Here is a 72,089-nt window from a genome sequence, read left to right on the forward strand (position 1 = left end):
AAAATTGGTATGGTAGAATTTTGATAATTTGTCAAACTTTCCTGTCACTGTCTCACTTGGGGTGGAAAGACAAGGACACTTTGGCCTAGGGATGTCCCAATTCAAAATAATTTCCTTGGCCAAAGGATGCTGTTTGACAAATAAGGTCATAATTTTCCGATTTTCCAATTTAATTTTATAAGGTCCCCCTGCCCGAGGGAGATACCTCCCCTTAATTATACAAAATTGAAATTGCTTGACCCAGGGACACTCAATGTCAAATTAAGTCTAAATTGCTCCAGCCATTCTGGAGTAATAAGTATATTAAATGAAAAGTTGACGATCAATGACTAAGGTATGGATGACAGATGATGCACTGTGGCATAAGCTCACTTGGCCATTTTGGTACTGTGAGCTGCAAATCGGATACAAAATAATATAATTCACTGAAAAATGAATAGAAACCAGAATAAAAATCTGAATTCCGTGAAAACTTATCTGTTTACTTTGTGCTGCCATGAAGTATTGTCTGAAATGAATCCCTCAATATATATATTTTTTTGTACCAGATGTTAGGTAACTTCTACAATGGATTTTTGTTCCTGTCATACATTTCATTTTTTTTTACTAAAATCTTCCCTAAAGGTTGTTTTAAAGGCTTAAATACATGTTTTGTCAAATGTGTTTTAACATTAAAACAGCAAATTACAAAATGAGCCAACATTGACTTGTTCATATATCTCAACGCAAGATCATACCATAGTCTGAAGCCCTCCTTTAGATAGGAAGTAAAAGTCTGCTGTATAGTCCTGGGATGGCACAAACCAGTTAACCACCTCCCTCGAGAGGAAAAACTGTAGACATCATGAACACTGTTGTTGCATATCACTTCATATTTTTTTTCTGGTTTTGCACCAACTTCACAACATGAATTTCATCAGCACCTGTAGGGTAAAAGCAGAATGCATCTTATAGACTTTCCCACCACAGACACGACACAATCTCTATAGCATCTTTTAGACTCTCCCACCACAGACACCACACAATCTCTATAACATCTTTTAGACTTTCCCACCGCAGACACGACACAATCTCTATAGCATGTTTTAGACTCCCAACACAGACACCACACAATCTCTATAGCATCTTTTAGACTTTCCCACCAGAGACACGATACAATCTCTATAGCATGTTTTAGACTTTCCCACCAGAGACACGACACAATCTCTATAGCATCTTTTAGAATCTCCCACCACAGACACAACACAATCTCTATAGCATGTTTTAGACTTTCCCACCACAGACATGACACAATCTCTATAGCATGTTTTAGACTTTCCCACCAGAGACACGACACAATCTCTATAGCATGTTTTAGACTCTCCCAACACAGACACGACACAATCTCTATAGCATCTTTTAGAATCTCCCAACACAGACACAACACAATCTCTATAGCATGTTTTAGACTTTCCCACCACAGACACGACACAATCTCTATGGCATGTTTTAGACTTTCCCACCAGACACGACACAATCTCTATAACATCGTTTAGACTTTCCCACCAGAGACACGACACAATCTCTATAACATCATTTAGACTTTCCCACCAGAGACACGACACAATCTCTATAGCATCTTTAAGACTCTCCCAACACAGACACGACACAATCTCTATAGCATGTTTTAGACTCTCCCAACACAGACATGACACAATCTCTATAGCATCTTTTAGACTTTCCCACCACAAACACGACACAATCTATAAAGCATGTTTTAGACTCTCCCAACACAGCAACAACACAATCTATAAAGCATGTTTTAGATTTTCCCAACACAAGACACAATCTATAAAGCTTTTTAATTATTTTTTTAGCAATTTTCCAATTTTCACGCCAAAAGATCGAAAATTGTCCGAATATTTTAAAGAAGCATGGGTTCAACAGGCTTTGTGGGGAAATTGACCCTTGGTCCAAATTGTAAAAACACAGCCACAAATTTAGGCAAATTTGGAATTTTTAATGTCAAAATTTTGAAATAATTTTCTTAAATTATCTTAACACACTTTTATTTAAAACAATCAGTTGTGCCTGTAGTTTGGTTGCACAGCGCAAAATGTCTCCCTTTGCTTTCAACATATTTTTTAGATATATATATATATATACTTTGCCGAGTGAAGAAAGGCTCTATGATCGTGAGCGTGACCGTGACCGGTCGTAGCGTGGGGATGACCCTCTTGGACTTCGGCTACGAGAACGTCCTCCGCCTCCGGATCCTCTGTCTTCTTTGACTCTCACATATGACGTCTCTCCCTTAACGTAAAAAAAAAAGATGACATTGGAATGATTGCAATGTAAATGTAATCCTCATGTCATGTGTTAATCCAGCTATCCATGTAGTACTTAAGAGTTGCTGATGGAAAGTAATTTACATTAAACAACCCTGCCTGATGGCCATTTTGTTTAACCGATTCATCTTATATTTGAAGCAATAAGCATGCATGACTTGAAACATATTGAAGGTCATCATGTTCATCAAGGTTCCTTGAGCACTTTTTTGAAACAAGAGGCCAAGGGCCACGTAGTTCTCTGGGCATATGACTGATGTGCTTGAAACTGCTGAATCTTGTCGTCAGGTCCCATGCATCAATTCTGTTATACAATTTAACAATGACATCTATTTTCAAAACTATAGAAATGCGTCTGTTAGGACACAGATGCTTCTCTCCCTGTTTGGCCGTGTATATATATATATATACTATATACACCTCTCTGGTCTTGCGTATACATGCAGTGTAGTGGGTGCTACAAGCTATATTACACACGCTGTGAATTGGTGCGTGTGCTATATTTAGCATGTCAAAATTCACATTTTAGTTAATTACAAGAATACAAATTAACTTTGAGTACATCTTTAAGAAATTGGGACAACTATCGTCTATCAAACTTACAATCGGGCATCACAATATTCTCCAACAAATGCGTAGTTATATCACTGATGCGATTTAATACAAGCAAAACTCCCGACAGAATTTTAAATCAGTGGCTATAAATAGCCCAGAGAACTGAAAATTGCTGTAACAAACTTACAAGCAATATCCACGAAAAATCTCAAATAGAATGGTAGCTGGTTTTTTTTTACAAATCGACAAAAGGGCTTGTCTGTAACACCCAATCTCACCCAATATCTATTTTTAGAACAGTCCTATTAAACTCCATAAAAACAATAGTATATAATGGTTGTGAAATTTACTACTAATATCGGAGACTTTAAAAAGTCTAAAAAGACGCCAACCTCATGTGATCTAAATTTAGTGTCGTCCAATTTTCTGACTGCATATTTCATGTCGTCGTTACGCAGGTACTCCACCACTCCAGTGCCATCCTTGTAAACATCAGCATAACACACGTCGCCAGCTTCACGCATGTGGTCTTTCAAATCCTGCCAGCTGCCTGTTGGCGGTAAGCCTGTAAGATGACAAAACCATACTGTTTTATTATGAAGAAAAGACGTTATTAATGATTTGGACCGCGAGAGGCTGTGGTTAATGTAGACATTCAGTATTGTGGATGACAGACCAATCTATGTAAACCAATGTGTAATTTCTATTTCTTTATCAAAATTTTCTTCAACAACAGATGCTCAAGCATATTTTTCGTTAGTTTGGTTTGGTTTGGTTGTATAGGGTTTAACGTCCTACCAACAGCCAAGGTCATGACACCAGACTTAAGACATTTTGACAGATAGATGTCTGGTGTGGGTGACCAGAGCGCATGTAAGGGTAGTGACTAATCAACAAAAGGGGCAGTGAAAATTTTCTAAGCAAGAATAATATATTCCGTTTTCGGTCTGTATCAGTACGGCTTGTTGATTAGTCAATACCCTGACAAACAAAAATGACATCCACTCAGGTGAGAATTTTAAACGATTGTAAACCGAGGACTCTACCGACAGAATTTAGTAGATGCATAACTATGAGCCATGGGGAACCTTCATGTGAAATTTGAGAAAGATCCCTCTTATGTACGATCTGATAAATAGCAGCACCAACATGAATTGTTTAAGGTAGACGGAATGACAGACCACAGACGCAGGTGATGATGGTGTGTTAAGAATTGTAGTCAACTCCCTACCCATTATTTAATGCGTCCTGGAACAACTCCTACAGAAGCTATAGGTCACATTGTTTTTCTTGTGCCATCTGGACACTTCCTACAGGGACAATGACTTATGAAAGATGACCATTCGATAATTAATACGAGTGATCATTTTCACTCACCTGATATAAGTACTCTGTGCTCCGACCTCCGTGAAGCTGAAAAGCGTCCCTGTCCGAAGCTGCCCCTGCCCCCTCCCCTGTCGCCACCACCACCACCTCCTCCTCCTCCACCTCCTCGTCCTCCTCCACCCATTCTGTATCCCCCACTGCCCCGAGGGTACTCCACTCTCAGGTTGTAACCATCATAGCCATAACCATTGCGCGCATGGACGGCGTCTTCAGCATCTCTACCAACAGAAAATGTAATCTATCAGTTATTAAATGGACTCGCTTATGTTGTCCTGGGATGTCCGATAGATTTTACTGAAATATTCAAACAATACGGACAATATTGATTTTGGTTTGACTTTTAATTTTAATGGAATTGAAAGTCTTAGATTATACGTATCCACTATCCAGCGACTGAAAGTCTTAACAAAATTGCGCGGTTTTCTGTCATCAGTATTTCAACACGTTCGAGAAACTGTGTATTCTTACATTTCAAGAATTAACATTTAAATTGTGTAAAATTAGAGTCCGCTCTTCAGGTTCTTAATCACGTATTTTTTACGGATACTAACTCATTACTTGAACAGTTTAATGCTTTTAATATAATACCTGAAACAACATGAAAATGCACTTTTGTGAGAATAGCAAATCAATTTTCTAACAATAAAAATTCAATTTGTTTTCAACCTTGGATCAGAAAATTCAACAAAAGCAAACGGTGGTCCTCTTCGGTTTTTCAGATCGACGTTGAGAATTTTTCCATATTTGGTAAACAAATCTTCAATGTCTCTATCCCGGATATCTGGAGGAAGATTTCCAACGTAAATTCTGGCGTCTTTATAGGACATATTTGCTACAAATCTGTTGTTTCACTTTACGACACGAGTACAAAAACCCAAAGCGTGGGCAATGTTGAAAACGAGGCTAAAAGTAATAATGCAAACCAAAAGGTAACAGTATCCGGATTTTCGTACTTCCGCCGCTGTAATAGCGTAGAGCTCTTCTGGCGACAGTTTTTTATATAATAATATAAGGGTTTTAATATAAGTATTTATTTACAGACACCTGAAATTGTAATGATTCTTTAAATTTATCAATGTCTAATTTAAAAATAATTCCTATGTATCCTGTTAGCGGGTGGATAACTATAAGCAGAGATGTATTATACGTCTCTGCTATAAGTAACGGCAACATCTCAGCAATTTTCCACTAAGTCTGCATGCAGGTCATCTAAAAATTTTTTTTACTTTAAAAAGTCATCAATTTAAGTTTTAGTGGTAGTTGTACAGTATTATAACCTGCTTTACGTTTTTAAACACGCCTATTTTTTAAAAAAATCTTTTTTTTTACAGTGTTCAATGTTAGGATATGCAGAGCAAACCCAAACCAGAAAGGCATCATTCTTCCCTCGAACTATACCCGAGTGGAATAACCTCCCACCTGACATTATTTCGAGCCCCACAACGGAATTTTTCAAATCAGCCCTCTACCGTCAATCAAACGCAAATTAGACCATCTCGTATCTTTTAAAAACAATCTCTTTCCATGTTTCACTCATCGTCTGACATTTTATCTTCAAATTGTTGAAGTTGGTCAGTACCATTTAGAAGTAGAAGTAGAAGCAGCTTTCAAGCATACTATACTATCTGTGTATTGACAGAACTTTAAAGCTGACTCCAAATCGGTCATAAATAGACATAACGTTAGTTCTTGTTCAAGTGCCCTAGTGCCCCAGAAGTAGTCGTTTCGGTACCTGGTATAGTTTAAACTCGGTACTTTAAATAGATCGAGTAGACTACAAATTAAGATACAAGAATTGTTATTTAACGTCGAACATTTGAAACAACAAGTAATGCTATACAGCAGGGAAAGAATAAAAAAAGAAACGGCGAGTCGAATCTTTCATAAAGCCGGGAATCACAACAGATAAAGTAGTCAACCGGAATCAGCTAGACAACGCGGACAGTTTAGACGAAACATGGAATGTCTTTGTTGAAAAGTTACAGGATCTAATAGAAAAACATATACCGGTGAACAAGGCATTTAATGTGAAGACGAAACGACCTTTGGATAAAAAAAATATATCATTTGGAAAAAATATTTGCACTACCGTTTAAACACCAAAAGTTATGAATGCTATCGAAAAGCACGGAATAGAACAAATGCTATCATAGGAAAATCAAGATATATTTTTAAACAAAAACTAGATGAAAACATTAAAGAAAATCCCAAAGGCTTTTGGAAATATGTGCGATCGAAAACCACAACAAAATCAGGCAGCAAAGCCCTCGAAAAACAAGATGTGACATTATCAACACCCAAAAGTGTTTGAGTACTTAAAATACCACTAGCCATAACATTTAGGAAATCACTTCAACACAGTACCCATCCTCGATATCCAGGGTTTACGCTCACTTTCGTTCTCTACACTGTGCAGAGAGCGAAAGTGAGCGTAACCCCTGGGTATCGAGAACGCAAAGTACCATTAGCACATTATAGAAATTGGCAAAACGTAACACCAATATTTAAAAGTGGAAAAACGGAAATTAACAAGCAACCGCCGCCCGAAAAGTTTAACATCAGTAGCCAGTAAAATTATGCAAAGAATAGTGAGAGAGGACGCATCACAACATATATGGTGCTGCGGACTGGAACGTCTTAAATATTCATTCAACTCCCATTTTGTCATGTATTCAAATACTTCAAAAAAGTTCAACATCAGTAGCTAGAAAAAATATGCAAGGAATAGTTAGAGACGAGCTTTTAAAACATATAGAGGAAAACAACGTTTTCACGAAGTGCCAACATGGTTTCTTGGCAGGTCGCTCCTGCATCAAACAACTTGTTGAAAGTCTAGAGGACTAGACCAAAGCACTCGACAACAATATAACAACTGATATTATTTATCTAGATTATTTTAAAGCTTTTGATAAAGTGTTCAAATTTAAATCAAATATGGTGTCGACGGACCAGTCTGGAAATGGATCAAAGCATTCCTTCAGGATTCCAAACAGCGAGTGTTCATAAATAAATCAAAATCTAGGCAGACACATGTGACAACCGGTGGCCCCCAAGGAAGTGTTTGGGGCCAATACTATTCCCCATCTACATAAATAATTCACCGGACCAATAACTCAGTTTAACAAAGCTGCTTGCGGACGATTAGAAATATATATAGGCGAGTAGAGAATCAACTAGCCCAACAATTGTTATAAAAGGATCTTGACTTCGTGTCTACTTCGACGTCAAAATGGTTGATGAAACTTAAATCCGAAAAACGCAAGCACCTCAAAATAGGAAAATTAGAAAACCCAGCACAGTATACTATAGAACAAGTTCGTTCAACATCTAACATAAAAACTGTCGCGAAAGAAAAGGATCTTGGTATCGTCATCGACAATTCCTTAAAAGGATGAGTGTCTATAAGGCCTTTTTTTGGGCCCCGGTATATCAGGATTTTCACCTCCTTAATTTGTTCAAAGATGTCTTATTGTATCACATGCGTAAAAACTAAGGTAAAACTTTGACCGAAAGTGGGTTTTTGGGGTACCAAAAGGGGTAGGGGTAAATCACAAATATAATTTGCTGCTTTCAATTGAGATAAAACACCAAAATAATACCAATTCTGTCTTTGGAAACATATGTATATTAAACAGGCCTATATATAAAAGAATGAAAAATGACAGAAATTCAGTCGTCACTTAAAGATTGTTTATATTAAACGGAGGATTGTCTCAGGTAATTTGCAAATGAAAAGTGTTTTGTTTCCTCAATAATTTCCTTTCTAATAAATATTTTGAGTTGAAATTTACAAATTTACTCATTTGAGCACACTTACATAAAGTTCACACTCATTACCCACTTTCCTTTCGTATTACACTGAGTTATGGCTTCTGGAAACATCTCAAACTTTGCAACATATATCAGTTTCGATGTCAAAAGCCTACGTGCATAGACATTATCCTAGGCCTAATATTCAGGACTTTTACATATATGTAGATGAAACAATGTTTGTGACAATATATAAGTCGTTAGTCAGTCAGGTCACAATTAGAATACTCGTCCGTTGTCTGGTCTCCAAGTCTAAAAAAGGAAACAATACTGATGGGAAATGTCCAGCGTAGAGCTACCAGAATGGTTCAGAACCTAAAAGACTTATACTTATCCAGAAAGACTCCGCAAACTAGAATTACCAATCTTGGAATGCCAACGTAATAGAGCAGACGTTATTCAGTCATTTTAAATTTTGGAAGGAATAGATATAGTGCTGGATCATGAAAATATGTTCATTAGATACCAATGGGCGTAACAAGAGGCAACACAAGGACATTATTCAAACGTAGGACGCGTAAACTTGTCTACAGCAACAACTTCTGTAACAGGTTGGTAGACATCTGGAATAATTTGCCAGACTGTGTGGTTAATTCTCCAAATATGAACACTTTTGAGAACAGCCTTAATAAGTATTGGAAAAACCATCAGTTAAAACTCGAGGCAAAGTGCTACTGCATACCTGCTAATACTTCTCCTGATTCAAGCGCACCGGAAACTTGTGTGAAAACAACCTAAGTTTGAAATATACTGAAATGCACCCCAAGAATCTATAATGCTTACCATTGGCGTCTACAACTATACTATATGAACTTATAACAAGGTAATTATATACCTCTTATATACGGAAACGTCGTATACGAGTACCGAAACGTCTTATATACGGAAACGTCTTATACAAATACGGAAACGTATTAAATACGGAAACGTCGTATACATATACGGAAACGTATTATATACGGATACGTCTTATACAAATACGGAAACGTCTTATACGAGTACCGAAACGTCTTATATACGGAAACGTCTTATACATATACGGAATTGTCTTATATACGGAAAAGTCTTATGCATATACGGAAATGTATTATATACGGAAACGTCTTATACAAATACGGAAAAGTCTTATACGAGTACCGAAACGTCTTATATACGGAAACGTCTGATATACGGAAACGTCTTATACAAGTACGGAAACGTCGTATACAAGTACGGAAACGTTATATACGGAAACGTCTTATGTATATACGGAAATGTATTATATACGCAAACGTCTTATACAAATACGGAAACGTCTTATATGCAGAAACGTCGTATACGAGTACCGACACGTCTTATATACGGAAACGTCTGATATACGGAAACGTCTTATACAAGTACGGAAACGTCTTATATACGGAAACGTCCTATATACGGAAACGTCTTATATACGGAAACGTCGTATACGAGTACCGAAACGTCTTATATACGGAAACGTCTTATATACGGAAACGTCGTATACGAGTACCGAAACGTCTTATATACGGAAACGTCTGATATACGGAAACGTCTTATACAAGTACGGAAACATCTTATACGAGTATGGAAACGTCTTATATACGGAAACGTCTGATATACGGAAACGTCTTATACAAGTACGGAAACGTCTTATACATATACGGAAATGTATTATATACGGAAACGTCTTATACAAATACGGAAACGTCTTATATACAGAAACGTCGTATACGAGTACCGACACGTCTTATATACGGAAACGTCTGATATACGGAAACGTCTTATACAAGTACGGAAACATCTTATACGAGTATGGAAACGTCTTATATACGGAAACGTCTGATACGAGTACGGAAACGTCTGATACGAGTACGGAAACATCTTATATACGGAAACGTCTGATACGAGTACGGAAACGTTTTATATACGGAAACGTCTTATCGAAATACGGAAACGTCTTATACAAGTACGGAAACGTCTTATATACGGAAACGTCTTACACAAATACGGAAACGTCTTATATACGGAAACGTCTTATACAAATACGGAAACGTCTTATACAAGTACGGAAACGTCGTATACGAGTACGGAAACGTCTTATATACGGAAACGTCTTATACAAATACGGCAACGTCTTATATGAGTACCGAAACGTCTTATAAACGGAAACGTCTTATACAAATACGGAAACGTACATCAAACCAGGCCCAAGATGTTCTCCACGTGGACCATATATGCTGTCGTTTGGTAAAAATTGTGTTTATCACACCTGTAATGTTTCTTGTTTGTTTTTGTGTTTACTTTTTTGTATCTATTTTTTATTTCTTACTTATGCTCGAATGTGCGGACAATAACAATCCGTATTCGTACAAACATTCGTTTCAAACAATATCAACAATACCTTACAAGTAGTACTGGATTGGAACTCCAAAGCATTATTTGACGTATTATTACACTTATTTTACATGTCAGGTCTACATCTTGCGGAAGCCATAGTCTGGGCGTGTGTATATCATTCCTTGTTTCTCTTCATATTCGATAATGACTGATTTTAAACAGATATACATGTGCATGTACAGTGTCCAGCCTGTGGGGTCCGCATCAGATGAACCTATGTATTTACAATATTGTGATCTCTTCCTGTCTCTGAATTCAGCAAATGTAAATATCAGCTTTCAATACACGGTTAAAGGGATACTCCTACAGTTTTGTGAAGATGTGCATCCTAATCCAGGACCTAATACAAGTAGTGACCAATATATTTCTGACAACATTACACTCTGTCATATAAATGCTTGTTCACTAAGGAACAAAACCGATATTATTGATGCTGAATATGGAGAATGTGATATTGTCTGTGTTAGCGTGACTCATCTGAACACTTCAATTGCAGGTGATGATATTCTGACTGAAAAACATTCTACTGTTTTTCGAAATGACAGACAATACAGACGAGGAGGAGATGTTCTCATATATGTAAAAAAAACAATAGTATTGCAAAACGCAGAACTGATCTTGAATCAACTTATACTTGTTGGGTGTTTATACAGGGCTCCAGATTCTATAGCCGATTACTGGAGCAAGTTAGATGAAGTCCTTGAAAAAGTCTGTGATCTAAATAAGTGTATTTCTGCTCGGTGACATTAACCAGGATATGTTGAAATTAACCCCTAATTCCCATCTTAAAAGATTAATGACCAAATATGGGTTGGAAAATATTATTAATGAACCTACTAGAATAACCTCCACATCATCAACTCCCCTCGATATAATATTGACAAATGATACAATTAAAGTCTTTAATGTAGCCGTTCATTCTCCAACTTGTAGTGACCACTGTGCTATAAGTGCAACTATTTCATACAAGACACGTCGGAAAACTGCTTTAAAAAAACCCCATTGACATATTTTAATAATGCAGACTTTGTTAATGCTAATCATTATCTTTCAGCAATCGACTGGGAAGATGAGCTCAGTAAGACAGATACTATTGAAGTTTTAAATGAAATTGTTTCGAGTAAAATAATGACATGTTTTGACAAATTTGTACCGCATACGACTGTAGTAATAAGACCAAATGATATGGATGAATAATGAAATCCGCCTGAAAATGTGACAGAGAAATAGACAATATTCAAAGGCTAAACAAGTTAATACTCCCTCTTTATGGGGAAAATATAGACAGCTACGAAATACAGTTATTACCATGATTAGAAATGCAAAACAAAATTATCTTTCAAAATTACAAAACTCTCTTACTGACAAAAAGCATTCCCGCTGGAAAATGGTGGCGAATAGCCAAATCTGTTATCAATTCAAAAAATAAAAATGATACTGATTTTCCTTTGGAAATTAATGGCGAATTGAAAGTACATCCTTTAGATAAGTCATTTAACTCTTTCTTCACATCTATTTCTACAACTGATAAAACTATTGAAGACGTCCCATCTAATATTCCTCCTTTCCCCCCATCAACTATCAAATATTATGATTACTGAGCAAGATGTATGTGACCAGCTCCATCTCATTAATGTAAAGAAGCCCCCAGGTCCGGACTTAATTCATCCTAAATTTATCAAAGGTGTATCTGAATCACTTGTTTAGCCTTTACATATTCTTTTTAATAAATCTCTAGAATCTGGCTATTTACCTCAAATCTGGTAAAATGCTAATGTTACAGCTATTTTTAAGGGCAAGGGGGTGAGGAGTGATCTATCTAATTACAGACCTATTTCTGTAACACCATTATTTAGTAAAATGCTTGAAAAGATAGTTTATATATATCTACTCAATTATCTGTCAACAAATAATATAATTTCTAAAAATCAATCTGGATTTCTCCCTAAAGACTCTACAGTGAACCAGCTATTAACAATATATGATACAATACTTAAACAACTTCATAGAAGAAAAGAAGCAAGACTATTTTTTGCGATATTAGTAAAGCATTTGACAGGGTTTGGCATGATGGATTTGTATATAAATGAAAAAAAGTATGGCATTAAAGATAATGTGCTTAACTGGCTCTCTAATTACTTAATCGATAGGCAGCAACGTGTAGTAATTAATGAATTTCAATCTTCCTGGAAGACTTTATCAGCTGGGGTACCACAGGGCTCGGTCCTCGGTCCATATTTATTTCTTATTTATATTAATGACTTAGAAAATGAGATTCAGTCTAATGTCAAATCTTTTGCTGATGATACTTCATTATTTGTGCTAATAGATAATGATACAATAGCTGCTGCTGAAATTTTAAATAATGATCTTAAAAGAATATCTATGTGGGCAAATAGATGGGGTATACTTTTTAATCCCAACGAAACAGAAGCCCTTCTAATTTCAAACAAACATAATACTGTTGGACTACATCCTGCCCTTATATTCAATAACAACATTGTGGCAAACGTAAAAAAGCATAAACATCTTGGAGTTTTTCTTAATTGTCATGGTTCAATGTCAGACCGCACCAATTTTATTTATGAAAAAACATATAAAAAATGAATCTGTTCAGATCACTTAGGTATAGGCTCGACAGGAAATCTTTCGAAATAATATACACATCTTATATTCGTCCAAACATTGAGTATGCAAGTGTTTTGTGGAATAATTGCAATCAGACAGAATCCGATCTTCTTGAATTCATCCAGATAGATGCTGCTAAAATAGTCACTGGATTACGTAGGGGTACTAGTCATGCTGTCATTTTATTGAACTAGGATGGGATACACTTAAGAAACGCAGAAATGACCAGCAACATATGCTATTTTTTAAAATAACAAACCGTCATACCCCTAATTATCTGTTTGAAAACATTGAACCTTATATAATAAACAATGACTTAGTGACTCATGATATTCGACATCAACGTATATTTCAAACACCCATTTGCAGAACTAGTATATATCTTAACAGTTTCTTTCCTAGTATGATGTCTCGGTGGAATAGATCCGATTGTAATTATTATAATTTGAGGTCTGTAAGTGAACTTAAAAAGCAACTCGTCCATCATGCCATTCTTCCTAATGCTGAGGATACGTGTACAAATGCTTTTAAATATGGAGGGACTAGATCTTTTAACGTCATTGTATGTCAACTTAGAAACCATGCAAGTCAATTAGATTCTGATCTTTTTAGAAACCACCTTACTAATAGCCCATCCTGTATATGTGGCAACCATGACGAAGATGTGGATCACTTCTTCCTATACTGCCCTAGGTATATACTCCGAAGACAAAACCTATTAGATTCTCTGTCTCATTCGCAGCTTAACATTCAGCTAAACCTACACTTAAATCTCGATTTAAACCTGATTGAACCTTTAGTAAATAATATCAATATACTAACTAGGGGAAGTAACCACCTTAGTCATGATCCTAATTCTGCTATTTGTGTCTGTGTTCAGAAATATATTGAGTCTACTAACAGATTTTGAAATAACTGTTAATTCTAGTCCCAATGTGTATGTATACATGTCTACATGAATACTCGGCCTTCAACACGGCTCCTGCTCTGGATTGTCAATGACTGGGTAAGCACACAGTGGCGGTGTGTATGGACATTTTAGTGCTGCCCAGTTATAATTGTTATCTTGAGTAGGAGTGGTGATGGAGGACTAGTTGATGTTACAAATTATTCAACTAATAATATTTGATATTTACTGTATTGAATGGAGGTTCCAGTTTTTGATATTAATATATGTTGTAAAGTTTGATTATTTACAAATGCAGTATACACACATGGCTTTCCATTTTGAAATATATTTTATATATACTGTAGTTTTTAATTTTGCTTAGTTCAGGGATAGATAGAGACTATTAAGTATTAAGTATTAAGTACTATTTAATGTTCCAAGCCAGTGCTAATATGTTAATGTCTAAATTATAATTATTGTTTGAAATGTGTGTAACCCAAGGGAGAGGGCTTGTATATGCATAGCCTGTTGCCCAATTCCCATTGAATCATTTGATTTAATAANAAGAGGGCTTGTATATGCATAGCCTGTTGCCCAATTCCCATTGAACCATTTGATTTAATAAAATATTTTGAAATTAAAAACGGAAACGTTTTATATACGGAAACGTCTTATACAAGTACGGAAACGTCTTATACAGGTACGGAAACGTCGTATACGAGTACCGAAACGTCTTATATACGTAAACGTCTTATACAAGTACGGAAACGTCTTATATACGTAAACGTCTTATACAAGTACGGAAACGTCTTATACAAGTACGGAAACGTCTTATACAAGTACCGAAATGTCTTATATACGTAAACGTATTATACAAATTCGAAACGTCTTATACAAGTACGGAAACGTCTTATACAAGTACGGAAACGTCGTATACGAGTACCGAAATGTCTTATATACGTAAACGTCTTATACAAATACGGAAACGTCTTATACAAGTACGGAAACGTCGTATACAAGTACGGAAACGTCGTATACGAGTACGGAAACGTCTGTACTCCAGGTCAAATGGTCATGGACGAGCTGTCAACACATCAGGATAGGTCCAAACATCCGGTTACAATTTCTCTCCATCCTTTGGTAGATTAATTAAATGGTTTATTGTGCTATAAAACAGAGCTGGCAGGCGCGTCAGTAGTGTCTTGTACACCGACCGGTACGCAAGAAAATCCATCAAATTTTCATAACAAAACAAAAACACTGCTTGCTGTTTCCCAATGTCCCCCTGCCAAGGCTCTCAATGGATCCGCTCCTGAATAAATCCACTCCGAACAAGGGCTTGGTAAGCCCCTGGATTATGTTTTGATTTATTGTGGCACTGTAAAATAATTCAGTTAGTGTAGCATTCACAAAATAGAGTTGGACTATGTGTTACGTACGTGTTGTTCCAATTGATGTTATAGCTAGAAAGGTACACATTTCTGGTTTTATAGTCTTTGGATGGTAAAAAGGTAATGTGTTACTACTAACAGAGTGTTACACGTCTAATACTACTCTCTACATATAAAGATATGTCACAGTCATTTGTTTTTGTCAATAAAAATAGTCCTCACAAAAAATAGTCATGAGAAAAAAATACACCTCACTCATAAACATATATCTCAGGACTAATTTTTTTTGAGGACTTTTTTTTTGACAGAAACAAAAGCCTGTGGAATATGTCGCAAATTATCTGATCCCTGGCTGTGTAAATAATCATTAAACCTGCTAAAAATAATCGACATAAATAAGAAGACTCACTCTCATCTGTTAATAAACCGGAATTGTTACAATATAGACATGTATTGGAACTCCCGCAGATGAAGCTTGCACTCGATGAACTCTGCATTGGGAACATCCTCGATATTCCAGGGTTTAAGTTCTCTTATACGTTACCTGCATCCATGGAGTATGTCATAACAAAGTCATAGTCTCAGTGTGCGCCACCTTGTGGATAAGACAAGTAGACTAGTTTGATTCCCTTGATGTACATCAAAAGAATCTTGAGGCTGCGTAACGGTAAAATCAATAGGCTTTGAAGTCGGCTATCGCTCCTCTATATATCTGTAATCTACAAAGGAGAGGTATCAGCCAAGCTAGCGATGAGTCACGTTTTTTTGACCTGATACCAATCAAATAACTAGCCGCGTCCTTTCAATTTTGCTATAACACAGTCCAGGGGCGTAAAGAATGCCGAACGTAACCCCTGTAGTGTCGAACATGGGGTATTGCTATCTCTTACGTTATTTGTTCTTCTTGAATAAGTCATGACAGAATCGAAGGCATGTAGTTAGCTTATAAGATTGTTTCGGGTATAAAAAAAATCTTATCCAATTTCTAGGCTGATACCTGTCATTTGAACATTACAGAAGACACTGCTATATAAGTAGTCCAATAGTCCAATAACAACCAGCAATAACACATACAACAAGAATTGATATAGGCCGTTATATCGTTTAGGATTGACCTTAGGGCAAACTTGTACGAAAGGTGATTAAACAGTGATAAGCGCTATCTTGCCTGTGTGTGTTTCTTTAAAATGCAACCGTAAACTGATTAAATACGTTCCATATATAGCAAATACAGTAGAGTAAAATTACATGCACAATAACGATTTTTTACCTTGTGTATTGACTGATTCATTAGAGGTTGAAAACTATCGTTAAACAGTGATTACACTTTTGATTCTGACCTTGCCCTTTTTATGGTGACGTCGTAGCATTTTGTTTTGTTTCTATTTAAATTTAACCAATTTCACAAAGACAAAACAATATAGCATTTTCCTTCTCCGTTTTTTTTTTCTATTTCATCTTAGGATCGAAGAGAGGCTATTCCGTCTTTGCGTATTGCAGAGTTATCTTCTCTTGGGAGCAGGTATGGATTGTTACGTCATTGGTTTGTGTGAGAAAATTACGTCGTTTTCTCAAAAATTGATGACGTTACTCTCACAAACCAATGACGTAACAATCAATACCTGCTCACAAGAGAAGATAACTCTGCAATACGCAAAGACGGAATAGCTAACCACACAAAGTAAGAGCCCATTCGACATTTAGGTATGACATGTACCATCCTTATAATTACTAGTACACTAAAATCAAGGCAGGGGCAAAAAGGGCTCCAATCAAACACGCCGGAAATATCCTGACTGGAGAAAAAGGTGGATATAGGATACTCTAGATAAATTGTCTGGATGTCAGTAAGTAGAAAAGGTGGAGTCTATGGAAGAAAAAAACAGTAGGTACTGTGGGTGCCAAAATCCATTCAACTGTAATCATTTCGTAATCAAACCATACATATTTAATCTGTCTTGTTTGATTTGAAACATTGCGATGGTGCAGTATTGAGATATTTTGGTTTTCATTTCTGGTAATCATTCATATTCTACGAGAAAAAACAATTGGAAGAAAAAAATGATGGTATTGTAGCCAAAATCATTCATCTGTAACCATTCTGTAAACAAACCATATAGATGTTCTATATATATTATATATATATTTATCCCGCCTCTGACAAAAATGTAGCAATTTCATTGGCTGGCGCGAACCTCATACAAACCCGTATTATGCTACCTGCAGGGGGTATATTTTCCATATTACCCCTCTGTGGAGCCTCACTATCGTGACGTCATGACTCCATGTTTTCGTGACGTCACACCGACGACAGACGACGTAAACAAACATGGCGGCGAGGTTTGCTTCAAGAAACGATGATGAAATCAAGAGAATAAGGACGGATCTATCTTCTCGCAACACACAAAAAAGCAACAAGAGATCGACAACAACACTAAAAGCCTACTTAACGGAGAAACAGCAACCATCCAATTTCAAAGCGTTCGACAAAGTCGCACTAAATGAGACGCTGTCCCACTTTTACATGGACCTCCGGAAACCGGACGGGAAAATGTACAAGGCAACCAGTGTGGAAAACATTCGCCACTCACTGGCGGCTTATTTTCTGATGAAATAAATAAAAAGTCATCGGCGGGATAAATTCGCAAGTGACTATGTAACTAATAATATCTGATCAGTCTCGTTTGATTTGAAACATTACATTGAGTGCAGCGTTGAGATATTTAGTTTTGAATTTCGTGTAAGCATTCATATTCAACGGGAAACATGTTTCAGTAAATTTTTAGGTTTTTTTAGAAGAATTATTTCAAAAGCTGTTAAAGATATCCTTTACCCTTGTAGATTAATATCAGGACCCAGCCTCTCAGAGGAGTCGTCAAAGCCACCCCTGTATTGAGTGTTTCTGTTTTGTAGTCAAATACATTTTGTATGAAACATCTCGAAAATCGAAAAGCTATTAATTGCATATTTTTCGGCAATGTTTTTGTTTTCAAAGGTGCATAAATTGGCCTATTTAAATTCATTTGAGATGAAACACGGCATTTTATTGGCCAGTCGAAATAATTTGAGACGGGATAAACACGATATATCATCTGTAAATTTTACATTCGCTTATAAGGCCCGGACGGCGATTGTTAATGACGTCAGTGACTCTGACTGACCCCTCCAAGTCATGAAATTTATTATTATTGGCGTCACGAACAATAGCGAGACACCAAAAAGGTCAATGTAATTCCGCCTCACTTTGAATATTCCTGACGTCACCAATCCACGGCAAAGTGACCCGTACAGAAACATCTTCAAATCGTCGTTTTAGTCGGTGATTTAAGATGAAATGAATTAGAATGGGGATTATTCTACTGTATTTATCGTGATTATACTGTCGCAAATATCTGCGGTTCCTGTCTACGTCGCCAGTAAAATAGTAAAAATGCAACAGTATGATCACGATATATTACCGCAAAACGTAAAATACAGTAGGGTTATTCCGCCATTCGCGAGGTTTTAGATATTTGCGACAGTTTGATGCGTCGTCCGGGTGCACATTTGCTACATGTTTAAACTTGCTACGACTCTTTTCGATAATGAAGGGTCCCTGTCCCAGTTCGGGAAAAACATGTGACAATTTCACCTCATACATGTACAGTAGTCTTTTATTAGGTTCGTTTTCGCGGTGGCCAAGTGGTTAAGGCGTCTGACAGTCTGCTACCACTAGCCCTCCACCACTGGGTCGCGGGTTTGAGACCTACGTGGGACAGTCGCCAGGTACTGGTCGTAGGTCGGTGGTTATTCTCCGGGAACTCCGGCTTTTCCTCCATCACCAAAACCTGGCACGTTCTTAAATTACTATATCTGTTAATAGGACGTAACCCCCCCCCAAAAAAAAACACCCCGTTTGAAATATTACTGTACATTTTCGCAGTGGTCTGCTTGCTTAACCTATAATTCTGTTCCGGATAAAATTGTGGAGAAAAAACAAACTAAGATATACGTTTGAAAATTGATACCATTTATTAATTAATCTAATCTTCATTACTAATTCTGAATGATATTTTATGGACAATATCTTTCAGGTTTGTTTGCATATTGCCAACTATATAGACAGAACACATATTAAACAACAAGATATTACGTTATGATAAAGCTATCATGAAATAAGACTCATATTTAGTGTTTCATTTGGAATATAACAGTCAATTTTGTTTTGTTTTAAAATTTCATTAGAGGAATTACAAATGAAGTTTAAATACAAATTACTTCCATTTTTGTCAATATTTTTGCCCGACTAATTTTATATCAACTATCTTTACTCAATATGAATTCCTGCTGGAATTTTGACAATATGTCATTATCTGATACATGTACCACCAAAAAACAACATTTAAACGTGCCGGAATAAAAGAAAAATATTTAGACATGGACTTGACCGGTGATATTCAGTAATTAAAAAGGTAACATTCATTAAGTAAAACAACGTTCATCGGTGAAGTTGATTGCCTAAAAATGTATGTGTGTTTTTGTGTGTTAAATACAAACGTCGATGCAAAGGTAATTCCTGCTTCCCTTTATCTGAAAGTAGACTCATCCTTTATATTATTATGAAACCAAATAATCCTGCAACGTAACATTTAACCATGGAGAGGACTTTTAGAACGTATCAAGGTGGAAAGATATTTCTTCACATGAACGTGATCTTACACGAGTTGTTATTTGATATGAGATTTATGAAATGTTTAAGAATTTTAAGAATTTCAAAGTAGCCCGTAGCGTCGATATGGGGAATACTGGAATCATCTGGTCCGTCTACCTGTCCTTGGTTAAAAGTTTGTACAGAGAACTTTTCCTAAAGGATGTACGTAACACGCACAGATGGCTGCACTTAACTTATGCAGGATCGATGCATCATGTAATAGCGCACCTGACATTTGCATTTCGAGCTCGACATTTTCGCGGTGTAATTATTTGTTTTGAACTAATGATACACAGGCAATATACTTTATATTAACTGGCTAACTTTAATTATTTGGATTCAAGATGGCCGCGATGGCAAATGATTGGCTGAGACTTATATTGAGTTCTATCGGGCCAGATTTGTTAATACTTTGAGGTTCAGATGTATAAGGGATACACATTTCATTTAAAGACTGATTTTATGACAGGGCAATGTTTACAAAACTTCAAATTCAGCAGGAATTAATCTTTAATAAAAAAAACCAATCTGGATCTTTGCAAAAAAGAAAAAAAGAGATATGAACAATTCAAACTTAATAATCATAGCAGAATATATACTTAACTCTTAACCAAATTGTAAGTATAATGCTTAAGGTAACTGTAACTCTAACACAAATCACAGGGGAAATGTGTAAGGTGGTAGGTAGTTTATATCCTTAACGTTAACAAAAGTTTTTAGTTTAATGTGCATGACAGCAATTATCTATAAAATCTTAAATAAAATATGGGTATTATGTGTGTAAAAACATCATCAACTAATGAACATCATTCAAAATCATTCCCGATTCAGGCTTCTAAATAAGCATTCAAAACATCTTCTTTACTCATGCTTACAATTTTTTTCTTCTTTCCAAAACATGATAAAACATGATTTGGCATATTAGATAAGCATTGCCCCAAGTAGGCTTCGAACCCACGACCCAGTGGTGGAGGGCTAGTGGAAGCAGAATGTCAGACGCCTTTATCACTTGGCTACCGCGTAACTAAATACTGATAGAGATTAAACATATTACAACAGCCTACTCTGTTACTTTCATGACATCATGAACTAGATTAAGCAATTATATTGAAAACGTTCTGAACTACCCTGGTATGATTTGTGACATAAACTTTCATCTTCTCCATATAAACTTCATTCTTAATGTCGTAGATGAATAATTAAATAAATAAAAAAAAAATATCCCAAAACCAACAACAGCCTAAAATCATGGATAAAATTCATCCTCATTAACAAAGCAATTACTGATGTTCTTGCTTATAGCAAATACAAAGTCTTGTCTACTGGTCAAGTATTGGTATAAAGATACATTGACCATTAATGTGTAATAGTCTATAACACAATTAATTATTCTAATTATTATGCGTAGAATTTCTCACAACAATGTCCAAAGTATGTATAATTAAATTGGACGAGATTTGTTGAAATATGTCTGTGTCCTGTCACGCCGTGACTCGCTCGAAGTAACGTTTGCACACCACTTTCCCGCATTCTATTTGCTGCAAAGAAAACAAAATGAAGCAAAATAAACGTGAAATAATTAAAGATATCACAACCAGTAAGCATAAATTACAATGACGTATAAGGTGGCATATATCCTTAAGTCTAACACAAATTAAAATTACAATGTGTGGAATGATGATGACCAGCAATAATAAATATTAATTGGAAAATAAGTGATACGTAAACATCCATTTTATTGTTAAAGATAAAGAGAGCAATGGTCTCTAATGTAGTGATTTCTCTTTGCTATATTGCTTTCAAGGCCTTAACTTTATTTTGCAGTAAATTTTCAGCTAGATGATGACTTGCACTTACTACTGATCCTTTAACATATTATGGTCAATTTGACTATTTATTCATACGTAAGCAATTCAAACGAGTTTTTCATGCTAGACTGAATTCAACAAAAATCACCTCTTTTATCATTTTGTGTTACTGTTGAATTTTCGAGGTTGATATATTAAAAAATATTTTGATGATGAAATGTTAAATATCTGCATAATACCGTATTCTCCAGAAAAAACATCTCCCAATGTGTGAAGAGCAAGGACTGTATTCATAAGAATAAACTTACAACAAGTAGCTCCTCGCCAAAGCGCTCCCTGTAGACAGTCTGTGGTTTAACGGCAGACTCCTGGTCTATTGGAGTATTGGTATACTTCAGCTTACCATCTTCATACACAACCATACACTGAAAAAACGTACTCAAAATTTTAAGACATTTTTATATCTTCAATATTGCACAAATTTTGAAAACTATAAAAATGTCTTGTACTTTCTACAAAAACAATGTAAATCTGATGCAGTGTGTATACGCTCCCTATCGTTAGGCGAAACGTCTCGGGTCGAGTGACATACAATTCAGTCATAGCTTGCCAAACGGACCTGTCGGTCTTGAAACGTTGCGATAAGTTTAAAACGTGTAGAAAGTAAAATTTTGATATCAAGACATTTTTATAGTTTTCCGTGAAAGTACAGGAACAAAGGAGATAATGCATTGCTCAAATGCTTTTTAGGATGTCATAGTAGAGATGTTAGTCAAATGAATATGATTTATAACTGCTTATTGAGAAACAACGAGTAAATATATTATGTTGAGTAGATAATAATAAAACTATTAGATGTGTCATGTTACATCATCCTTACTCTTTATGTCACAATCACATCCGCGCTATTTCATGACGACATTACAGTAATTAAGGTTATTATCGCGGCTTATTTTTACGCTTGTCGTATAATTCTGTGAATTATCAATCTAATTAAAATTATATCTTCACATTGCTCCCGTTTCCTGATATGTCGTGTTACCAGGAAACGGGAGCAATGTGAAGATATAATTTTAATTAGATTGGTGAATTATATATTCGCGATCACATTAATGACCCGCAAAATCGGGAAAATATCACCCCCACGAAAATATCCTTCTATATTTATATAAATATACCGTATATATCATCTTTCTTTTTAAGTTTATTTGTTATCATATATGTCCTTATGTATAGGAATGATCATTGTTTGAACGGTTTCATTTGAATACAGTCACTAGAAAAAGTAATACAAAATCATTGTAGTCATTATAGAAATAAATTTTAAACATTATTTATCTTAAAACAGTTATAAGTTTGATCAACTCATGTTGGCCTAGCTAGAAGTGCAAATTTAATCACGAGAAGTAAAGTTAATCTTACCGTGGTTGAGATAAATATAGTATGTCACCTTATTCACGCATATAGGGTATTCTAAACAACCTTTTATTTCATACATTTTTTTTTATGAAACAGGCTTAAGCGAGTTTCACAAAAAAAATCTGATGGGAATGGAACAAGTTTAAGATTCTGTTTATCATTTGATTAACTACATTATTTTACAGTATTTTGTGAATATTAGACAAGATAATCTAAGGGATACACCACTTGTTTGTGGATTTGCAACATAAACGTACTATTCCTCGTGCCATCATGATAAGTGACATTACACATGTTAGTTTATGAAACGTGTATGTGAAGGCACTGCATTACAAGTATAAAGGATAAAAATAATCATTTTCTATGATGGTATCTTACCTCCATTTTTGTTCCTTCCATCTCTTTCTCAATTTTTTCGTTTAATTTGAACGTATCCACCTTATCTCGGATTCCAGTTTTCTGTTCTATAGTGATCGTTTCATCTTCTACAGATATTACGGTAGTAGGTTTCGCCAGTGCCGCCATTTTCCGAATAAAGAAATTTACCCCTGAAAAAAATAAGGACTTGTGATATGTATTATATAAACCTTATTAATTCATTTATCAGCAATTACTACCTTATATTTATCAATTCTGCAGCCGGAATGGAAGCGTGCAGAGAGTCTAAATGAGGGAGGAAACCGGAGTACCCGGAGAAAACCTATGTGATCAGGCAGGTTACATTTTCACGACTGATCATGCAATTGAACGCCGGTCGTCTTGGTGAAATGCGTGTGTGTTATCCACAGCGTCACACGATCAAAGGATTTATGCATGGGAATATGTTGTAGCTACAATATTGTATTTTTCTCAACCAACAGAGTTGCAAAGGTCGGACTCTGAAACCCTGATGGAGCAATAGAAAGATTGGCTGCCTTGGCATATGATAACAGGTATTTTGGAAAAGATAGCTGTCACCTTGTTGAATAGTCATCCACATATTCTTAGAAAGGCAAAAAAAAAAAAAAAAAAAAAAAAAAAAAAAAAAAAGAAAGAAAAAAAAGAGTGACACAGCCAAATACACGTATACAACATCATTTATATGAATACTGTCTGAACTAAAAATCAATACAAATGAATGCATCAAGACCTGTGGAGAAATCAACACAATATATAATTGTTTTTCCATTTTCTCCTTACACGAATGTTTAAGGATCATTGTCCTACTGCATGATGGTTCTTCATAGATACAGTAACCTCCCCTTAACTTCCGTTTGGATATAACTGTAGCACAATTGGGCAAGGAAACATCTGTGGACAAGGTAGCTCAATCGGCTACAGCGATAGTATTTCAATCTGAAATCGAGGGCTCGAACCCCAGTCTAACCTAGCTGATACTCTTGCGTTCAGAATACTGTTGTTGATGATGTATTGATTATTTCATCTTTAGAATTCCAAATAAAAGTCGCAAAAAGTATGGTTTTCTTTTCAGAACTATTTTTTTCGAAGCTATAGTCTGCAAGTAAAATCAGTTTCTAACACTAAGTTACAGTTTTTTTGCAATAATACTGGACCTGCAATATTGGTAGCGTTTGAGGTAATTTGAAGTGGTGATTTTCAAACGGGCCATGTTTATATTTCTTCTAACATTATTATAGTGTTATAGAGTATTATTCAAACGAAAAGCCCTGAAATGTACATACAAAGAGTAAAAGCATCACCACCAGTTTTGTATGAATGAAATCGATTTGACAAGGAATGTCGGTAACAGCCGTATATCCTTTACCTCAAACCAGCATGCCTATCGATCTTGATCTCCACAACCTACCTAACACACTGAAAGAATTATCTTTAAAGAGATTGACTCCTATTTATCAGAAAAAAATGAATTCTTACAAACGTCCCCAGATTAAGCTCCATCGATTTGTACAATTGAGGGTTAAAGCTCTTCATAGACAGCAAAACCTTTCGGAAATGACAAGGCCGTAGTATTGATTACTAGGTATCACATGATAGGATTGAACATTTTCGACGGGAAGAGCAAGTTATTTATGTTGCACAAGTTAGAATATCACCGACATGTAAAAGTATGGACATGTTTCAGAGCATACAGTGTTTTGTTAGATGTAATATACTAGTAGCGTACTATGAGTGTGTATGGTCATATAATGTTTATTTTTTTATGGAGGCACGGTAGTCTAGTGGTAGGACGCCGGGCTCGTGACCAAAGGGTTGTGCATTCGAGTCACGGCACCACGGCACGGCACTGTGTTGTATCTTTGAGCAAGATACTTTACTCCGCTTGTTCTAGTCTACTCAGCTGTAAATGAGTACGTGGTTGGGCAGTGCTAGATTTGTTGAATGCTAGCTGTGATAGCCGCAATGGCAGCACCGGCTGTATGCTCCCCAGGGAGTCGAGAAAGATATTGGCTGGTTGCAACGGCCCTATAACCATGGATAATAATTCGTGAACCGCTTTGAGACGACCTACGAACTAGGTTGTGTTAAATTAATATTATTGTTATGATGTTTTATGTATGGTTAAATTAGTGATGTGCCCTCGCCCAATATGCATCTTAATGACCCACTATATGTTCAGACAGAGGATCAGCAACTAGCCACATAATACATTAGGTGCACCAGGAACCATTGAAATGGTATCTTATTTATTTTACCACATGTGTTTTCTTATTTCATCGAATTCAAGTCAAATCAGGTGTTTTTGCTGTGGATGACGTCATTTCATTGTGACATCATACTGATGACATACAAAAGTCTTACTAAGCTGTTAAGAAAATCAGAGGACTAACAAGTGATAACGGAGAAGATTTCCGATTTGTTAAGCATTTTTCTTAAGCAATTAAGTATCAATATTAACGCATTTTAATAAAAGGTTGTTGACAACCCATTTTCATGTAAGATTGTTAGTAACCCATTTTCATATTGTTATCAACCCTTTTTCATATTACATATTGTTATCAACCCATTTTCATATACCATTGTTATCAACCCTTTTACATAACATTGCTATGTCAACCCATTTTCATGTAAGATTGTTATCAACCTTTTTACATAACATTACTATGAACTCTTTTTCATATAGCATTTTTATCAACCCATTTTCATTTATTAAGATTGTGATCAACCCATTTTCTTGTAAAAGTTTGATCAACCCATTTTTGTGTAACATTGTAATCAAACATGCGAAATTAAAGTACAAATTTTGTGACTGACTATGTTCATTTCAATTTGCAAAATAATATCAGCAATACTTTGGCAAAACTATCATCATTCTATCATAATTCTTACGCTCGAACACAAAGAATAATATGTTTACTCTTTGTTAACATAGTATTCTTTGTGTTCACGTGTAAGAATAATATTCAGGTACAAGTTACCATAAACTAGTAATATATAGGATTTACTAATGTAATGATATAATATAAATTTTATAGGCTGGTTTCATTACTACATAATGTAGTTGTGGAACGTCATAATATGGACAAATGTCCTATGACGTCATGTTATGATAGGTCAACTAATATTTGATTACATTGATAGGACGTCATTTAATGATCAGTTCATAAATGTTAATTTTGCAGCATATGTAATGAATTATGAAATATTAGTGTTGAAACTTATATTTATTCCTCATCATGACACGTGAAATTGTTTTGAGTACAGCTCGTTTAAAAAATCTCTAAATGAAAACGTATCAATTCGTTTTATAGAAGGCAAGTGGTTATACTGCTCGCCACCTCCGCATATCTACACACATCTTTGTAAACAAACCACACAGTTAGTTCACGTCGGCACGTACACACAAACTGGTATATAAATGTATCTATATACGTACATCATGTACACTTATGATATATACAGAAGCTATGTCAATAATCAGACATCTTCCCTGTATACATATAAACCTTAAATCTGCAACCTACCAACTTCCGCGAGGAACTCCTCGAAGTTTTCGCTCCTGACCATCTTCCACGTTCCAACAAACTTTTCCTTGATGTCCTCCATTGCCTTATAAACGCTGGTTCCCAGACGTTCTCGTTTCGTGTGGAAATGTGTGAAAAATAAAATGAACGTGGTAATACACAGATATCAGCTAAATCACTGTGTGGGATACAGTCCCAGATAAAACCTAACAGATGATGCTACACATTCGGCATATAGTCACGAGGGATCAATTCGGTGAGGTATGGTTAATCTAACTGTAGTCTAGCTACATCGATTTTATACACGACTTTATGTACATATCTCTATTGACGTTGTCTGCATCAAACAGAAATAATATTTCTGCTTTAAACAGTCAATATATGTATTTTTATCACATAATGTGCTGTGATATCCAGTGCATACATACCCATGTTATATTTTTTTGCGTATTAACCAATGTAATATGACTTATCAGCCCTGTGATTGGTTGTAAGTTTCAAACGTTTCAGTTATGATGTCACGCATAGGACACGTACATGACGTCACAGACTTACGCACTGGAGTCAAACTGGCAGCTTTTTACATTTCAAGGTTGCATGCAAATTGTTGTTTTACACGAATAAATGCCACAAATCTTGATTATGTGATAAAAAGGATCTTTCTCTCGTTTTCATGTCATATGAAATTTATGAAACTCAAGACGAACTTTTCATTTTAGCTCGCCTTAAATTGAAAATTTCTTAGACTCGTTTCATAAATCTCATGAAATGGAAACTCATGTAAGATCCTATATATATTTCATCGTATGTACTTTTTCATTAAGTTTGTTTTAAAGTCAGTTCCCATAAATTGTATATGCGTTGTCTAATATTACAGATTATCATTATATCGATGGATTGATTTTTGTGCAGCTGTCAGACGTCGTATTTTAAGCAATCAAAAATTACTATATAATAGAGGATATTTGCTGGTATGTTCTTAGCTAATTCTATTTGGTAGAATTTCCATATCACAAGGTACTTTTGGATGACAGAATACAGTAAAACCTCGATATAATGTCCCTCGTTGCATTTGCCACCTCGTTTACTGCCAACATATTTCGATGTTCCTTTTTTCTCATTTTCTTAAGAATTCTTTCATACTTTTCCCCTCAATTTATCGCCAAACCTCTTTACAACGCCAATATTTCTCTAGACAATGGTGGCAGTGTAACGCGGTTTTACTGTAGACATATTAGGAAATTAAGTCTAAAATACATGTAACAAATACAAATTGTTTCCGTTGTCTGTTTATTTATTTATTTATTTATTTCCTGTTAATTTTACATTGTTCGTTTTTTAATGGATCGCTGATTTAAGTATTTTAGAAAAATGAGTATTTTAATGAAACAGAGCTTCATTCTTTGATAAGTGATAATTGTAGACTGAGTATGAGGATGCCAATTCTATTTAATTCCTCCATTTCACGTGACATACAAGGTAAATGAATCTACCAACGTTAACTTGTTTTGTTGTTTTGTTTGTTTTTAAATAAAACAAATAAGGCAAAAAGTTGAACATTACTTGGACTGTGACTCATACGCATAACTGATTTATAACAAAACATTTGCGATCAACGATGTAGTCATGTGCTAACAGTCACGACATAGACTTGAACCAAGCGAATTTAACCGATGTCTGATTTAAAATGTTTTCTAGCATGATGCGCTGCATTTATCTATGATTGTATGAATGAGGTGAGGTGAGTACACTAGTTTGTGATCGAATATCACTAATATTTCTAATACTAGAAATCATCCATTCTCTTAGCCATTAGATTTATATTTCAGTGGTGAAGATTTGATGGATTATAAATTATATATAAAACAACCAACTTACACCAATTTTATCTTTGAGAGTCTGATGTAAGATTATACCCACCGTGATAAGCCTTGTTAGTTTGATATGTGCTCATCAGCAATATATGCCGCTAATCAGGAATCTGATATGATATGTTACAGGGTGACAATCTAGGACGTTGGGCAGACTTCTGATTTCATTGCATAGGTCGCATCATCGAAACAATGGCTTTGGATCAAATCAAGGACAGCTTGGTTGGGAAATGGAAAATGGACAGAAGCGAAAACTTCGAGGAATTCCTGAAGGAAGTTGGTATGTCTTTTTCTGATCTTACATATATTCTGTTATCTGTTATTTGAAGTAAAAGGGGGAGTTTATTTCTGTTAATATTTGCATGTGTATATATGTGTGTGCTGTGTTCGTATATAGTAGGGCAGACTTTGATAAAATAACATGATATACCGCTTATACCTAGATCTAGTCTAGAGGGATGCATACATTCCTCTTTCATACTTCGAAAGTATGATTGCATACAATCATACTTTCGTTTCGTTTCTTTTTCTTTTTTGCTAAGGTTTTATACAATTACATGCGATTACAAACGAGAAGACAAACACACTCACACAAATCATCATCATCATCATCATCATCATCATCATCATCATCATCATCATAATACAATAAAGCTCCCCTTCATACACACGAACAAGCGTTAGATATGAACACCTGTTTATACCTAAATACAGTATAGTCGAAATTTTATCACAGGTGTTATATCACGACTTATACTATTTCCATAAATGTACAAAATGGTTATACGTTACAACACATGTAGATTGTAGCGTTAAAGGAAGGTATATCAGACGTTGGTATCGGATTAACAATCTCTTGAACTCGTCATAAGATATTGATACTCATACATTTCAAGGACAGAAGCTTGTGATAACATATCGATATGTGTGGACTAAAGGGGCATGTCATTGGATCACTATAAATGCTGGTTTGGAGGCGGTGAGGAAATGATATTTCAGACACGTGTTAACAGTGAAAATGTATAGAGGATATTTAATGGTGTCTTCAGTAATAACAAATATATTTCACGAGTGTGGCTAATATTTTGATATTTTACACGAGTGCGCAGCACGAGTGAAAAATAACAAAATATAAGCCACACGAAAAGAAAAAAAAAAAGAAAAAAAACCCGTTATGATTGGTCAATACGAAAAAGTGATATTTTCACAGTGTGAAAATATCACTTTTGATATTTGTCACATTGTGAAAGCTGACAGAATCAGATATTTCACTGGCAAAAATTTTGAGCACAGATTTCATGCTTGAGCACGAGAACGGTTTCATGAATACGGGCCTCGGTTTATTTGTTGTAACAAAATTGCAACCTAGTACATCATGGAGGTTTTTACCATACTACGAAAATGTCTTATTCTTGCTTATCCACAGGTGTAAATATGGTGCTACGGAAATTAGCGCCGCTAGCGAAGCCGACGATGAATATCTCGATTGAAGGGGAGACAATCAAAATTATCACTGATATTGCTGTGAGAAGAGAAGAAGACTTCTTCAAACTAGATGAGGTTTTTGAGAAAGAGAGAGAAGGAGAGATGTTTCGAGTAAGGGTTTAAATTAATATCGTTTATCATTCGAATATTTAGTTTCAATGTTAAACTAATAACATGGTTGCCATAATAAAAGACAGACATGAACTACACCAAGAAGCAGACTGAATCCATTTTTTTGGTTTGATTGTGTTTATTTAAGGACATGCTAGGTTTTGGTGGTGAAGGAAAGCCGGAGTTCCCGACGGCCAGTACCTGGTGACTGCCCAACTTAGGTCTCGAACCCGCGACCCAGTAGTGGAGGGCTAGTAGTAGCAGAATGTCAGACACCTTAACCACTTGGCCACCGCGGCCCCGAATCCATTAATAATAGAATTATTGCCATTATTCGGTTTAATATTATTTTCAAAAAAACGCGTGAAAGGGGTATAAAATATATCAATATGGTTATATGAATGTGTTTTCCTCCTGCTCAGGAAATAAAATATTTAAACCTGAAAAAAAATCAGCTTTAGATAAGGTACATTTATAACAAATAACTGTTGCTGCCAACTATTTAATCTCATGATGTTATTTCCTTTTAATATCATATACAATTTATATACACAGTTAATATGATTTACTGTATTAAATTATTGTAAAGTAATTATGTTGGGATGTTTGTTATTCACTAAGCGAGATATATTTTATTGTTTATGAAAACATCACATGATATTCTTGCAATACCGCTATTTATCATATATACGATCATAACTGACCTTTATAGAAAACAGACACTTTACTTTATTAGTATGTAATGTATGTATATTCCGATGAAATAGTAGTTTAAATTTCATTTAGAGATACTTGTTTACCATACTTCCTTTCATTATTTTTTTATCTAATATTTCTTATATAAATTTGAACTTTTAATGCAACTTGTCTGTTATTACTTACGTGCAGTTTTGTTTTTCGTACCTTGCTTTACCTGTTGTTTATTGAAAATACTGCTGTTAATGACTTGTGGACCGCATATTTGTTACAAAAAGAAAAAAGAAAGAAAAAAAAAACCACTTATGAAAAAAAATGAAATTATAAATTCTTGTTTTATGCTTTTTGTATTGTCTTCATTGCGATAGCACATTTACTGGTCCCACATGAAATGCCATTAAAGTCAGAGATGTCTTTCACTCTCTATGTACCCGGTACCTGCGTTTCTTACACGAAACACCTTCTCAACACACATACACTTTTACATTTTTACTGTTATGAAATACTTTATGTTCAGATAAACCCTCGTTATAATGCCATCTCATTTATCCCATTTAATGTCTATTTATTTTGTATTTCCCTAACATTTCATCGACAAATTTCTACGTATACTGCTAAACAACATAATACCGACAACCAATCTGCATCAAATGATGACAGTATATAGAGGTTTAACTTACTACACTGACGTTGTACCATATACTTATTTGAATTGTTCATTTGTTTAACTCAGCAATGATGATTTTTAGGGATGTGCCACGTGGGAAGACGGTAAACTGAAGATAACTGGTACGCCATTAAATTCAAAATCCAAGATGAAGGCCCCTACAATCTACAGGGAGAGAGTTGGTGACGAAATGCTTCTGGTAAGGACACTGCATACATGTAGTCAGCCTAAAAGTTCGTAATGAAAATACCTTTTATTGTATATGTCATATGATTGTTTTTAAGCTACATCCTCATTGATTCATTCATAATCACGTGACGGTCGGTGATTTATTATATTGACTCTGTGTTTCAATTTTTAGATACAATATTCACTTTATGACGTCACTCGAATTGTAACGTTAAAATGCTTTCCGCCAAATGCATATATCTAATATAAAGCTAACCACATAATTACTCACATCAACAAAAGGCCGTAATTAAGAAATATTATATAATGTTATAATATGAAAAACATTAGAATACGTAGGAAGAACGTCTTGATATTGTAGATGATTATCTATTTAGGTGTAAAAGGCATAATACAATATTAATGAGTGATAAAATATAAAACCAAACCATGTTTATCCTCAATGTTACACATCTAGGATGCTACATCAATTCACCTGTTTTTTTCTGCAGATTCCTTTTCAGAAAGATTGTGTAAAGTCAACAATGTACTGCAAAACAGATGTTTAACAGAAGTATTAGCAATTCAAATTAACATTTTGGACAATTACGGGATAATTTGGGTCAAAGCAAGGAACAGTGGTTCTTCATTTCTTACATTTTCATTTGTCAATGTACCTTATGCAGAAGTTGCCATACTTTAAAAAATGTATCAACGTGATTCGAGGAAATTTGACAAGCTTGATATTTTCTAAACAAACAACACACACATATATACAGTGGGTAAGAGAATGCGTGCTGACCCCCTTTCTATCTCTTGGTCGTCAGTCAAACTTAACAACTCTGTCGGACAGTGTACCTTATGTAGCCCGAGGAAATGTGTTTATCTACTGTCGTTTTACCACACTATTGCATAACAGGTCAGACAAAACTAAAAAAAAAAGTAAACTGAGCATGGGGTAATAATATGTGTCTAACGTTCATCCTTCAAGATACAAGATTCTGCTGGTGTAGTCCCCAAAATTTACCGTAAGCTTGATGGCCACTTTTATCTATTGTTTGGTAGTTTTTGGGTTCATGATATACCCCCTTTACTCATTATTATTTTAAATGTACTAGAGCTCCTCGAATTTTTTAATTTCTTAAAATTACGGGGTTTGTTTACACACACAAACCCGACCTTTCTGTTTTGACAATAGTTTTAGACCAATTGGGATTCTATCTAATTCTTCATTAGCATTTCTTGATAAGTCATAGGATGAATGGTGCAGCCTAATTCATTTCTGGCATTCTGTCACTATTATCAAAATGTATAGATGCAATTTCATATGTGTGTGTTCTACGTTCATCTTACAACGGGTTTGTTTCATTCTTGTTTCAGACAATGTGTGTCAGTGACGTGGTATGCAAAAGATACTTCAAGAGACTTGAGTAGCAGATATTCCCAACGAAGTACAAAGAAAATATATCTACGTAGTATTCAGAAACATCAACGTAGTACACAAAAACATCAACGTAGTACACAGAATCATCAACGTTATACACGGAGACATTAACGGAGTACACATAGACACAATCGTAGTACACAGAAACATCAACGGATACACAGAAACATCAACGGAGTACACAGAAACATCAACGGAGTACACAGAAACATCAACGTAGTTCACAGAAACATCAACGCAGTACACTGAAACATCAACGGAGAACACAATTTAAAACTTATGAACAAATGCAACGAAGAACACAAAAAGTGGGCATCACTGGCGAAATGCGTATTCTGTGAATCAATGGCATTAATCATGGATGTTTACAAAAAACTGACAACACAAGTTTTACAATTAAATCGAATAACTGTCATACCGAATATTTTTTATGTTATACTTTATTTGAATATAAAATTATTGATACAATTACGTGTATATTACTAATTATTCCTCGCATGCACCAATCAAAGCCGGCCGTGGCTTTAATTGAAAAGCCAATCTGCTGGTAAATATGTATACTCGCTGATTTGAAGAAAAGATGTATATTGTGGTTGGTTAAGTAAATAACCAAATAAAGAAATAAAGGAGTGGTTTTATTTAGAAATGAAATCACGAAAATCCGTTAAGGAGAACATTCGTCCTGACATCTTAAGCCCTATTTTACTTTTAACTCAACTGAAAATGTATCGATACAATTTTTAATCCTTGAAGGTGAAGGGCACCACTTCATCGGTTATTGCCATGAAGAAGAGTTACACTTTGATATTGATTTTATTTGGAGTAGCCTCCCTTTTATATTAAAGATCAAGCACCCAAAAGGAGTTTTTCTGGTTTAGACCAACATCCCCTGTCGAATAATTCAGTCTTTTGCTTAAATGGACATGGATAAGAAAAATCATAGAATCATGGTCGCTATCTTGTAGACTTCAGTGCAAAAGTGCAAACTATCTTTGTATTTTACCATAAATGTGCCGATACCAAATACCAGAGTCCGAAGAAACTACAAGATATACGATAACTACGGTAACGGGATACATACATACTCTCCGATTGGTGCACTTTACTTGTCCCGTAACAAGGGTGATGCTCACTAAAGTGACACAGTCCAATGACAATGTAGATCTATAATACACGTTCTCCATTTGGAAATACTAGTATATCTCTCAGTCAAGCTCACCATCACCCTTACCTTCGTCGATATCACTGGTGTGTAAGCGGTTAGGAAGTCTTATGTATTGTCAACTATGTAAGTTTTTATATAGTTTATATATATATTAGGATGATTTAGTATCTGTGTAACTTACAAATCGACATTACAGACGAAACAGGAGGTGTTAGTAGGTAGAGGAAGTAAATAAATGTCCTAATATAAAGTTGTACAAATGATGCGAATACCTTTAAATCAGATAATAAAATGCCTTTATATTCCAACATATATGCTTATAAATATTTATAGCGTTTGAAGACTACAAACCCGCCATATTAGTTTCATTGGAAAGAGAGCGATTTTATTACCTTCAAAAGGAGAGTTACAATTATTTAGGGCGTGACTAAACAGGAGCCGGAAACGTACCTGAATATATGGAATCTAATTACATAGTAAATACATAACACCGATGTTATATTTAAGCACCAAAGAACCATTATACCGCAAATGAACCGTTAAACAGCTTGATTAAATACTCGAGTATGACATAGATAAGCGTTTTTGTAATATTGTAACTTAGTAATTATGCCACCCTAGTTTGGTTTGGTTTGGTTTAATTTTGTTTAACGTCCTATTAACAGCTAAGGTCATTTAAGGACGTGCTTCCATGTGTGTAGTGTATGCGTGCTTGCGGGTGTGTATGCAGGAGACAGGGTATGTTGAGGTGCTTGCCTCCTTGTGATAGCACGGATCTGATGCCGACATTATAGTGCTATCTCACTGAAATGACATGCCGATGGAACCCAGCACAGCATTCCGCCCGGTCACATTAATCTGACAACGGGTGAACCAGCTGTTGCCATTCCCCTTGATGCTTAAAGTTAAGCAGTGAATAACAACTACCATTTGTAATAACTTTGGTATGTCCCGGCCTGGGGACAGAACCCATTGCCTTCCTCACCTGGGCGAACGTTCAACATTCAAGCCAAAAGTTATGTGTTCCCAAGCATGGCGCTAGGAAATAAAAGGAAATAAAAGCGTATTACTAGTAAACCAAATGTCCTGGGTTCGACTCTTATAGCGGAGACATTTAATAATCAATTAGCGGAGACATTTAATAATTAATTACCTCTCTTACATTTGCTCCCACTCAGCGATACTTTCAAATAAATCACTATGACCCTTCGAAAACTCGGGACCCTGAGCCCGTTTTCATGAAACCGTTCTCATGCTCAAGCATGGATTTTGTGCTCAAGCTAGATTTCTTCTCCCGTTATAAATTAATAAAAAAATCTTATTTTGTCAATGGTTTTGATAATTATTGAAGCGACTTAAGGCTGAATACTGTTTTCAGTGTTTACATTTGACGTTTTGATCGTTTGAAATGATTTAAGCGAGTTACAAGAAAACTGGTTTGAGCACAGAATCCATGCTTGAGCATGAGAACGGTTTCATGAATACGGGCCCTGGTGGGGTAAAAATACTAGCCACTTCCTACCGACTCGGCTATTGAGAATTTCTGTTTAGCTAAAGCGTATAAGACTAGAAAACCAGGTTTAACTCCTAGCGGCGGCATTGACAAAATAATGACCTTTGTTACAATTAAATTATACCAGTTAACGAGAACGTTATTCATCAATGCCTCTTTATAAGCAAAAAAATAATACATCTTCGTAATAATCCATTTAGAAAAATCTGTAGCCGATGAAATGTTTTGGAAATGTAACTTTTCGTTTACCACTGGTCGCCATGATCTTTGATATTGATAAGAATAATATTAATAATACTTTGAGGCTCTTACATACCGCTTTATCACAACCTAGTTCGTAGGTCGCCTCAAAGCGGTTCACAAATTATTATCCATGGTTATATGGCCTTTTCAACCAGCTAACATCTTTCTCAACTCCCTTGGCAGCATACAGCCGGTGCTGCCATTTCGGCGCTCACACCTAGCATTCAACAATCCTAGCATTGCCCAACCACGTACTCTTTTACAGCTGAGTAGACTGGAGCACGCGAAGTAAAGTATGTTGTCCAAAGACACAACACAGTGCCGTGACGCGACTCGAACCCCCAACCCTTCGGTCACGAGCCCGGGGTCCTACCACTAGACTACCGTGCCTCTGTGATCTGGATTTAATATGAAACATTCAACATCTAATCTGGCGTTCCCTTCGTTTTTTTATTTTTATGATTTCGTCAATAATTGCGAGTATTGTGAGTGTAAAATCAGATGTATTGGCTGTATCTTCGTGTTGTTATCAATACGTCTGTTATGTGACAATCGGTTGGTGTACATATTTCAGCGGTAACCCTATGTAAGCGGTTTTCGCGCTTTAAATTTTTGCGCTACATTATGATAGCGCTACAAGGAGTTTCTGAAGTATCGTTTTCTATTGTATACAAGGTGCTAATACGTTAACTTGCTCATTTGCTATAATTTGAGCGTGTTAAGAAATATAGGATAAGTTTTTCTCAGTTGGAATCATCACCTCATAAATTGACACAAAAAAAGAGAGAACAAATATTAATATTCATAGTATTTTTCTGTAAATGGTTTATTGCTTTTGTATAATAAGGTTAATCAGCGGATACAAAATTATTTTTCAAATGATTTATGTATGATCGGTTCAATAAAAGGCAGAAATTGGAATTTGTATGAGCCTTGAATAACCCCGCCCACATCTACCATTGATGACGTCACACAGTTGTGTCTCCTTCGATAAAAAACTGTATAGCTCCGCCCAACTTTATTGTTGGCGACGACTTGAAAACTTGTCACGTTCTATGGTCAGGTTATAAAAGGATAATTCAAGTTTACGGGGAAAATGATTACTGAGTGAATATAAGTGTAGAATATATAGGATCTTTCATGAGTTTCCATTTCATAGAGATTAATGAAACGAGTCTAAGAAATTTTAAATTTAGCGTGCCTCTAGCAAGCTAAAATGAAAAATCAGTGACGAATTTTCATAAATTTCATCTGAAATCATAACGAGTGTAAGATCCTTTTTTTATCACATATTTAAGATTTGTGGCATTTATTAGTATAAAAACGACAATTTTCATGCAATCTTGAAATTTAAAAAGCCGACATTTTGACTCCAGTGCGTAAGTCTGTGACGTCATGTACTTGTCCTAGGCGTGACGTCACAATTGAAACAATTGAAACTTACAACCAATCACATGGCTGATAGGTCACACTACATGGGCTAATACGCAAACAAATATGACATGGATATATTCACTGGATATTACAGTACATTATGTGATAAAAAATATTTACTAATAGTTCTTCCATGGACTTCGTATTCGAAGATGACAAACATACCATTTGAACGGAGATTACCGCAATTTTCGATTGCTACTTTTCTCTACCATTGTAACAAAGCTATTACTTTCTTCAAAGTTTTAGTCCCTTTTACCGTAGTATCATGTTTGGAAACCTGGTGCTAAACTTCATAAAATGTTCCTACATGACATAGCGGTGTTGGATACTATTAGTTACCCCTGCGGGTATGACGTCTCCGGCACCGAATAAGTTAAAGCAGATAGCACGTACATACATGCATACGCATAGTACGAGGTGGGGGAACACAAAAATGAATAAATTAAATAATAACGACGAAAAAAATCGTCGTCTTTGATCGTCAATGATAGGATACGAAACAAAGAAGCATACCCTACCAGGAGGGAAAGCCAGAGAAATCCTAGCCCTCGGGATGAGATTTTTTAATACCTGACCCTCGGACATGAATCAAACCTCGTTGATAAAGTGCCTCATAGGCGTCTCATTAAAATGCTTGAAGCCAATAACATCAGTGAAAGAACATGTAAATGGTTGAAATTTTCTCAATAACAGGACACAACGAGTCTGTGTTAACGGTGAATTTTCTAATTGGCATCAAGTGACGAGTGGAATCCCACAAGGTTCAGTCCTGGGGCCGATTCTTTTCTTCCTATTTATCAACGATCTTCCAGAGTGTGTGCAATCAAATTTACTGCTATTTGCGGACGACACCACAATATATCGCAGGATAGATTGTCAATACGATGCTCAGATTATACGGTCTGACTTGGACAGCTTATACACATAGAGTAGCATTGGCTGCTTAAGTTCCATCCTGATAAGTGTAAGGTGCTGTAGGGTCGGTATAGAAGCTCCCCCCGGGGAATGCTGGAGGTAGTTGAGGAGGAAAAGGATACTGGCTTGGTGATGGATAAGCATCTAAGTTTTAAAAAGCATATATCCAAGTACAGGTGACTAAATTAAAGCAAACCAATCAGTAGAACTGATGAGAAGATCTTTCATATACTTAGACCAAACAAACATGTGTGCTACTATTCAAAACACTGGTGCGCCCAGTACTTGAATATGCCAGCTGTGTAAGGGAACCATATAAAAAGAAGTATCGAAAACGTACAACGTAGAGTCACCAAGATGTTACCTGGTATGAAGTACAAGTCTTGAAAGAGCTTTGATTACCAACCCTGAAGTTCAGAAGGGTACGGGGTGATCTCGTTGAGACCTTCAAAATACGGCATGGTTTCTATGACAACAGAGTAACAAGAGGGTCTGTTCCAACTCCATGACAGCAGGACTACGAGGGGGTACTCTCTGATAACAATGAAACAGCGGGGTAGACAGGACATCTGAAAGCACTGTAACGTAGGTTCGTCTGAAGCACCTATAGCATAGGTTCACTTAGTTAATGTACATTGCTTGTGTGAAGTATGACGCTTGGCATTGTGGGAATATTAAAGATGGCTGACCAAGTAACATGTGTTTGAATTACGTGAGACAACTTCTGAGCGTAACATGTGTTTGTATTACATGAGAGACAAACGACAACGTAACAAGCACTTCTACACAAATCGAGTAGTTGACATATGGAACAACCTACCAGAGGATGTTGTCAGAACTAAAAGTGTCAATAGTTTTAAAAAAACTAGGTTGACAACCACTTCAAAAATCATCCTGCAATGTATGACATGGAAACTCAGTTTGGATGGTGCAGGACTTAACCCAGAACCGACAAATCCCAATCACTTAGAAACCTGGGATATGTATACTTTCTTTTTCTGTGATGATTATTACTGTTTTATTACTAATATATGTGATTATCTCCCTTTACTTGCAATATAATATGTTATTGTTATTTTTACATATGTTTGTCGCAATAATAGCTCTCGAGAGCTAATGTTCCTTGTTTACCTGTATGCGACGTTGAATAAAGTTTCTTGTATCTTGTATCTTGTTGTAAAACTACAAACAGTTTCGGATGAAGTAGAACTGAACATAGAGGCGCAATAAGGGCCTGCGTTCAGAATCATCATAAGGTATCAGAAGGTAAGGCAATCAACACTATCACCCTCGGGGTATGATTTATATGTCATAACCTCGCGGTAGGGAAAAGTGATCTGTGAAAACAAGGAAAACTAAAGGACGATGTTTCTTATTGCAATTGCAAAAAGATACTGCAGTGTGATTTTTGTTTGTTGTTAATATTTACGCATTCGCGACAAATGCTATTGAATTGATGGAGGGTGTAGGGAAGGGAGCTTATATTGATATGTCCTGATTGTCTGATAAAGATTTAGCACATGTTGATATTCAGTTTTAAGACATGAAACTATGAGAGTTGCTTCCCTTTGGTTGTCGGATTATCCAAATTAACGAAATGCCAATCTTTGAGACCAAAGGTTGAAATCATAAAAGTACAAATTAAAACGATAAGCATATGAAAGAATATTAAGATATCGATCCGTGCTGAGCTCTTAACATAAAAAACATCCGTGACTTAGGTAGCTTAGGAAAAACTATATAAAAGTAACAAGAACTTTTCGAATCTCCAAAATTCAGTTTCCGCTCTTTAACTTTCATTTGGAAATAACAGTAGCACAGTTGGGCCAGGTCACTTCTGTTGACCAAGCTGTTCAAACGGTTAGAGCGATAACATAACAATGTGAGGTCCAGAGTTCGAATCACGGTCTAGTCATGCTGAATTTCTACACTCAGAACACAGTTGTTTATTATATTTTGTTTTATTTATCTTTTAAAAGTCCCGCAAGATATTTTTTTCTTTTAAAATGATTTATTAAAATTATTGTCCTGCCGTAGAAAACAGTTTGCAGAACTTAGTTACAGTTTTTGGCAGGTGTAAGAGGACAAACTTCGACTGGTGCTAAAATTGAAAGTTACAGGTGAAAGGAATTCATAGGAACGTGGACAGACATTTTAAGGAGACTTCTAAAGATTGGTGAACTATGAGTGATTTGTAGTTTTTGGGAACATGTGTCTATCAGGCCAGTGGTTAGTGCGGTAAGCACTTAACTGACCTGAGTGACATATTTCATGGCGTTGCAAAATACCAATCGTACTGGAAGGAAAGAAAGAAATACTGAAAAATACAACATTTAATATCATATTCAACTTCACTTAAAGCGATATTTTCCTGCTATTTTAGTTCTCAGAAAATATACAGTGTTGAGCATCATCGGTCTTGTGTAAAGAATTGAATAAGTCTATGTAGGTAAAACATAAAAGTAAATTATGCTGTTCTACGGATTACGGAAAACTACCCCAGGTTAGGTGCGTAACCTGGGGTTACCTCCCTTTCAACCTAAGAATCGGAAATATAGCTCTCGTCAAACGCTCATAGAGGAACATCAGTACATAGCAATGTTATAATTCTGTTTGGTATATTTCAATTAAATGATTTAAAATGATCTTCATATATTATCATCGAAATATCTTATCATTATTTCGAAGTAAATTACGAAAATTATTTAAACACTTTTATCAAATTCTAAAATGGGTTTCTAAGGATTAGGTAATGGTATGATCGCAAGACGTGTCACGTGATTTCGTCATGACGCAATTTTCATAGATGTTAATAAGAAGCTCGACAGACTGCTACGATGATCACTGTAATTTCATAAGAAGCAATCGCGAAATTAACTATGATTCGGTTTATATAAATTTGGTTAGTTCTTGTACAAAACGCTAGAAATAGTATATATATCCATTAACTGAACCATAATAAAATAAGATTCCATTTTCATAGTTTTAGAGTCTGTAATTGAACAGGCCATCGTCGATCCGGAACACCATTGGCATTTCTCATAAAAAACCCATTTCTTTTGTACAAGAAGGCCGAAGTGATCCGGATAAGCTCTCCTATATAAAAAAAGTGTCATAACGAGGATAGTGAAAACGAGGTTAATGAAACAAAAACATGATTTATATTGATTTCCAATATTGAATAACAAGTTCAGATGAATTACCGCATTACGGTCGGATGTGCGGTAAACGTGCTTAATGCAAGTCCCTTTCAGTCGGTTAGCCCGAGTTTTCTCTGTCCTGTTATGGATTAGGGAAAGCTTGACTGCCTTTCATTGTGAGAGGATAATAAACACGCCGTGTTTCGATTCGTCTTCAATTCATTTCCGGAAAAAGAAAGACACATCTAAACAAAGAACCAACATGGACATACGGTTACGGAATTACGGATATACTAAAAAATAAAAGATAAATTTGTTGAATAAAGCTGCACACCCTTTCCAATCAATGAATCCCTCATGATCATGTATGGCTCAAGTCCTGAACCACTGGATGTTGACGTAATCAAATTACTAGACTATATACAATGTAGCTACTGACTGTACAGTAGTGTCCACAAATATGGATGATGCAACGTTCTTGCACTTTCGCGGAACGAAAAAGTTTTGGCTTTCATGGCTTCGATAAACGAGTATGCCGTCCATTTTTCTATGGCAACTGGCGAAACAAAATTATGGCAAGCCAAGTTGTCATTTATTCATGGAGCAATGTTGATCCAGTACTTAACCAAATTATATAAGATATCTCATATATTATATAAGATATCTTATAAATTATATAAGATATCTTATTTTAAGTTTATGAGATATCTTATATCTTTTATAAGATATCTTATATACTTTATAAGATATCTTGTAAAAGATATAAGATAAAAGATATCTAATATCTTTTATAAGATATCTCAATTAATTTTCTTTATAAGATATCATATATTATATAAGAAATCTCATAAAAGATATAAGATATCTTATATAAGATATCTTATAAAGAAAAGTTTATGAGATATCTTATAAAGAACGAGACTCTCGCGAGACTGACAACATCACTTGTCTTCTTTGTTGTAAGCAAAATTTATTGATTTCTGCTGATTATCCTGTGTTATAAATTCATGGTTTAAAGTTTGTGTTCATGTATTTTGTGAGTTAGCAGGTAAAGGACATGTACAACTGTTCAGTGTTCTTCCAAACCAATCAAATTAGTTAACCTACCCTCAGTGAGTCGCCCACCCCAAGTAGCTTGTTTAGAATTTGTCCCATTTTTCAAAGACTGTCCTATATGTTAATTTAGACCTGGTGGTATAGAATCTTGCAATCTACCAGATATAAGCAAATCTAAAATACACGAAGAATATTTATAATGAAATACAATTTATTATACCCAGGACATTAACTGCTTATTTTTACATTTGATCTAACTTGACCTCTCTAGGTTAATTTTAAGTCCAAGAAAAAATTCATAATAAAATATATTTATACTATATATGTGTACATATCACTATAGCAAGGTTATTTTATTATATTAAATTAATCTCATCATCTTTATTTATGAAAAGTGACTGGCACTAGATCATAAACTTAGGGAACTTAGATATAATTTCAAAAATGAAGAATGTCTTGTATTTCAGTTCCTTTTCCAAATTAATTTTATCACTCAGGGGAGCATATGGTACAAATAGGACTTTTCCCCCAAAGTTTGAAGCAGATTCCAAGAGAAATATTCAGTTTACTGATACATGTGCTTAACATTTGGGTTCAAGACTCAAAAACTTGTGGATAAGTATTGTATAACTCTTTTTAATAATAACATCTAGGATAGATATTTCAGCCCAAAAACATTTTTTTTTTTGATACAGAACAAATTCTGTTTGAGAATCAACTGTTTTGAACAGTTTTTTTTTTAAATATATAGCACCGACACTCAATCCATATTGATATGAAATATTTGAAATTTGAATATTTCTATAGTGCATAATTCCATAACCTTAAGTCTATAGGGACATGTCAAATACTACCAGGTACTCGTTTATATATACAATGGAAGATATTATATATAATGAATGGGCATCACAGTATATATATATATTTTGCAGCACACTTAATAAGCATGTGACATGTCCCTGTAACCCACATCTAATTATAGGTAAGTAGTGGGATTATTAGTGGAAGCCAATATCAACACATCCAACTAATACAGTACTTTAAAACAAGAGCCCCATGGGCCTAACAGGTCACCTGAGTTGTAATGCAATTGTTATTTGTTGTTGTGATATGTCAAAAATAAAAATTACATATATATATATGTATAGCAGGGAATTTTGCCCCTCACCAGGGAGGAATTAGTACCCAAGGGGTTGTGAAATTCACATTTTGATTAAGCACATCAGGATATTTCCATCCATGAGAAGGTTTTTTAACATATCTGGATCTGGAAGTAGACAATTATTGTTTGAGCTATTTTGGCCCCTTTTGGCTCCGCCCCTCAGGCCCTTAGCGTCCACATGATCACATCATGTAAATGTATCCCCTCCCCAAGAGTAAAAGGGCGACAATTGAAAAAAAAAACCTTAAGATATACACCTCATATACATCAGATATACACCTTCTAAACATCAGGTATATACCTTCTATACATCATGTATACACCTCCTATAGGTCAGGTATACACCTTCCATGCATCAGGTATATATACCTTCTATACATCATGTATACACCTCCTATAGGTCAGGTATACACCTTCCATGCATCAGGTATATATACCTTCTATACATCAGGTATACACCTCCTATAGGTCAGGTATATATATACACCTTCCATGCATCAGGTATATATATACCTTCTATACATCAGATTACACCTATACATCAAGTACATCTTGTATGCATGCACATATACATGAGGTATATGTAAGGTCCATATTCTCTGTAGGTAAGGTACCTCATCTTTATAATAGTTGTCTGATATTGGTTCATATTGATTGCATGCACAGGAAATATAACATGTTTGCTTGTGCTGGAGTTTCCCATTTATGTTCCCTTATTGTGGCCTCTCAAGAACAAGAAGCACAGGCACATTATTAATAGCTCACCTGGAATAATATTTTTCATTAAAAGTTGTTGATTACCTCTTACCATACAGGAAATATCAGCTTGGGGATCTCAACAATTTCCATGTTATGACTGAAGGAGTAAGTCCTCAGGGATGGGGTGGGCTCCATTAGGGACTATCTTGGTATCATGAGTGTTTTTCCTCTGCATGCCCAGCAGCATTTGGATGGGATCTTTACTGATTTCATGTAAAATTTGGGGACTATAAGCCCCTTGTGGCAGGGCAGGACCCTGGCGCCAATCATGTAAGCATGGATGTATTCAGATGGTTACATGGTGGGGGATCTTAATTATCTTTACACCCAAACTTCCTCTATTGGCACCCAAATGCTCTGGCCCAGTGACTGATTTGCCTCTGTTTTTTTCAGACCTGAGATATGCTACAATTACAGGTTTTTGAAGATGAAATGTCTTATTTTCCTCTTTACCGGAAATATACCATGTATATACTTTGTATCATGTACATTGTATCTTCTGGAAAATGAGTCAATACACTATATATAATAGAGATGATAAATACAGGTACCTTATGCAATGAGGCTGTATTATAGAGGATACCCTTACTAAATAAATAAGGACTTTTTATGTACCCTGTATACCACTCTCTATATACCATTCTTTATATACTCTGTAAACCACTTCTTATTTACCCTGTTTACTAGTTTGTATAATCTGTATACAAATCATTATATAACCTTCTCAATATTTCTTTATAAAGATATCTTTGTTGTGTTTTATAATAAACAAGAGGCACTGAGTTAGGACAAGTCTTTCTAACAAAAGTGTATCCAAGTTTTGATGCTCAGCAATATATTATATATATATATATTACTACATCCAGGTATAACACATGTAGTTACTACTACTGACAGGTATTACACATGTATATATTATCACAGATAGGTATTACACATGTAGTTACTACTACAGACAGGTATTACACATGTATATATTATCACAGATAGGTATTACACATGTAATTACAACTACAGACAGGTACTACACATGCATATACTATCACAGATAGGTATTACACATAAATACTACTACAGACAGGTATTAAACATGTACTACTACATACATGTATTACACATGAATATACTATCACAGACAGGTATTGCACATGTATTTACTACCACAGACAGATCATACACATGCATTTACTATCACAGACAGGTATTACACATGTATATACTATCACAGACAGGTAATACACATGTAATTACTACTATAGACAGTTATTACACATGCATATATTATCACAGACAGGTATTACACATGTATATACTATCACAGACAGGTATTACACATGTAATTACTACTACAGACATGCTGTAAGTGTTACCATGTATCTGGCTTGTGTGAAATGCCTTTTAGGTCACAAAATACAATTGTATCTCTACAAAATATATCTTATAAGTGATCAATATCTCAAAGACTTTAAAGAACATGCACCTGATGATGAAATATCACTTATCTGTATACATATGTATCAAATAATGAAATATTACTTCTTGTCTGTAATAGTATAAGTAAATACAAGTTTATAACCAGTTTGAAACAATGAATTAATGTTCCTTACATTACAGTATATTGATAGAACATAGAATTACAAATACATAAGTATGTTCTTTAATGTCTGTGATAGTTAAAACAATTTTATCTGAAACAATATAATTAAAGATACATAGCCTGTCTGTGATAATAAATACAGGTGTATGACCAGTCTGAAACAGTAAATAAAAAAAAATGTCCCCATGTCTATCTATATGTTATACTCCACAGAGACCAAAATGGCTTTAATGCGGTCTGTGATAAGCAGCCGAAACAATTAATAAATGTTCCTAATATGTTTAATGTCAATTACCTGTCTGTGAATTTGTACGGGTAATATTACAATTTTATCAAATTTCTTTAAAAACATTTAGAGGAAATCCGTGAAGAAAATCAAGATAAAACATTTTAATGAATAAATTGTAAGTAATACATGCAGTAGGATCGTTTTCCTTCAGTTATGAAATACATAGGAACATCCATTTCTCCACCACTTACCCCCCATCTACTTTATAAAGCTTAACCTTTTAAAATAATGTTAATACCGCTATAACCAGACCTATTTGGTGGCATTAAACTCCTACTTTCACTTTCACATACTTCATTTCCGGTTAAGAGATACGTACGAAACTAAGGCTTTCGATTTAATGCTTTACCGAGCGCTGTGGAGGAGGGTTTATTATCTCAAATTCAAATCTCGTTCTTTATAAGATATCTTATAACCGAATTATATAAGATATCTCATTTAATTTTGTTTATAAGATATCTTATATATTATATAAGATATCTTCTAAAAGATATAAGATATCTCATTTAATTTTCTTTATAAGATATCTTATATCTTTTATGAGATATCTTATATAATATATAAGATATCTTATATCTTTTATGAGATATCTTATAAAGAAAGGTATATAAGATATCTTATAAAATATATAAGATATCTCATTTATTATATAAGATATCTTATAAAGTATATAAGATATCTCATAAAGTATATAAGATATCTTATATAATTAAATAAGATATCTTATATAATTTGGTTAAGTACTGGATCAACATTGCTCCATGAATAAATGACAACTTGGCTTGCCATACAAAATCATGACATGTTAATATCGACCCACGTTTCTCCACCATGTGATGGATTAGGGAATGCTTGGCTTTCTTTTATTATGAGAGGATAATAAACACGTGTGTTTCGATTCGTCCTCAATTTATTTCCTGAAATAGAAAGACACATATAAACAAAGAACCAACATGGACATACGGTTACGGAATTACGGATATACTAAAACACAAAACGATAAATTCCGGATATTTATCGATGGTATAACAGGCCCTGACCCCAGACCTAGACATTTTGACAGATACATGTCTGCTGTGGGGTCTAAGTCTTGTGTCAGGGCCAGATGAAACTCTGGCTATCAGTCGGTATACTTGAAATGACAATATAATTGAAAAGTGAAAAATATAAATTTCAGCATTAAACAGCATTCTGTTCCGTGTTATGGTCCTATAACACGAAACAGAATGCTGTATAATGTTTGTTTTTTTTAAATTAGCATGATAGGACGTTAAACAAAATGCATCCAAACCAAACGTACATTTTATTTTCTGCAATCTCTCCCTAGGTACCCTTCTTCATTTGACCTTCGTTGTATCGAAAATGTTAAACCCCAATGAAACAAAGAAACAAGCAAACACAGTGCTTGCCAGATCATCCAGATAGCTGATTTACAATAGATAAGGGCATTAGGCAAGGATGACTCTTCTTCCCGATGTCTTTCTTACAATTAATTTCGTTAAGCTTTATTTTCTTAAACGTTCTGTCAACAGCTAAGTTCATTTGAGGACGTATCTATGTGGGTGTTGTGTATATGTGTGTGTGTGTGTGTGTGTGTGTGTGTGTGTGTGTGTGTGTGCATGTGTGTGTGTGTGCAGGAGAACCCCAAATCTCAGATTGTTAAACTGTCGCCCTATCTGGTCAATGGAAGTGGCCTAACCCAACTGTGCTACGGCTAAAGTCAAACGAAATTAAGTGGAGATGGTTACTGTTTATCTGAAAAACAATATTGTAGTGGGACAGGGATTCTTTAGGTGAGAGATCTTACATTATCTCTTAATTTAGATATATGGCAACAATACACAATATAAGGTTATAGCTTGTTTTATCATTGTTGTTAAATAAAGGAAGTTTAATTTGTCCTTGCGCGTTGATGCTCTAGCATATTGTTAAAATGTAAAGTTTTTACATTGAAATGAACATTAAAGTTTGATAAATTGAGATTCATTAAAAAAAAAAAAAACGGGAACAAAATAAAAATGACATTTAGTATTTTAAGTAAATCCGTTGAAGAAATCAGTGTAAAACACAAAGCTCAAACAAGACGTTCCATGAACGTTTCTTCATTTTCATGTACAGAACAGGACAACGGGTCAACCCGCCAAAGACGTAAACCTTTGCTCATATTCTGATTAACAAGCGAGACCTCCAACAGCTAACAGAACGGTTATACAGATTTGCTAGATATAGAAAATAATGACAACACAACGTATTTCGAAATAGAGATACAGTAAAAAAAAAAATCATTTGGATGTATAATATCAAGATATTCGTAGATTTTTGATAATTGCAGATAAACATGGGACACAGTTATAAGACATTTTACGGTATTGCTTCTACGTATTTTCTTACAAACTTATAGCACCGTATTGCCCATCTTCTCGCCCTCTTTCTCCACTGAAGAAAATTCTCAATGTTGAAACAATTTCACAAGATGTTGCTTTATTCCCCGGAATGCCAATGCTTTCGGGTTCCTTGGCGAGAGTTGCGGCTTGGTCGTTTCCCTGATGCTGGCCGTAATCAGACTTGGTTCTAATTCGATAGGAGATGTCACTTTATCTATGCCATCTTATTTCTATTTATCTGAAGGAGATGTCCATTTTGGTAATCTTATAACATATCGACCGGAAATTGACAACTTCATTACAATGAACAAACTCGGAAACGATATTAAATATCCGGAATGTGACACAATTTTATAATTAAATTTATATTTCCTATCAACTTTTTTTTTATATTACTTAAATTTCTAGTGCGGAACCAAGAAAGAATAAACGGATTCATCTTTAATCAAAACAACACAGATACGTTGTCAATTGTCGTATCGGAATCAGAACGAATAATTTAATCCCGTTACCAAGAGATTTAATGACTTTTTCTATAGACTCGTGTGTCAGAAAGAAGGGATAATGCGACGATGTTTTCCTTAATTAAATGTGGCCCGCGTCAAGCCGATAACAATCGATCAGTCCCCGGAGCGATGACGCTGGATGTTCATAAGTTACTCTCGACAGAGTCACAGAGCATTGACAATATGCCACAACGCTAATAAAGATTCGTCTCCTTTTTAGTTGCCAATAAATATAAGATAAAGATATGTATCAATGATTATGATTGTAATACTGTACTATATCTTTAATTACCGTAAAAATGGAAATGTTCGCGTGTGGAAATGTTCGCGATGTGACTTGTAAGGACAACAAATACATGAAATAAATAAAACAAAAAAAATCTGTGATAGAGAAAGGATTATTTAATAATAATAATAAAAATTCGTAGGTCGTCTCAAAACGGTTCACAAATTATTATCCGAGCCTCCCTGGGGAGCGAACAGCCGGTGCTGCCATTTCGGCGCTCACAGCTAGCATTCAACAAATCTAACACTGCCCAACCACGTACTCATTACAGCTGAGTAGACTGGAACAAGCGGAGTAAAGTATCTTGCTCAAAGAAACTTCACAGGACCTTACCGTGACTCGAACCCGCAACCCTTTGGCCACCAGCCCGGCGTCCTACCACTGGACTACCGTGCCTCCATTATTTAAATCCAATTATATTTTATTAAACTATCTGATTGCATTCACATGATGAAAAGCTGGATATGACACATGCTGTCTAGCATAAACTAGCGTACTTAGGTACAAAAATAATTAAGAAATCTGTACAGAAAAATAAATCTGCCTCAAACAGTAACATTATTATTATTTAAATTCTAATTATTGAAAAGAAATTTTCCGTGGGTTTTATTGCATTTATTGCAAATAAATAAAAAGCAAAAAAATATATATATTTGCAAAACGGTGTCCTTCTATCAAATGGCAGATAATTTGAAAAAAAATATAGTAAAATTTCATCATCTTGCTGGTTGGTTGGTTGGTTTGGCTATGTTAAACGTTTATTTGGGTCTTCTGACTAACTTTTATTTCCTAAAACTAGGAAACATTAACGGATTCTGGTCGCACTGCTGGTAGAACACCAGAGAAATCTGTCACGGTGTGAACACGTCTATTTTGCGAGGTTGATAAGATGTTATTTTAGAAATAATTTAATCTTGCTTGTAGCAAGCATTTCCATTGGCTTAAAATTTGATGTTATCAGCCCATAACGTAAAAGAATGACGTCGCCGTTTGTAACGTCGCTTTTGATTGGCTGATACAGCAGCGCAATAATTTCTATAGGAAAAGAGTCCCCCAATAAAAGTGGATTTCCACAGGGATTGTGTATGGTAGATTAAATTATAAGCATTAACTTGAATATATTTTTCATGTTATGGAACTTATAACACAAAAAAAACGGAGTGTACTCTAAATAAACTGCGAAGCGGTGTATGATGAGAGTACACTGCGGTTTTTTTTGTGTTATAGCTCCATAACATGAAAAATATATTCAAGTTAATCCTTAAATATTTTGTCAAGGACTTCATTTCATAATTCATAACATTTTTGTCAGTATATTTTGCCGGATAATAGCAGTCTATTATGTCGACTATAAATATGGCGCGCAACCATGTTGTAAAGTGTGACGTCATTAGAGTTTGGCGCCAAAGACAACGTTTATATATTCCCGTGTGTCTTGACGTAGTTACGTTTTCGTCGGGGTAGTTACAGACTAGGAGAGTGTATTTTAAAATGCAGTTATCAGAATATGTTATGGTTTCCCTGTTGAAAACATTATACATTTCACTCAAAAGGCAGAATATATCGGAATTCTGTCATACGTGTGAAATACACGAGGTGCTCATCGGGAAACCATTAAATGTCCTCTGTCAATTTTTCATCAAATAAATACTGCGAGGTGGGTTATATGACAAGGGCAAATAGTTCTCTTCATATTGCATGTAAGGGCTTTATGTGAGTCATGTTCGTTTACAAGAGGTCGTGTCAATTTGTACATGTTTAATCTCACCTGCTGTGCTATGGTGTGCTATACAACTTGGGTGTGTTTTTACCATGTCTGTTGTTTAATGGACTATAATTCTAATTCCAGCGAAAATATATTTCTTTACCTCACACCTACTTTCAATGCCACTAAACAGTACAAATCTTCAGAGACCATCGGCCTTACCAACTTAGACATAGGGCCTTCGACCGTGAAAGGATAAAAACAAACTGTAAAGGAATGTATTACTCCCGACGTATTACGTAAAATTACTTACCAAAACAGATTAAGAGTTTATTAATGCTGTTGTCTGTTCGGAGATCCATTCCGGTGAGTGTTTCATTTCATTTGCCCCTGACATCTCGTCTGTAGGCTTGACAAGGCTATCAAATTTACACCGTGACCAGGGTCATGCCATTACGTCTCGCTCTACGGAAGCCTCTCTTCGTCACAAGGACAGTAACATCATCCTGGGTGGTCAATATTATTGCCGAAATTGTCTTAAGAGTCACGTAGTCGATGAAATACAGAACAAGGGAATATCATATGTGAACAAAAAACCTGTAAATCGAACACAAACTCGATGAAATTGTGTCAAAATATGAAATAGGAAAGATTGACACGGAGACATTTGAAAGTGTTAAGATAACAAGACCAAGTGTTTCAGATGGGCAAGCATCTTAAGTTTCACCGACGACACCCGTCATGTAAACCATATTTTTGAAATAAATACCATATTTCATGCAACGATCTCGCATGTCAAACATTATCAAAAGCCTTATTACTGTCCAGAAATGTTACAGTAACGTGTTGCTAGGAAAATGGTATGCATAAACTACCATTTTTGTTTCTGATATGCTGTTTGCTGTTTGTTTGGAAAAGTTTCCGAGCACAAAAAATAAGAATGATTCTATCAGCAGTAATCAGTAAAGCAGTAAGGTTGCACCACGGTAGATATTCGGATCCTCTCTGGGTTTATTATTACCTTTATGTTATATCAACGATTTGTCCTCTTTTCCCAGTCAGAGGGTATAAACTCGTAAGCACCAATCAGATTAAACAGTTAAGCAAGCATATCATAACGCCAACTATTACTGTACTTCAGATATTTATCAACAACAGCGTCCCATCCTCCGTTTTACCGGATTTAGGTTCACAACAAATATTTCTCACTTCTTCTCCAGTATAGTCTTTATCTAATAAGCCATCTTTCTCTCCACCTACAACACTTTCAATCTCACCCCTTTTTTCAAAATAAAGTTTTTCACGTTTGTTTATATACGTTTTATTTCACATACATATTACCACAGGCTACTCCTATATCATCAATGACTATACGATTATAGTAAGAGGAGCCTGAATAAAGGTGAGGCAAAAGTTCCCTCCGACACCGGAGTCGAACCCGCGTCCACTAGCATACCGGCGTTTAATCGCATTAACATAGAGAACATCATTGAACACGATGTATGGATCTCTAACAGTAGCCAGAAAGGGGTGACGTTCACATAACCTGAGGTCGTATTCATTAAACTCTTCTCGTGCTCAAACCTACATTCTGTGCCCGAGTCCAATTCCTTGTGCCAGTTATAAATTATTAAAACGATCATATTTTGTCGGATATAACACTCGGATTTTATCTAATCAATAACGACCAATCCTGTTTGATGATTGAGAAAATAACCATTGGCAACGTTTTGCTTTTCGCGATTTGATTGGTTGGTTGAAAGGTCATCCGAACATCATCCCCAACCAGCCACTGTTAGACCTCCATACGTAGTATATTATAGAAATGTGTATTTTAACTATATTGACCGGGGTTCAAACGCCGTCAAAACGCTCTCAGCTACCGTGAAATTATTATCAAACTTAAAAGTCCCCTTTTATAAATTATATGAAGGCGAATCGTTCAAATTTTAACGGAAATTAAACGAAAATCAATATCTTATACCCTGCTCAGAGCAACCGACCTTGAATAAGTTCACCTTTTCCCCAAGCTATCAAGATATACCAATCTTATGAGTTTATTTTCCCGACAAATCCGGATTCATTTCAAGTAATCTTTAGCAGAAGATCCAGTTTCAAACATATTTAGCCTTCGTGATTTATTTTGAGAAACGACCTTCAGAAAATAAAGTCAAATGCGACACACGGGACGACACATCATTGGCAACTTAACTAGTTCCAGAATTACAAGATTTGTTTGTTTGTTAAGAAAACCTGTAAGCTAAAATCGCCTCCCACTCCTTGATGAGGTCGGGGAGTTCAATCGTTGACATGGTGATTCCCGTCAAGGACACGCTCTGGTGTCGTTGTCATTCACATCCTAATCCTCATCCTCATCTTTCTGTATTTGGTATTAGTCATCCCGTAATCCCTCCCCCTCCCTACAAATCTGACCACCCCCTCCCTTTCCGTCCGCCGTTCGCCGCTCGCCGCTCGCCGCCATGCTCTTAACAAGCTATGAACATACTTAGAACAGAGAAAAGGATGACCCTAAGCGATTCACAGACTTAGGTATACCAGTATTGATGCAAAAAAATGCAACGATGAATTGGAAAATATTTTTTATCGGCATGACTATAGTTTTGACAAATCATTTTTGAAAAGAAAGCCATACCTTAGTGACTTCTATGAGAAAACAAATAATGAAGATGAAAAATAAAAATAAAAATGTTCCGATTGTAAAATTACAACTGGATAAGACATGGATTCGAACCATGGCCCTTAGATCATTTAACTGTTGCTCGAACTGACTGAGCTAACTGGTCTACGAAAGCATCATAGCCTAGACGAGTTATATCGAAAACAATATTAAGGGGAGGTTAATCTATATAACGAAAAACTTCAGTGGAGTTATTGAGTTTCTTGCCTGCAGCGGAGCACGGATCTGCTAAGAACTCGGGTCCGTTAAGTTAAAGAGTGCTATCAAGTAAACATGTATTACTACCATTGCCAAAATTATGATTTGTTTTACCATTCTACAGAAGCATTTTATACCAATCACATTATTTTTTCGACATTTAGGCATTTGAAAACAAAAACAAAAACTGAAGTAAACGACAGTACTGGAACAGACCAACGTCAGCTAAATGTTTACTTCTTATGATTGTTCCTGTTATACGATCAGCTTCAAAATGACACTGATCTAAGTGTGTTCGTAGCCCTGAATGGGTTTATTTCTCGAAGTGTTCATATTGAAACCTGCAGATAAAATGGAAATAAAGCGAGATCGAAAAAAATGTGGGTCTGTAACAGTGTTCGGTGTGTGTTGTACATATTTCTGTTCCGTTTGTGAAGTGTGCTATTGAACAGAGCTAGATAAAGCATAATCAAGTTAGTGCCGAATACATCCTAAAATTCAGTCAACATTATCCTTGAACTCTCGTTGTCACCGTGATGTCTCATTGTTTGCCGAAGCACAATTGAAAACCTTGCTTACTAGCCCAATGGACCGGCCATGTTTGTTTGTATGACACAAATAATTCACGCCACTAACTTGATCACTATTGTAACGATGAAGGATACAACATATTATCATGATAATTCAGGTTAGAAATGAGTCAATATGGACGTTTTCTGTAAGTCTGTTATCTTTCGTGTAGACTAGATTGCCTGTCGTAGTTTTAATACTTTCCGCCAGGCCTCGTTTCGAAATTGCATGAAGGGAACAATGATACAAAGGAAGGTAACTCATTCTATGTTTCACCAGCAAAACATTTGTTTACCATTTCTCGTGGAGAAATCGTGTATAATAAACAATTCAAACAAAATCGACAAAGCAATTGTGCATGTATTTTTCTCAAGACTCTATCACTCTGTACCAAGGAGGTATGTTCATGGTGAAGCAGACTCATTTTCATAATTGACAAAAACGTGGCTTAGGGTTCTTTCCTTTTTATTCCGATGCATGATAAGACTGACCAAACATAAAGAATAGTCAGGCTGACATTGTCACACTCACTGCAATGGGTTGTTTGTTTGTTTGTTTGTTTGTTTGTGTTTTACGTCCTATTAACAAGTATGATCATTTAAGGGCATGCCAGGTTTTGTTGTTGGAGGATAACCGGAGTACCAGTAGAAAATCCACCGACCTGCGATCAGTACATGGGGCAGTGACGATTTCCTGGTGTAAAATAAATTATCGCGACCTGACACATCGTCGTAATTTAAATTTCATGATGAGTTAATTATCAAGTATACTATACTTGAGAATAAAATGATTCGAATGTATCCAATCGAACCATATTGATCAGTTGACGGGGGTTTAAGCATCGCGCTTCCTTCTCGCGTTCGAGTTTCCCCCTTGCATCTGGGCCTTATTCGGAACTTCTCTAGAAGAATTAGTAAGAGACATACACCGTATTCCGAGTGTGTGAAGCAGACGACAACAGTGGCGCGCACGTCTGATCATAGTTACTGCTGTGTTATCGTTCTAGTTCTGATTTCTTTTGATTGATTAAAAAAGGAATCGTATTTTCCCAGAGTACATACATATGCAGGACGTGCATTTCGTCGACTTTTGTTTTCGACATACAGAAAACGTGAAAAGCATGAAACATTCTCGTTATTCAACAATGCTTTGTTGAATTCAGCGTTGAACTAAAATTGTAAAATTGTCCCGATGTCGAATGAAAGTTTTGTTTCATTGTTGTGTGCTAGAACTTCAATTTTCATGTTATTAAAAAAAAGAGGTAACGGATTTATAAACGTTAAGAAGAAACAAGAATTATTCACAAGAACAAGTTTTCTGGCAAAACTCCATTTAAACTTTTGTTCAAATTAAGCGTGCTGGCAATTTTAATAACATTTCTTTGATTTGATACATTATGATTCTGTTTACAAATCCGTTCACAATTCACAATCATTTCAAAATTGTAGGGTAGTTGAAGTTCAAGACAAAACATAAACATTGACATCAAATAGATCACAATCACACAGACACAAATTTATGTACGGAAACAATTCATGAACCAATTCTAATGTTTATAAATAGGTTATTAACTTCAAATTCCATTCGCGCCCATTTGGAGTGACGAACGTATGTGTAACAATTGTCTGCAGTTGACATTTCAATGATAAAAAAATATGTCTTCACATTTAAGTAACAGATTATTTTGACATTTTTATTAATCTTCTTACTTCAAAAACAAAAGAAATTCTGGGTAAACACATTCTTCAACATGTTTTTGCCACAATACTCATGCATCTAAATGAAATTTAGGCCATTCAAATTTTTTAAATGTAACATAAGCTTAAAAAATTGTGGTCCATTTTGTGACACGGTTTCATATCTTCCCTGAAGGTATTTGACTCTCAGCATTTCCGGTCATGCGGATACGGACTATTAGGATTAGGTCGACTTTCGCGTTTTCAGATGGCCAGGAGAACACACAATTCGGATTGTAAGTGACAATTGTTTAATCTCTGATTAGAATTAGTTGTATATGTCTGTTTGTAAATAAAAACAACCCATGAACGTGCTGGTTAAAGTGAACAATCGTAAACCACATCCTTAGAACTGAGGACGGTTGAAATCCTTGAATAACACTGCTGGTGGAGGCACGGTAGTCTAGTTGTAGGACGCCGGACTCGTGACCGAAGGGTTGCGTGTTCGAGTCACGTCACGGCACTGTGTTGTATCTTTGAGCAAGATACTTTACTCCGCTTGTTCTAGTCTACTCTACTAATCTGCAAATGAGTACGTGGTAAGGTAGTGCTAGAATTGTTGATTGCTAGCCGTGAGCGCCGAAATGGCAGCTCCGGCTTCATGCTCCCAAGGGAGTTGAGAAAGATATTGGCTTGTTGCAAAGGCCCGTTAACCACGGATAATAATTTGTGAACCGCTTTGAGACGACCTACGAATTAGGTTGTGATAAAGCGGCATATAAAAAACCTCGAGTTATTATTATAAAATTATGGTTGTGTTCAATACAGAAAAATTTTCCTTGACTATATTCTCGGTCAATTTAAACCATCTATCGCTGTATATTCTAACGCACATGAACACGAAAAAAGTCTCTAATATTTCAAAACGGATAAAGTGCGTTGCTTGTACATGTATCTCTTTAACTGCTAATAGTTCTGCCGTCTACATTTTTTTTTAACTTCCGTCCTCTCCTCGATCGATTTCAGGAAGACAATTCCGATATGAATGGGTTTTTACTTGAGAGACAGACAGTTTGGTCTCCTGATAAAATATGATTGTCGCCCATTCAATTTGCAATTGGCGAATTAAACATTTCGACCATGCCAATATCGAAATATGAGTTGAAGCCAGTCAATTTGACGATTGCTTAGTGCAACGTCTTTTGAAAATGAATAGAGATAAAGAGGTTTTTTTTTTGTTTTATTTAAAATCGATATAGGAGAATTCATGCAAGAAAATGGGTCGTCGTGCCGTTTTTTCCGGAACCCTTTTTCCATGCCGGATGTCAAGTCTTCTCCGCCGTTTAAACACATCCGAGACTTGATGACCGTACTTTCATTATTGATTAGTTGGTTAAGGTTTCTAAAGTAATGCTGTATTAAGCATTGGAAGATGTCTTATAGGTAATCAATTGCCCATTATGAATGATCGAATATTGCCACTTAATAACTAACAATTTTATCAAATATTTTCCCTTAAATTGTTAAATTAACCTTTAAAATTGGTTTATTGTTTTGTTTTTAGCCAGATACGTTCCTCTTTTTATGAAATGATACTCTGAATTCAAAAATCGTATTTTGATTTAACAGTTTAGATTTAGAAATTAAGAATTAAGAAAAAAAAGTTTCTCAAGGTTTTCAACTTGTAAAATTATAAAGAGTTGATCCTATTTTTAATGCCTCTGCACATGTATTTATTTGCTGCAGAAATTAACCACCTGTTATGTGATTTTTTTGCGTATGTGTCATTTGATATTTATCATTTACCAACGGACAATGTCACATATTTATCCCCATGTTCCATGACCTTAAATCTTGGAACGAGTAGGAAATTGGCCGGTATACATCTGTATGCCCATTAAAAACAACTTAGTTGAAGCGATTGCTGTCTTTTCAGTGCTTTTTAATGTTGAAGTTTTGGACAGAACTATCTCCAAAAAAATATCATAAAATCTATATAACGGGCGATATCTCTAAATCTTTATAATTTCTTTTTCCTATTATGGCGGCGCCGAGGGGAACATTTAATGTATTTAGCTCAATTAAGCGGCAAAGATAGTCTGTAGCCTAATTTCAGATTTCACTGTAAGATATACCTTGTGATGAATCTGTTTTAAATCCCGAGATTAGAAATGAGGAGCTGTATACGTGTCCAAGCTACTGATACGCACAGGGGATCTTCATCTTTTATTATCTGCACATGTAAGCGTTATATAGACGATAAATGAGTAACGGCGGTTGAGTAGATGCTGAATTACCATTTCATTTTCCTATTTGTTATAAGCCTGGGGCTCCCATATCTGCCCGAGAGGCCAGAGGCGCAAGGGCTGAAATGGACCCGAGGGTTGATGTAGTGTAGAATATCGAAATGGTCACATGTGTAACCTCTTTACAATATTCTACAAATTGTAAATATTTTAGTTTAGAATAAAAGTAATAAGCTTAGAACAATTTGAGTGTAACAGGAGCGTGAATTGTTTAAAAAAGTTGTTGAACCGGAAGTAAAACGGGTATTGCGCGTGCCGGGCATCAATATCGGTCGATCAAGAATATGGTCCTCTACAACTAACAAGTTCACATGTACTTCCTGTCATGGTGTCGATGTACGTAATACACTTACTTTACCCATTGGTTATATATATGTACTTCCGGTTATGGTGGATATGTTCTAAACTTACCGGACTCATGACCTACAATATTGTATAAACACGTACTGCCTACATTGTGCTTCCTGTTATGGTGGACGTGCATAAAATAAAACAGCAATTCTCAAATAATGTATATCAACTTATAGAGTGTGACAGTCGTCCTTATTGGCCCTGATGTAAGCTCGCAGGAAATCTTAATGTGGGAGGAAACCAGAGTACCTGGAGAAAACCTACGTAGTCCAGCAGGTGACGGATATGCCCAACGCTTACCAGAATCATGGCCTTTTATACATGTACTACACTTACCGGACTCATGGCCAATATAAATGTTTATAGATCAAACGGACATCATTAAAGAAATATGTCTGCTGCGAACACTATCAATATCACAACGTAATCAGACCGATACCAACATCATTGACATTCAGGGGGACATTAGCGTATATCTCTCACCGCCATCATTAGGTCTGGGTCACAAAAACGCTTGTCATCCTCAGCCCACCAACCTGATACTCTATGGAGATATGCTAAATGTACTGTATGTTATTTTGAGCTCTAGCTGTGTTGTTGTTGGTGTTTGGAGCTAACCCTTCTGATGAACCCGACAGCTATGTGGGATAGGGATAACACACAATACTGCATGGTCGATTGGGAGGCACCAGTCGAATTTAGCGACCAAATCTTCACCTTTAAGCCAGGGACGTTCTTATGTGTCACGGCGGCACATGACAAGTGTTCCTTTCCTGTCTTTACCTGTATTTCTGTTCGTGATCACTCTGTAACGCCTCCCTTGCCATCACCTCACTTTTGGCCATATTGCAAAAGTACGCCCTTGTGAGGAAAGCTATGGGTTATGTCCCCAGGCCGGAACATACTTAGGCATTGACCTGTTTTTGTATGGTATTTATGATCTATTTGAATGACACAGCTTTGCAAGCAAACAACATAATGCGCGCTAGTTCAATACTTCAATACAATACTTATTTTTACGTTTTCTCTTCCTCTTATGTTCTTTTTTAACTTATAATTTATATTTAAAATTAACAATGCCCGCCTTATCGACAGTCCACTCAATTTCGTTCAATAATTTGAACAGCGTATTGTCGCGTGCTGATTGGCAAACAAAGTAGTACTTTGAAATTTTAACAAACACTTCAATTTTATTCCTCAATTCAGTATCAATACAATTGCGTATGATATGTCTATAGGGTGATTTAAGTTTATCAATAGAAATCTGAGCTGAAAGTTTTAAAATGTCCTGGGTTTTTCCCCGGAACGAATTTTGCGCATAGATAAATACAGTAAACACCGTGAATCCGACCTTGACCTCCACGAGGGAGTTATTTTTGGAAGTTAATTCGAAAGTTTCTCTTTGCTCATTTTGTGAAGAATCCAGACGTGAATTTATTTGTTGATTGTATGGGAATCTGACTACAGGCGGTAGATTCTATAACGGCCTCGTTATTTGACATGTCGTGATCAGAAACTGGGGAAACCGTGGCTGCGAGACGCGTGAAACTGATATAGTTTGAAGTGAGTGATCTTGCGACGGAGCACAGGGCCGTCAGGGGTTCCTTACAAATGTCTGAAATGTTTATGTATGCTTTGAGTCATATCAGTAGGTCTGTAACATATGTGTCAGTAGGTCTATAGAATATCTGTATTTCAGGCATTTATAACGAACCCCTGTTGATCAGTGCAGTGTAACAGACGATATTTCTGATAAATTGCATGAGCGTTAAAATTGTTTCCATTGACGGCATTGGTGTTTTCAACCGATGTGCATTTTGTATGATATTGCAGACCTTGGTCTTGTTTTCGTTGTAATAAAAGTGTTTTTTATTTTATTTTTTATTTTGCACATAAAGTTACAATGACATTATCAAATCTCACAATGCCCAGCGATATTTCAGCAGCCGTCATGATTATTCACATGGGGTATTGTAGTTCCGGTCAGTGTTGTAATTAATACGCTAAGAATTGTGTCTCGTGCGGCATGGTAATTAAAGTCCCATCAACGACACAGCTCTCAAAGAGGCTATATAGTGACAATGCCATGCAAATGTAAATATATATTTGTGCACCCGGTGTGCCAATTTAGCTGCTGTTATGACGTGAAACCACGAGCAAGAAAACGGCGGACGTGGGCCGTCGTAGTTACGTCATCAGCTTCTATACATAGACAATGTATATATATATATATATTCCAATTATACATATATATATATATATACAGTTCTGAGATATTATCACTCGGATACGTACGTGGTATGTGTTTGTCGTGGTCGGTTTAAAGCGAAAGTATATCGTCCTAACAATCTATGAAAAAAAAATTAACATGCAATTCACTCATCGTTTTCAATGCAGTGCACTGGTCGATAGAAAATGAAAACGCAAGGAACGAATTAATTTGCAATGTTATATAACCATAAAAATGAAGTATCTGATCATTACTTAGCTTGATAAGTGGAAAATATATGTGGGGTGTAGAATGTAATAGCAGAAAATGTATGTGGGGTGTAGAATGTAATGGCGGAAAATGTATGTGGGGTGTAGAATGTAATGGCGGAAAATGTATGTGGGGTGTAGAATGTAATGGCGGAAACAATATGCGGGGTGTAGAATGTAATGGCGGAAACTATATGTGGGTGTAGAATGTAATGGCGGAAAATATACGTGGGTGTAGAATGTAATGGCGGAAAATATTTGTGGGGTGTAGAATGTAATGGCAGAAATTATGTGTGGGGTGTAGAATGTTACGGCGGAAAACATATGTGGGGTGTAGAATGTAATGACAGAAAGTATGTGTGGGGTGTAGAATGTAATGGCTGAATCCTTTAATTCTTTTTTTCTTTCTTGTTTTATTTTATTTCCATCCTTTCAAAAAACCTGTCATGTACCTGCTACTGTTGTCAATATAAGGTTGACATGGTCTAGGGTTATTTAAATAGCAGTCTAGATGAATGATTGACACCTAAGTCATGATCCTAATTCTGCTATTTGTGTATGTGTTCAGAAATATATTAAGTCTACTAACAGATTTTGAAATAACTGTTAATTATAATCCCGATGTGTATGTAAACATGTCTACATGAATACTCGGCCTTCAACACGGCTCCTGCTCTGGATTGTCAATGACTGGGTAAGCACACAGTGGTGGTGTGTATGGACATTTTAGTGTTGCCCAGTTATTATTGTTATCTGGAGTAAACTAATAATATTTAGTATTTAATATTTACTGTATTGAATGAAGGTTCCAGTTTTTGATATTAATATATGTTGTAAAATTTATAAAATTTGATTATTTACAAATGAGTATACACACATGGCTTTCCATTTTGAAATATATTTTATATATACTGGTTACTATGTGAAGAAAAAATAACAAAAAACCCCAAATGTATTTGTTTTATCTCAGTAATTCTATTTTTTTTATTTTTTATGTTGCTTAGTTCAGGGATAGATAGAGACTATTAAGTATTAAGTATTAAGTACTATTTAATGTTCCAAGCCAGTGCTAATATGTTAATGTCTAAATTATAATTATGTTATTGTTTGAAATGTATGTAAACCAATGAAGAGGGCTTGTATAGGCATAGCCTGTTGCCCAATTCCCATTGAATCAATTGATTTAATAAAATATTTTGAAATGAAAATGATTGACAGGCTATAGCTAAGAAATCCAGCAGAGTCTAGTACAATTCTTAGTTTTAATACAAAAAAAAATCTGTACAAAAATTCACTGAACAACATCGGTACACCTGAAGTATTTTTGCAATATTCTTAAAATTAACCAAAAGGTAATTCCAAGGACTCACGCAACAAAATCCCTGCCCATATGCTGCTTCATGTACTAAGCGTTGCGCTACTAGATTTGATATTAAAAGTAAAAAACTAGTGACAGCCGTCCAGAATCGTAGATACAGACGCTGCAAATGGTCATATTGAACTGGTGTTAATGGCAGTTTACTGTGTGATAGACTAAATATATTTACAAACCTTTAAAATCACATTTAGATAATCTCATAGAATTAGAATGCTGATTTTAAAAAGTATTTCAAGTAGCAGATAAGAAATAATTCTGAAAAGCGTTATTCTTTCTTCTAAATTGCGTATATATCACGATATTAGCTATAAGGTTATAAGCCTGGCCCCTCACCCTAACCCCTCCCTCCTCAACTCCATCTGGGGTGGGATGGAGGTTGAGGAGGGAGAGGTTAGGGTGAGGGTTGGGTGTCGGTTGGGGGATTAAGGCGATCGGAGGTCGATGATCGGTTTTAATGACCTCGATACATCTTGATTATAGATCACGTGACAGAACCATGTGTGGAACTCTTCCTGCCATGTCGTCAAACCGTGCTATCATACGTGATACTTCGCACCCAATGACCTTTCTTTTTAATGGCCTATATCAATAAACTCTTCACTTACAAGAACTCCGTATCTCATAAACTCTCTGTGTTTATCGCAAAAGAATTTCCGCCGTTGACTTTTAAATTATATCAAGTCGATAGCCCGACTTTATGAATAAATGATATAAATCTATTTTATGCTTCTTTTCCACATCACTTCGCGCAGTAATCGTTCGACCGGTTAACTACACACCGTTATTTATGACTGATGCGCGAAAACAATTAGGTCAATTAGAAATGCTAAGTAGATCAAAGAGATTCCACTGCCGGAGGCTATGTCCCCCATTAGGAAGAACTCGTAAATCCCAAAGACACAGGAACAATGCTATAAGCATGCACTCTATGCCGTCAGTTTATTATCGTATTGCACGGATTACAATAAGAATCGACCGCCTCGCCGTCGTCCTTCCTTCTCTTTCCTCAGACAATAAATGACCTTGTTCAAATTATCTTCCGATTATCCCACACTCTAATTTCTTTGCCCTTTTTTTTGTCTCTCGTGTAATTATTTCATCTCGCGTCTAACCAAGAAAACATTCATGGCGGACAGGCATTGCAATAAAACTACATTGACATGAACTCATGCAGCTTGTATTCACTGGCACACCAACACAGATTCTGATTGGTCGACAGGTAGTAAACCTTATTTTGTTTTCTAATTATGACAATATTTTCAAGTCAATAATGTAAACTAAGCTGGTCTGTTAAGCTAGGCGGACAGCAACAGTCTGTTAAACTGTGAAACTACTCAATGCGGACTGTAAAATTCTGATAAACTGTGAAACTCTTTAATGCGGACTGTAAAAGTCTGTTAAACTATGAAACTCCTTGATGCGGACAGCAACAGTCTGATAAACTGGGAAACTCCTTAATGCGGACAGCCACAGTCTGATAAACTGGGAAACTCCTTAATGCGGACAGCCACAGTCTGATAAACTGGGAAACTCCTTAATGCGGACAGCAACAGCCTGATAAACTATGAATTTCCTTAATGCGGACAGCAACAGTCTGATAAACTATGAATTTCCTTAATGCGGACAGCAACAGTCTGACAAACTGTGAAACTCCTTAGTCAGGTAAACTATGAAACTCCTTAATGCGGAATGTTAAAGTCTGGTAAACTATGAAACTCCTCAATGCGGACTGTTAAAGTCTGTTAAACTACCTCAATGCGGACTGTTAAAGTCTGTTAAACTATGAAACTCCTCAATGAGGAGAGCAACAGAGTGACAAACTGTGAAACTCCTTAATACAAAATGCAACAGTCTGACAAACTGTGTAATTCCTAATGCGGAATGCAACAGTCTGACAAACTGGGAACTCCTTAATGCGGACTGTAAATGTCTGTTAAACTGTGAAACTCCTTAATGCGGACAACAACAGTTGAAACTCCTTAATGCGGACTGTTACAGTCTGGTAAACTATGAAACTCCTTAATGCAGACAGCAACAGTCTGGTAAACTATGAAACTCCTTAATACAAAATGCAACAGTCTGACAATCTGTGTAATTCCTAATGCGGAATGCAACAGTCTGACAGACTGTGAACTCCTTAATGCGGACTGTAAATGTCTGTTAAACTGTGAAACTCCTTAATGCGGACGGCAACAGTCTGATAAACTATGAAACTCCTCAATGCGGAGAGCAACAATCTGACAAACTATGAAACTCCTTAATGCGGAATGTTAAAGTCTGGTAAACTATGAAACGCCTTAATGCGGACAGCAACAGTCTGGTAAACTATGAAACTCCTTAATGCAGACAGCAACAGTCTGGTAAACTATGAAACTCCTTAATACAAAATGCAACAGTCTGACAAACTGTGTAATTCCTAATGCGGAATGCAACAGTCTGACAAACTGTGAATTCCTAAAAGTCTGGTAAACTATGAAACTCCTCAATGCGGAGAGCAACAGTCTGACAAACTGTGGCACTCCTTAATGCGGACTGTAAAAATCTGGTAAACTATGTAACTCCTCAATGCGGACTGTTAAAGTCTGGTAAACTATGGAACTCCTTAATGCGGACTGTTAAAGCCTGTTAAACTATGAAACTCCTCAATGCGGAGAGCAACAATCTGACAAACTATGAAACTCCTTAATGCGGAATGTTAAAGTCTGGTAAACTATGAAACTCCTCAATGCGGAGAGCAACAGTGTGACAAACTGTGAAACTCCTTAATACAAAATGCAACAGTCTGACAAACTGTGTAATTCCTAATGCGGAATGCAACAGTCTGACAAACTGTGAACTCCTTTATGCGGAATGCAACAGTCTGATAAACTATGAATCTCCTTAATGCGGACTATAAAAGTCTGTTAAACTGTGAAACTCCTTAATGCGGACAGCAACAGTCTGATAAACTATGTAACTCCTTAAAGCGGACTGTTAAAGTCTGGTAAACTATGAAACTCCTTAATGCGGAGAGCAACAGTCTGACAAACTATGAAACTTCTTAATGCGGACAGCAACAGTCTGTTAAACTGTGAAACTCCTTAATGCGGACAGCTACAGTCTGATAAACTATGAATTTCCTTAATGCGGACAGCAACAGTCCGATAAACTATGAAACTCCTTAATGCGGACTGTAAATGTCTGTTCAACTGTGAATCTCCTTAATGCGGACGGCAACAGTCTGATAAACTATGAAACTCCTTAATGCGGACAGCAACAGTCTGTTAAACTGTGAAACTCCTTAATGCGGACAGCAACAGTCGCTTAAACTGTGAAACTCCTTAATGCGGACAGCAACAGTCTGATAAACTATGTAACTCCTTAAAGCGGACTGTTAAAGTCTGGTAAACTATGAAACTCCTTAATGCGGAGAGCAACAGTCTGACAAACTATGAAACTCCTTAATGCGGACAGCAACAGTCTGTTAAACTGTGAAACTCCTTAATGCGGACTGTTAAAGTCTGGTAAACTATGAAACTCCTCAATGCGGACAGCAATAGTCTGACAAACTATGAAACTCCTTAATGCGGACAGCAACAGTCTGATAAACTGTGAAACTCCTTAATGCGGACAGCAACAGTCTGATAAACTGTGAAACTCCTTAATGCGGACAGCAACAGTCTGATAAACTGTGAAACTCCTTAATGCGGACAGCAACAGTCTGATAAACTGTGAAACTCCTTAATGCGGACTGCAACAGTCTGATAAACTGTGAAACTCCTTAATGCGGACAGCAACAGTCTGATAAACTGTGAAACTCCTTAATGCGTACTGTTAAGGTCTGATAAACTGTGAAACTCCTTAATGCGGAGAGCAACAGTCTGACAAACTATGAAACTCCTTAATGCGGACAGCAACAGTCTGTTAAACTATGAAACTCCTTAATGCGGACAGCAACAGTCTGATAAACTGTGAAACTCCTTAATGCGGACAGCAACAGTCTGATAAACTGTGAAACTCCTTAATGCGGACAGCAACAGTCTGATAAACTGTGAAACTCCTTAATGCGGACAGCAACAGTCTGATAAACTGTGAAACTCCTTAATGCGGACAGCAACAGTCTGATAAACTGTGAAACTCCTTAATGCGGACAGCAACAGTCTGATAAACTGTGAAACTCCTTAATGCGTACAGCAACAGTCTGATAAACTGTGAAACTCCTTAATGCGGACAGCAACAGTCTGATAAACTGTGAAACTCCTTAATGCGGACAGCAACAGTCTGATAAACTGTGAAACTCCTTAATGCGGACAGCAACAGTCTGATAAACTGTGAAACTCCTTAATGCGGACAGCAACAGTCTGATAAACTGTGAAACTCCTTAATGCGTACTGTTAAGGTCTGATAAACTATGAAACTCCTTAATGCGGACTGTTAAAGTCTGGTAAACTATGAAACTCCTTAATGCGGACTGTTAAAGTCTGGTTAACTATGAAACTCCTCAATGCGGAGAGCAACAGTCTGACAAACTGTGAAACTCCTTAATGCGGACTGTTAAAGTCTGGTAAACTATGAAACTCCTTAATGCGGACAGCAACAGTTTGTTTAACTGTGAAACTCCTTAATGCGGACAGCAACAGTCGGTTAAACTGTGAAACTCCTTAATGCGGACAGCAACAGTCGGGTAAACTATGAAACTCCTTAATGCGGACAGCAACAGTCTGATAAACTGTGAAACTCCTTAATGCGGAGAGCAACAGTTTGACAAACTATGAAACTCCTTAATGCGGACAACAACAGTCTGTTAAACTATGAAACTCCTTTATGCGGACAGCAACAGTCTGATAAACTGTGAAACTCCTTAATGCGGAGAGCAACAGTTTGACAAACTATGAAACTCCTTAATGCGGACAGCAACAGTCTGACAAACTATGAAACTCCTCAATGCGGAGAGCAACAATCTGACAAACTGTGAAACTCCTTAATGCGGACTGTTAAAGTCTGGTAAACTATGAAACTCCTTAATGCGGACTGTAAAAGTCTGGTAAACTATGAAACTCCTCAATGCGGAGAGCAACAGTCTGACAAACTGTGAAACTCCTTAATGCGGACTGTTAAAGTCTGGTAAACTATGAAACTCCTTAATGCGGACTGTTAAAGTCTGGTAAACTATGAAACTCCTTAATGCGGACTGTTAAAGTCTGGTAAACTATGAAACTCCTCAATGCGGACTGTTAAAGTCTGGTAAACTATGAAACTCCTCAATGCGGGGAGCAACAGTCTGACAAACTGTGAAACTCCTTAATGCGGACTGTTAAAGTCTGGTAAACTATGAAACTCCTTAATGCGGACTGTTAAAGTCTGTTAAACTATGAAACTCCTCAATGCGGAGAGCAACAGTCTAACAAACTGTGAAATTCCTAATGCGGAATGCAACAGTCTGACAAACTGTGAAACTCCTTTATGCGGAATGCAACAGCCTGACAAACTGTGAATTCCTTTATGCGGAATGCAACAGTCTGACAAACTGTGAAACTCCTTTATGCAGACTAGAAAGTCAATTAAACTCCTTAATATGGAATGGGATGTTTTGATAAGCTCAAAAACCTCCTTAGAGTGAACTGCACAATATTCAATTCAATTCAAACCATCAATCGGACCTTTACTCGGAAAGTCTGACATCTCTATCTTTCTGTCTATCTGTCTATGTCTGTGTCTGTCTCTCTATCTCTCTGCCTGTCTATGTCTGTGTCTGTCTCTCTATCTCTCTGCCTGTCTATGTCTGTGTCTGTCTCTCTATCTCTCTGCCTGTCTATGTATGTGTAGATTTTGTGTATGTCAGTATCTGTTGTTTTCTTAAATAGCAATAAAGGAATGTAAAAGATGATATGATAATGATGATGATGATGGCTTAGAAGAAAACAATGTGTTTTTTGTTTGTTTTATATGTGTTTGAATATGTCATATTTATGTCAAAATTGTTTATGTAAAATCTTTGAAAAATAAACAATTAATATAAAAAAATTCAATTCAGTTCAATTCAATTCAATTCAATTAAATTAAATTCAATTTATTTCCGTAAGTAGTTTTACAATTTATAGGATTTGCATTTATACATCATCATCATCATCATCATCATCATCATATCATCATCATCATCATCATCATCATCATTATCATTTCCACGGATCATCATCATCATCATCATCATCATCATCAAAGATGACACAAACAGTTAAAATCTGTAATGCCAATTCCGGATAAATAAGAACTTCGGCTATCCAGAATGTATAGGCCGGACTACGAAAGTCGTTGCATACGCTTACCAGAGGTTAGGCAATGTTAAATTTGAAAAATGTTATTATTTTCCCGGTATTTTTATATCGACGTAAAAGACACAGAGATAAAATCAACTACATTAACTAAAATGTATGAAGAACATTTTTACATGGACAATTCTTACGACCTTTCGATTTAATATCACCAATGAACTGTCCTCGTCGACTTTCTATCTAAAACAAGACTAATAAGTTAATTGGTTGGTGGTAATTAGCCAGACATCATTTATTTCCGTGCTGTTAATTATTAAAACAAGATTGAAGTGACACGCACGTCACGGAATGGTGTGATACATCTATAGTGAATGGCTTTTTTCCGGGCGAGTGATGTGTTTTTCCCAATGTGTCTGATTAGGTAAGTAAAGTAAGCAGATAGCATATAGGAGTTAAAGTATACATGTACATACAAGTAAAAATGTCCAATCCATGTATGTAAGATGGCGGAGAACATAGAGTAAAATACAAGATGACATCATAGCAATGTTGTCAACATACAAAAGAAAATATATAATCATTGTCAGTGGCACAAAGCTGGAACATACACGATTGCTCAGATATTAAGTATAGACTTTCTTTTAGGAGTAGCCTGAATTAGAAACATACTAAGGTCTCTCAATTGTTTTACATTTTTGCAGGCGAAAAATTGTATTAATTTATAGACGGACGGACGACGGAAACAATAGGGTTTAATATATTTGTTTTTGTAAAAATCACATTATATTTTCAATTACAATTTAAAATTTGCTCAACCAAGAATTCCGTGCTTAACCCAACTTCTTACAACTCGCTTAAATCATGTGAACCAGCCAAACGGTCAAGTATAAATTTTGAAAACGGTATTCGGCTTTTAGTTTCATCATAATTCTTCCTAATCATCGAGAAAACGTGATTTTTTTAAATTAATTTATCGCCGGAACAAGAAATTAGGTTTTAGCACAGAAACTGAGATTGAGCATGAGAACAGTTTGATAAATACGGGCCCATGTGCATTAAGATATGTTGGTGACAGGAACGATCAGATCCGCATCATCTTCATCTATGTTATTTGATGTCGGTACTTTTCATTACGGCTATAAACAAGTGATATTAACGCAGATGACCTTTATAGACAGGTGTCTTTATGTACGGATTGTAATTACGTTTTTTGATACAATAACTTATGCGGGAGAGTAGATATATAATTTTACAGATCATCTTTACATAGAAGGTGTGAGGTTGGTAGAACCACGTGGTTATTATATGAACAGGCGGTCGTTATTAACACGTGATCGCTATAGACGCATTGTCTTAATAATCACATGGTTAGTAAAGACACGTGTACTTTATTGGCACGTGGTCGTTATATACACGTAGTCGCTAGAGACACGTGGTCACTATAGACAGGTTATCTTTTTAATAACTTAGTCGTAATAAACAAAACGTCTTGTAAGCACGTGGTGAAGCGGTCGTTATTAACACGTGATCGCTATAGACGCAATTGTCTTTATAATCACGTGGTTAGTAAAGACACATGTACTTTATTAGCACATGGTCGTTATATACACGTGGTCGCTAGAGACACGTGGTCACTATAGACAGGTTGTCTTTTTTAAAAAAGTGGTCGTTGCATGCAAGCGGTGTTTATAGACAGTGACCTGAAGATATTTTTTATGAAATCCTAAATTTCACCTTCCCGTTAAAATTCAAAATGAAAAATTTCATCTTCATTATCTGCCATTAAAAAGTACAAAGCATGATATAAATGTATAGAATTATCAAAACGGGAAATAGGATAAAAATCAGAAAGTGTGTAGAGTACATTTTTCCATCATCGAATGACAATTTACTATCGGTAAATGCGCGTTTATCGCCTCTTTGAATCCTTAGTAATCTTAAATACACAACTAAATCGATATCAGACAGTATGTTTCTGTCTCCGATAACACACATTGGAGGCATCAATGACTATTGACGAACAATTTACTTATTCATTATTTATAGGATAATAATTTTAATATAGATTATGGTTCATGATTTCGCCGGGTTGGCGAGAGCGTGACCTTATATTTCTGAATCGAAAAGGAGATAAAGAGCAGGGTTGTTCAGGGCATAGTGCGCTTAACGTAGAGTTAATGCTTAACTTAACATATCGAAGAAAAAACAAACAAACAAACAAACAAACAAGCAAGCAAACATAACAAAAGGCAAACTATTGATGAATTCAAGTTTATCGTCTGCAAATAAATAAAGAAAAATCGACAAAAATAATTTTCTGATATTTTTTGAAAATTGTATTTTTCATATTTACGTAAATGACCT

At 35.8% G+C, this 72,089-nt stretch overlaps 3 protein-coding genes across 6 annotated transcripts in view; 1 reads left to right on the forward strand and 2 right to left on the reverse strand.

Annotated features, from left to right (window-relative positions):
• The window catches only part of LOC110464632 (serine/arginine-rich splicing factor 1-like), a 6,884-nt gene extending 1,708 nt beyond the window's left edge, over window positions 1–5,176 (reverse strand). The window contains exons 1-5 of the mRNA XM_021519961.1: window positions 4,935–5,176; window positions 4,260–4,486; window positions 3,275–3,447; window positions 2,146–2,292; window positions 1–923 (exon numbers count right to left, since the gene is read on the reverse strand). The exon at window positions 1–923 is cut by the window's left edge and continues 1,708 nt beyond it. Coding sequence (XP_021375636.1) covers window positions 2,167–2,292; window positions 3,275–3,447; window positions 4,260–4,486; window positions 4,935–5,095 — 687 coding nt within the window. The 5' untranslated portion in view covers window positions 5,096–5,176 and the 3' untranslated portion in view covers window positions 1–923; window positions 2,146–2,166. The remainder of the gene's footprint in view (window positions 924–2,145; window positions 2,293–3,274; window positions 3,448–4,259; window positions 4,487–4,934) is intronic.
• Window positions 5,177–19,368: 14,192 nt separating this feature from the next.
• LOC110464644 (fatty acid-binding protein 9-like) lies at window positions 19,369–27,397 on the reverse strand. Its single transcript, XM_021519979.1, has 4 exons — window positions 27,221–27,397; window positions 23,676–23,845; window positions 22,187–22,303; window positions 19,369–21,608 (listed from the first exon to the last, which is right to left on the reverse strand). Exons 1-4 carry the CDS (start codon window positions 27,300–27,302, stop codon window positions 21,552–21,554), a joined length of 426 nt encoding a protein of 141 aa, XP_021375654.1. The 5' UTR covers window positions 27,303–27,397; the 3' UTR covers window positions 19,369–21,551.
• LOC110464642 (cellular retinoic acid-binding protein 1-like) lies at window positions 27,396–34,084 on the forward strand. 4 transcript variants are annotated; one of them, XM_021519977.1, is made up of 5 exons: window positions 27,396–27,481; window positions 29,221–29,371; window positions 30,518–30,687; window positions 32,133–32,249; window positions 33,599–34,084. In XM_021519977.1, exons 2-5 carry the CDS (start codon window positions 29,284–29,286, stop codon window positions 33,650–33,652), a joined length of 429 nt encoding a protein of 142 aa, XP_021375652.1. In that variant the 5' UTR covers window positions 27,396–27,481; window positions 29,221–29,283; the 3' UTR covers window positions 33,653–34,084. The 4 variants fall into 4 exon arrangements, with proteins under 4 accessions (XP_021375652.1, XP_021375653.1, XP_021375650.1 ...); XM_021519978.1 differs by having other exon boundaries at window positions 27,432–27,476; XM_021519975.1 differs by lacking the exon at window positions 27,396–27,481 and adding an exon at window positions 28,840–28,961.
• Window positions 34,085–72,089: the final 38,005 nt, after the last annotated feature.

The sequence above is a fragment of the Mizuhopecten yessoensis genome, unplaced genomic scaffold, assembly GCF_002113885.1.
Source record: "Mizuhopecten yessoensis strain PY_sf001 unplaced genomic scaffold, ASM211388v2 scaffold11017, whole genome shotgun sequence".
Lineage (NCBI taxonomy): Eukaryota > Metazoa > Mollusca > Bivalvia > Pectinida > Pectinidae > Mizuhopecten > Mizuhopecten yessoensis.

Bases quoted from the DNA above. Each gene is read 5' to 3' on its own strand.
- LOC110464644 (XM_021519979.1), bottom strand. From the start codon at position 27,302: ATGGAGGACATCAAGGAAAAGTTTGTTGGAACGTGGAAGATGGTCAGG. The intron at 22,304-23,675 runs GTAAGATACCAT...ACGTTTTTTCAG, and splicing joins TGGAAGGAACAAAAATGGAG to TGTATGGTTGTGTATGAAGA. The intron at 21,609-22,186 runs GTAAGTTTATTC...TTTTCTTTGCAG, and splicing joins TTGGCGAGGAGCTACTTGTT to CAAATAGAATGCGGGAAAGT.
- LOC110464642 (XM_021519977.1), top strand. From the start codon at position 29,284: ATGGCTTTGGATCAAATCAAGGACAGCTTGGTTGGGAAATGGAAAATG. The intron at 29,372-30,517 runs GTATGTCTTTTT...GCTTATCCACAG, and splicing joins GGAATTCCTGAAGGAAGTTG to GTGTAAATATGGTGCTACGG. The intron at 30,688-32,132 runs GTAAGGGTTTAA...GATGATTTTTAG, and splicing joins GAGAAGGAGAGATGTTTCGA to GGATGTGCCACGTGGGAAGA.